This window comes from Brienomyrus brachyistius, chromosome 5 (assembly GCF_023856365.1).
Source record: "Brienomyrus brachyistius isolate T26 chromosome 5, BBRACH_0.4, whole genome shotgun sequence".
Taxonomy (NCBI): domain Eukaryota; kingdom Metazoa; phylum Chordata; class Actinopteri; order Osteoglossiformes; family Mormyridae; genus Brienomyrus; species Brienomyrus brachyistius.
Window position 1 is genome coordinate 23,341,906 of NC_064537.1, and position 72,089 is coordinate 23,413,994.

Below are 72,089 nucleotides of genomic sequence, written 5' to 3' on the forward strand. Positions count from 1 at the left end.
ATTAAACTTTTTGTGTGCTGACTGCGGCATTTGCAATGTTCCTGGGAACTCCCAAAGAAATCCCATTTAATTCCTTATGCCGAACCCGGGATATATGGAAACCGTGATGGGAAAAGTCGCGATGCAGAAGGGTCAGCTGTACCCATATTAATCTGTCCATCCCTCTCACCATTACAGTGTCTTTAAAATAACGTCCTTGTGAATTAGATCTTTGTCAATCAAATGAAAACGCACAGAACTGAACTTTTCTTATTCCCGACACTCATGTTTCTGTACTCATTGTTCACTGGGTGTGGATAGTCAATAGCTGTTATAAAAATCTCACAAGGACACAATGAGGTATTGTGTTCAGCCAACTTTGAATGTTTCTTCAAGTAATTTCAGAAGCAGTTTGCAGTAGTTTGCAGGCAAACTTATAATACTGTTGCATAAAGAATGAAAGGCTGCAGCAGTTTTGTTTAGCCATTATATTTTAATTGAATAATTTAATTCTCATCCATTAAAATAAAATTAACTAAATTAAAATAAAGCAAAAAAAAAAACCCAGTGTAATTTTTTTCTGTTTATAATCTGGGCATAGAGGAAGACTTCTACAGAGGTCAAAGGTCATCCAATCATCCCTTTAAGAGAAATACTGGTTTGTATCACAAGCTTCTGTGCTGAAAGTGAAATTATTAACAAGACAACAAAAACATCTTTATCTTAGATGTGTACTTTTATGTCATTACAGTTGCCAAGAAAAATCTGTAAAACCCATCTTTACAAGATGATTTTCCTATCTGATATCAGGAAAATAATCTATAAGGTATAAAAATAAATAGGTTGATTTGTGTGAATATTGAGCAGGTATCCACATTTTTCACTTACTTTGTGTACCCAGTACATTTGCTTTTAAAGAGCTGGGTCAGATTTTTATAACAAATAAAACTAATAATTTACAAGTCAAAAGCATAATGATTCATACATTCCCATGATGCAGCATAGAAGCTAATGATACATTATTACCATGGTTACATATAGTGAGAACCACGAACATCCTAGAGAGGTCTCACATCCTATAGTAGGAACAACGGTTTCACACAACAGGTTACAAGAGCCTTCCCAGAAGGCAGTACGAAGCATACAGATTAGGGCGGGGGCAAAAACTTCACCTTGAGAATATTACCTACGTGTGTTTTTGTGATTTGGAAAGTTACTGTTTCCCCCCCACATCAGTGAGTAAATGAATGATAATGATAATGTACGAACCTTTTGGCCAATGGAAATGGAATCCATTTCAAATGGTCGTTTTTCTAGCCTTCAAACATGTATGATGCACATTTTGTATTCTTTATTCACAGATATTTATCTGTGGTGCTGATTTGAGGGCAAAGATGAAAAAAAGCAACTCAGTTTAGATGTCTAGTTTTAAACTGCATGCCTACTCATTTAATGGCTAGAAATTATTCTGACAGGTGGCAAAGAAACCGCAAAAGAATTACCTAGGAGACAAACTATGGATGTCAAACTAGGACACACTTAATGTGATCTAACAGTTCACCTACGACCAGGGGTCTATGAAATGAAGAATCTGTCATTGGTAAAAATTGTATATCTGAGATGAACAAAGTGAAGTATGTGACAGGTGTGAGAAGTACTGTGTGAAATGTAGATCACCTGATGCTTCACAGAAGATAACATGCACAACAAGGGCGTAGCTTTGGTTTCAGCATTGATCGGGACCCCCCTACACACAGGGCACTCGCACAATATTAACAGGGACAGTTCAGTACCCTCCACACCCAAATCTATGCCCTTGCTGTACAAAGTGTAAGGCAGGCCTCAAAAAGGTAGCCTGTGCCATTATAGAAAAACAAAAGTTTTGAGAAGTTTAAACCCATTTCAGTATATGAGGAACAGCAGGCATTTTACAGTAACGGTTGAAAATCGTCAAGGTGAGATGCATTTGTCTCGGCCTAAAGTACAGAATGCAGAGAGTTCAGTCAAAGCACGGGGTGCATCACTACCTTGCTGCTTTTTCCGACGTGGACGATCAACCCCCCCACCCTAAGACTTCTAATTTAGTCCAGATGAGTCTCGACGTTCTGCTCCCCCCTCCGGGATGATGGCATCCTCAGATTTTCTTTTGTTTTCTTAAATGCCTGTTCAGCAGTTCATATCCTTGAGGAAACAACCACTGCAGAGTGGTTGATTGTTGTGGACAAACATGTTGTGAACGTCAGTAACGAAACCGTTCCAGTCTCCAGTCGAACAAAACCAAATGGTTAGTGAACAAAGGTGCGTTCCAGTAGTTATTGCTGAGTCTGTCCACTTTCGCTTTGTTTATTGCTTTTCCTAGGCACTACAATGTAGACTGGGTGGTCTTCCTACACACCATACTTCCACTTTGTCTTCAACACGTCTTCTTGTGAATTATATCAACAGAAAATATAGCAAGCTACTTTGCAGGTGATGAAGTGCATTTGGGCCAAAAATGAATCCACTTGTTTGAAGCGACTTTCTTTTATCTTTGTTAGGTTTTGTGTATAGGAAGCACTCTTAGTTGGGGAATTATTCTGCCGAATGACTTGCTGAAAGTGAGTGGGGAAAAGGTGAAGCCTTGAGGCCTATCATTTAGACTGCACAGAAACAATGAAGGAAAATGTATTCTTTAAAAAAGTAAACAGCAATCTCCCTGTCTGTCCAATATTTATAACACTATGACTGTAGTAGCATCATGCATTTCTTGTGGGAATAGCAGAAATGCAGTTCTGGGTGTTGTTGGTGATGAAATGATCCAACTTGTAATGAAATTGTGGCCCATAATGTGTTTACAGAAATTTGATTTATGGTGAAGTAATTAGTCTTGTCTTATTGTCATAAATTTCTCTTTTATTTCCTGTCTCGAATAAGGTGTTTTTCTCTAGTTGTGTCTAGTCTATTCTAGTCTGAATAGTACACCATTCTAAAGTATATGGCGGAGTGGTCTTATGTTTCATTTTTGTTGTAGGACTTAAAAGGATACCTTAAGATTCACGGATGAACTCTACATAATCAGCAGTTACTCACTAACCTAATCTGCTTAGCAACCCTGTTAGCAAGGATAAGGTGATTTGGGGGGGTCGGTCCTCGGTTCACCTTAACTATGAGTTACATTAGTCACTAAATGATGATACCACGCTATTGAAAATCTAAGCCATGCAGTCTAAGTCTCACTTTCTGCATCTTAAGAATAAAGAATTCTCTACTAGGTTATAAAGTCACGAAGGAGTCAGAACAGAAATGAAACCTCTAAAACAAAAGAAGCTTGATACTGCCGGATATACCACCGTGCCAAGTGCACTTCCTCTCATCTGCTTTCTCCCGCTAGCCTTCAGGATGGGTTTTGCACCATTCTGCTGAGACTCAGCTATCTTCTCCACAACGCTGGCTGACAGTCATGCTTCCCTGGACATTATGTGTTCGGCCATGTCCATGTGCTGTAAGACAGGCACCCCCGATGAGTTAGATCAATATGATCCATGTAGAAGCTTTGTCCACAGAGGTGCCCTTATGTCCTAACCCCGCTTATGTTCATATCTGGAAAATTATTTGACCATAATCCTCAAGAATGAACACAAGACACTTACTCTCCACATCAGTACTCTTCATCCTCACCTCATGTTTTCTTATTGGAAATGTCCATGGTTTTTTGATAATTTAGTAAGTTAGTGCTGTAGTAATTATTGTAATGCATTCATTATACCATCTAAACTATTGGTAATTACTCGTTGCTAGGGCAATTTTGCCCCAGGAATATGCTACAAAATGTGTTTAACTTCTGAATATTTCTGTTTGGTTTCTTGCAGAGGAATCTGTGTTAGATAATATGTTAGGTCGACTCTTCTTCAAGAACTCCTACCTTCTAATAAAATTTCTCATGTGCATAGACACAGGTAACAAAGTGAGGGACGTCAGAACAGTTTAATAAGCTGTAAACTCTCAATTTGATAATCTCAGTCCTTTCAATTTGCTTCAAGTGGAGAGGATGTATATAATATTTAATACATACATATGAATATCACTGCCATGCATTTACTAAAAAAGCTGTCGTTTTCAGATACGTGATTTAATAGTTATCTTAAAAATGCTGTTTTAAGTTCAGTATTTGTGTGCCTTGTGTGTGACTGTTTGATGACCGTTTTAAAGACGTAGGGTGGTTTCTGCTAGTAACCTAAAATCAAGGAACCGATCAGTCTCGGAAAACGGAACACAGTCACCGAGTGACTGATGTGAATGTGCAACATACATAATTTGATGATCCTGAAATAATAGTGCAAATTAGTGCTGAGTCTTTGATAAGTTGCCAGACAGTCTTTTTACTTTGCGGTCGTATTCGCCACGTAGCAGCTTGGTGTTTCACCTCAGTAACGACGATACTGTGCTACCCCACACTTGCGTTATGTGGCTCAGTTACTTTCAGATGCAGCAATGCACTTCCAAGGAATTTTGTCAGTAGACCTAAGGATTTGTATGTGAAAATCCAGATTTTCTATATGGCAGGTGTGGGATTGCACCTCTTCCACTGGCAGTACTACGGTCGTTTTGTACCAAATAGCAAGTTAACATACCAAAAGACTTATGTTTTTAAATAGATTTGTTCATAATAATGCTTCACACAAAATATTACTTATCTAAGCAGTCTATTTACACCCTAAGTCTGTGATTAACCCATCTCAAGATGGGATTTTAAAATATTTTGTCGTGTAAAGCTTTCAGCTTGCTCTACCATATGAAAAAATTCAAGTTTTTATAAGAATTCCTCTCTGATCACTCTTTGACTAGGATGCATTCTGTTTTCACTCTCGTTTGTCTCATTCCTTTTTCCTTTTGCTTTGAGATTGAAAGTAAGAGCTATTGTCCCTCAACTTTATAGTGTTATTACAGTAGTTATGTTTTCCTATGGCACTTGCATTGTTCTGCATTTATTCAGTGAAATAAAGCATTTGAGGAAATGCAATTAAAAGTTGATGCCGGGTCAAAGGCCGAGGTCAAATTTCAGATTCTCTCCGGAATGGCATATGTTCCATTCCTAAGGTGGCCTGTAGCCTTTCAAACTCCTGCCGGCTGTTGACATCAGGACTCAAGTCATCCAGTGCCCTGTCAGTGTCTTCCTCATCCTCCTCATCTCTACTCATGAAAGCAAGCTCATTCTCATAACAGAAAGAATTTGTGGTAGGGACCAGGAACTTGTTTTCGACCATGTCCTTGGCACTGCAGCGAGGGGTCGACGGTACCTCGTAGGTATTGTGGAAGTGGGAATAGTCCACTTTGTACTGATTTTTCTCCTCAAAGAGGACAGGTTCGAACCTATGACCCCACAAGATCTCTGTGGCCAGGTACGAGCTGCGTGCCTGCGTGGTCATTGCCGTGGCCTCGACCATCCCTTCAAGTATGACCACTATCTCAAAATCGGCCGTTTCCAAGTCCTGTTTGCTGATGCCAAAGAGAGGGCTTTCTTCGTCAATCTCATGGAGGATTGTTATGGGGGAGACCAGAAAGATACGATCTAGACCTTTATCAAACCCAACATTAATGTCTATTTGGTCTAAAGGTATGTATTCGCCCTCCTCTGTGACCCGAGGCTTTATCAGTTGCGCTCTGACGTGGGCTTCCACAATATGACTCTTCCTTAGATTCCCAACTCGCCACATGAGGCAGAGTTTGCCATCTCTCAGTGCGATTACAGCATTGTGGCTAAAAAGTAGCGTCTGGGCTCTCTTCTTAGGCCGGGCCATTTTTGCCATGATTGCCCCAATCATGAAAGAGTCGATTATGCAGCCCACAATGGACTGGAACACCACCATGAAGACGGCCATGGGACACTCCTCTGTCACGCAGCGAAAGCCGTAGCCAATAGTGGTCTGAGTCTCGATGGAGAACAAGAATGCCGCAACGAAGCCGTTCACCTGGAGCACACATGGGGTGAAGTTTTCATCCCCTGCAGGATTGTCCAGGTCCCCGTGCAATAGCGCGATCACCCAGAAGGCTAACCCGAATGCTAGCCAGGACAGCACAAACACCAGGCTGAAAACCAGAAGCATATACCTCCAGCGGATGTCAACGCAGGTGGTAAATATGTCGGCTATGTAGCGCTGGGACTTCTCGTCCATGTTGGCGAACTGGACGTTGCACTGGCCATTCTTCTTGACGAAGCGGTTGCGGAACCTCCGGCGGGTGTGGATCTTGCCGTTGCCAAAGCCATTCACTCCCGGCATGGTCGTGAGCCGCAGTCCTTCCTCCTCTGAAGACACGATGCTGTAGCGCTTGTTCATGCCCGCAGTCATGCCTTCCTTGTAATCCGAACGACAGCTGACAACACGATTCAGAGCGAGTGAAGACGACTAAATAACATTTGTATCCAGGGCCCACTGGGAACTGGCTGGGAACTAATGAGGGGCTCCTTACTGGTACCTAACCTGTGGAAAGAGCAATACAGGGCAAATTAATTACATTTGCGCGTACATCTTAGAGTTACAATACTTTGCAGCGTATATTTTATTATTTCAAACATTTTGAGATATTTAGTAAAAAATATTTGAGTTTTCACTTTCGTGTGAAAAGAGTTATTCACACGAGCCTTGTGAATTATGTTGTAACACAGATGCAGTTTCATTACTGTATAATTTTTAAAAGGCTGATCAAATATTACGTAAATGACTTAGAGTTCTAGTCTGGCACTGTCACACTTTTAAATATCTTTAAATTGTTTTCTGTTCTTTATTGCTTGAGTAAATAATAAGCTTAATTGTTGTGTTGATGATTGTAAGCTGAAACTGAAGGAGAGGGTAGACTAGTAACTTTAGACACAGTATTTAACCTGCAGTGTAGCTACATAAAGACTCTACTTTTATATTTATAAATATATTGTTCTTGCTAGAGATCATCTGCAAATGTAATTTGCTGTCCAAATATTTTATATATTTCATTGTATGTTTTTCTCATATTTTGTAGTGCAACTATAAGGAAAGAATGAACAATTGAGAAATTGGACACAAAATAATATAATTAAAAACACATGGCAGAAAACTCAACTTACAATATTTCAGAGGCAGTTAATGTCTGTAGTTCTTTAACAGAAAAGCATTTAATGTGGAGTCAGTTTGCAACATGGTGTTGAACTCCTTTCATTTTGGCTGGTTTTTTTCCACATGGGCTGTTCTTCATCGAGGGTTGAGAGAATTATTTATCATACAAAAATATGGAGTGTGAAAGCTAACTGCAATTAACACTGTCCACTTGGACTCAGATAACAATGGAAATCTGTGGACTAGATCTGAATCCTATTTTAGGCTACATGACATCAGTGGGTTTTAAAAAAAAAATTGCGTAATATTAGATTTGTTGCTTTAGGCATTATACTTTGTCCTCCCTATGAAACACAAAGTAACCCCCTGTGTAGTTCTGATGTTAGGCTGTGTGAATGGAATTGAACAATTTAAACAGTGATAATAATAGTGTTCTTGATCATCCCGCTGAGATGTACACGGGTGCTGTTTTGTTTGACTGTTACTGTTACTTGATATCACTGCTGTGCTCTTAGTACGGAGCGTGAAATTCGAGCTCTGAGCTGTTTCGGGCAGAACAGTGTCATCATGTTTTAGTTGATTGTAAATAAAAAATAAAAAAATGATGACAAACGGCCGTGAGACGTGTCCGCCTGATAAATTTGGATATAAAAATGTGCATATAAGCAAATACAAATAAGCAAAGACTAATCAGGGATTGGTAGCACAACAAAATGTGATTTCATGTTGTTCTATAAATATTTTTTATTCAAAATGATACAATATGTGACCAGTGCCTGAGGAAGCCCTTGTCTCGAAGGTCTCAGTTTATTACAGTAGCATAAAAGAATTAAAAGTAATGTGAAATTTGACATCACAATTATTATGCGCACGTGGGATTGTGAATAATTTCATGAGTATCAAAAGCTACAATTATTGAACTTGTTCCTTGAATTTTTGTCAACACTGTCAGACATTTTTTTAATGAAACAATCATGAATTATTGTGGGTAACTAAAACACGGAAAACATCTTCATCACTTCCTTGTTCTTCCTCATGCTACTGTAGCTCTGGAAGTTTTTAATACTCTTTTCATTTCATACCTATTTGTTAATACGTTGCGTGTCACAACCATAGTGTGTCAAAACCATAATCAATGAAATGCAAGATTTGTCTGAAATTTTCTGTTCTAAAGGCTTAATTTAAGTAGGTTATAGAGGTCCCAAGCAACCAGGGTTACACTAGATGGCTTCTGTGAGAAACATGTGTGTTTTAAGAGAAAATATATTTTGTCAGTCTGAATTTTAAAAGGTGATATGATTCATTTGAAAACAGGTGTGCATAATTAAGAGACCCAAGAAAGAGTCAAAGTATGTGGTATGTTAATAAAAAATTATTTTATAGCCCGTTATATGTGTCTGATGGTGTTGGCAAAAATTCAGTGCTGATCCAGCAAACATGTCATTTATAAAAAAAAATGTTACAGCTGGGGGGTGGCATGGTGGTGCAGTGGTTAGCACTGTTGCCTCACACCTCTGGGACCCGGGTTCGAGTCTCCGCTTGGGTCTCGTGTGTGTGGAGTTTGCATGTCGTGGGGTTTCCTCCGGGTACTCCGGTTTCCTGGAGTTAGCTGAGGCTAATTGGAGTTACTAAATTGCCCGTAGGTATGCAAGTGTGCCCTGCGATGGGCTGGCCCCCCATCCTGGGTTGTTCCCTGCCTCGTGCCCATTGCTTCCAGGATAGGCTCCGGACCCCCCGCGACCCAGTAGGATAAGCGGTTTGGAAGATGGATGGATGGATGGATGGATGGATGTTACAGCTGGGAGGTTCTTCCAAAACCTCATCTATGAAAGATTGTCCCTGATCTCAAGAATCTGATCTCATAATCACTGGTAAAATAATCTGAAGTGGAACTAGAAGGTGTATGTTTTAGTACTGCTGGTAAACAGATACGTGTAATCTGGCTGAATTTGGTGTCGACATGCCTGGAATACAGCATATTTGCATGTAACACATTTGTTTCATTTATCGCAGGGTTCTGTCCCCGAGACCACTGTGTATAATTAGTTTTGTTTGTAATTCTTGCTAAATTATTTACATTTTTTGATTATAGCATTTAAGAAATGGGCTTTTTTGACACTGAGGTGTAAAAAAATGTGCACAATTTAAATAAATAAGTAGACAGACAGACAAACAAACAAACAAACAAATGTATGTGATGTGTTTAGCAAAATTTTGTCAAAATGTTGTCAAATGTGTTTGGACCTCGTAGCCTGGTTTGGGAGCTGGTCCAGTAAGCCGTCAGAACAGTATTTTGTGTTCTTGATCTTGTTTGAAACATTCATACACATGTAGATATGGAAAATTTGTTTTTTATTTGAAGAGTCGACCGGTAATGTATTTGACCTTAATATGCCACCTGGGGTCTTAAAGAAATCTAAACAGGCATGGTTGCTTAAAACCATGGTTGATGTGATTTTTGGCACTTACATTCATGCATACCACATGCACTCATTGTTCATTAATATTCTCAGTGGCTTAAAGAGCACCGTAGTATTTGTACAAACGCAGGTTGTTTACCATAACTGCACCACATGTGGCAGCCTGAATTGCTGAGCATGCACAGAGCATACGGACCTTGCACGGCAGTAAACACTGTTGTAGGCTCACACCTTTGGCTGGGTAATAAATAATGGCACGCTGAACAATCGCTTTCACCTGCAACTTCACAGTGTGGAATTTACCAAGTGTGTCTCAAAATGTCACAAGAGCTCGAATGCTTTACATATGCATGGGTGGAACAAACAGCAATTTTACATAAAATCCAACACTAACACATTGAAATTACAGCATAATTATAGATGATGAAAAAATAAATGGTGAAATAATTATATGGTGAAATAAAGAAAAAACAAAATAAGTAAAGAAAAAAACAAAGTGAGGAATCGAACTGTGAAACAATTTCCCTAATGAATTCCTTGTGTATGTCTTATTTAACTGTACATAAAATGATTAGCATTTATAGCTGACATTGCACATTGCATATTGTACATACTGCATGTAGTGCATGATGGAGGATTTGGACTCAGTGCCCTCCGCGATCCAGACCAGGTTAAGCAGATGAATGGACAGATGATAAGATAATCCTTGTATTACAAGGAATATTATACTTTCACATTTTTAACTTGCCCACATCCAGAGCTTAAATACTTATTGCGCTGGACGACGATGTTCATTACCAGAAAAATAATTGAAGGTATTATCAGTGATCTGCGATGGGCTGCCCCCCCATCCTGGGTTGTTCCCTGCCTCGTGCCCATAGCTTCCGGGATAGGCTCCAGACCCCCCGCGACCCAGTAGGACAAACGGTTTGGAAAATGGATGGATGGATGGATCATCAGTGATCACATCATTGAATTTGTATGTATAACAGGCCAGTTTTACGCAGAAAAAGGCCAAGAGGAACAATTAACCGGACATTTGAAAGACGTCGAGGTAAATCCACATACAAACAGGGGAACAGATATATGCAGTGGTACCACAACATTTTTGCAAAGCACCACAGTTCCCTGCATTAGTCATTAGCCAGCAATCAGCCATTTCCCCCGTCTGCTGTGTTAAGCTGCAGCCTCCTTTTATACACAGCGTGATGGTCGGATAACAAAGGGACACGTTAATAGGAGAGGGCGATTAATCAAGTCAATATAAGAGATAAAGGAGGAATCAGAACTGATTTAGTTCCACCAGGTATGAATTAGACGAAGCAAATGCATTTAAGATGAAAGTGGGTATTACTGAACTCAGTCCCCAGTCCGCTTCATAAAGGAAGGGGGAGACCAGGAGCAACAGCAAAGCATCGAGCAAATTAATTAAATCTAAAGCAGGTTTACAGAAATGCCTGGAGCCAAGTGGACAGGCTGCCCTGTGTTTTCTTGTGGCCTGCGCCTAAATATTATGTAGTATTATAGTAAATGGAAGGTCACGTATGTGTGTCTGTGTGTGTATTTATATTTATATAAATATTTATATCCATCCATCCATCCATTTTCCAAACCGCTTATCCTACTGGGTCGCGGGGGGTCCGGAGCCTATCCCGGAAGCAATGGGCACGAGGCAGGGAACAACCCAGGATGGGGGGCCAGCCCATCGCAGGGCACACTCACACACCATTCACTCTCACGTGCACTCCTATGGGCAATTTAGTAACTCCAATTAGCCTCACCAGGTCTTTGGATTGCAGGGGGAAACTGGAGTACCCGGAGGAAACCCCACAACGACATGGGGAGAACATGCGAACTCCACACACATGTGACCCAGGCGGAGACTCGAACCCGGGTCCCAGAGGTGAGGCAACAGTGCTAACCGCTGCACCACCATGCCGCCCCTGATTTATATACATTTATATATAATTTATAAATAATTATACATTCATATATTTTTATACATGCACACACACCCATATGGGGCAGCATGGTGATGCAGTGGTTAACACTGTTTTACAAGCCTCTGGGACCAGGGTTCAAGTCTCCACCATTCACTCCCCATGTCATCATGGAGTTTCCCCCCACTGTCCAAAAGCATGCTGAGGCTGCCTGGAGTTACCAAACTGCACACAGGTGTGAGTGTTCTCTGCAACCGTTGGCACCCCATCCTGGGTCGTTCCCTACCACGTAAAGCCAGTATTACAGAATGCATGATCACTGTGGTTCCCTTTTCTGCAACGCAAGACGTCCAAGAAACTCTCACAGATGTATAATCCATTTCAGGGGCTGCGTAGATGAATTTAAGCAGAGATGTTTTCTTCCCACTGATGGGTGCAAAATGATCGAAAGAGAAGGCCACTGCGGTCAATGTACTTGTGTTAATATCCAGCCTGGTATGATACAAAATCCACACAGAAAGTAACACTCACAGAATAAGACTTCTTAGAATGTGATTCTCTTTGACAGTAGTGCTCTTACTGTATTGTGTGTCATCTTGCCAAACTGAAATGCTACATAACTGCAGAGGTCCATTTCAGTTCTTCACTTTATGGAAAGTAAATAGGTACAATTTCTAACCTGACCACTGTGTTTCTGTATTCTATGCTTTCTTACACACAGGGTAGGTTGATTCCATTGTGTCAAAAGTAAAACAAAACATATTCATCTAAATATCCATCCATCCATCCATCCATCCATCCATCACTGCTTTCCTAATACAGGGTCATGACAAAGTCTATACAAATATGGCATCTTATCTATAGTTTTAAAAGAGATGAGGGATATTATTAGCTAACCTTTAACATTACTATTTCAGAAATACTTATCTACTGATGTGGTACCTTCTGATTGCATGCATGCTAATATAACACCCATATTAAAAAAAAAAAAACGGGATTGAAGTAATGCAGCAAACTATAGGCCAATCAGTCTAACTTCCATAACTGGAAAGCTAATGGAAGCTATAATCCAAGTGAAAATGGTAGTTTACCTGGATGCAAATAACATTCTGAGGGATAGCCAACATGGATTTAGGAGAGGTAGGTCCTGTTTAACCAATGTACTTGAATTCTTTGAGGAAACTACAAGATAAATAGATCACAGAAAGGCCTACGATGTGATCTACTTAGATTTCCAGAAGGCCTTTGATGTTGTCCCCCACAAATGGCTTTTACTTAAGTTCAATGCTGCACTGATTTTAGGAACTGTAGCAGCTTGGATTGAAAACTGGTTATTGTAACTGGTAGGAAGCGGCGAGTAGGTATTACAGGAAGAATGTCACAGTGGGCCTGCGTTCATAGTGGGGTACCGCAGGGTTCAATTTAGGACCACTATTTTTCCTAATTTACATTAATGATATTGGCACCAATACATATAGTAAACTGGTTAAATTTGTGGATGACACCAAGGTGGATGATGTAGCAGATACTAATCTAGCAGCGGAGAGGCTACAACGGGATCTGGATTTAATTAGCAACTGGGCTGATACCTGGCAGATGAAATTGAACATAGATAAATGTAAGGTAATCCATGCAGGGAGCAGAAATATAAAGTACAGATATTTTATGGGTTCCATTGAAATAAAGGTAGCTGATTATGAGAAAGACCTCGATGTGTATGTAGATGCTTCCATGAACCACTCTCGCCAGTGTGGGGAAGCAATTAAGAAGGCCAATAGGATGTTGGGTTACATCTCTAGGTGTGTGGAGTTTATGTCAAGGGAGGCGATGCTACGATTATACAATTCCTTGATAAGACCCCACCTGCAATATTGTGTGCAGGTTTGGTCACTATACCTTAAAAAGGACATTGCTGGGTGCAATGTAGGGCGACGAGAATGATTCCTGATCTTAGAGGAATGTCTTATGAGGAGAGGTTAGCTGAGCTGATTCTGTTTAGCCTCAAGCAAAGGAGATTAAGGGGGGACATAATCCAGGTATATAAGATTCTAACAGGTCTGGATGCTGTTCAGCCAATTTCTACATCAATATTAGTTTAAATACTAGAACTCGTGGCCATAGGTGGAAATTAGCAGGAGAACATTTTAAAATGGATTTGAGAAAACACTTCTTTACACAGCGTGTAGTTAGACTATGGAATTGTCTTCCTGCTGGTGTAGCGCAAACTAAAACCCTGGGTTCCTTTAAATCAGAGCTAGATAAGATTTTAACAACTCTGCGCTATTAGTTAAGTTCTCCCCAAACGAGCTTGATGGGCCAAATGGCCTCCTCTCATTTGTAAATTTCTTATGTTATTATATATTTATTTTGCTCAAGTATTTAGCCAGTGACAACATGAAAGAACCAATGTGTGGGAAAGTTACATTTTTCTCTTTAATACATGCTGTTCTCTTTGCCTAAACAAACAGTGCATGCATTGATCAAAAGCTTGCCACCGTTCATAGCATGTCCCCATATCTAGGTCTTTCCAGAATCAAGGAGGTTCTTTTTAAAAAAAAAAAAATAATTTTTTTTAAAAAAGCACATGAGTCATCAGTATTGGCATTAGGAAGTGTGATCAACAAGGAGAAGAGGGTCCAGCTACGTGGTCTATGGCAAACCCCGGCTGGTGTCACATTGCTGAGTAATAGGTCCAATGGCTCAGTTAGGCGGGTGTCTTCAGTCGGCTTAATTTGTGGTCTTTTGCTTATCCAATTGTTTCCCTCCCTTTCTTAGATCGAGAAATTTGGATGCCCCCCTCCCTTTCCCGTCCAACATCGAGGATAAGGCAGATTAGCCGCATTGCTAACCGAGCCTGTATGACTGTTCTCTTGTCCTCCTACGTATCTGCCGGCACAGAAGATAAACTTTATAAGCGTAAGAAAGCCGTGTTCCCTATCAAACCGCCCACAGTTGTAGGTACCCGCCAACGTAATTAGACATCCACAAATGCTGAAACCAGTCTTTCTCTACTACAATGAAAGGAAATTGTAAACTATTAACCAACTAAATAGTCTCTTACCTTAGGCTTAGAATCTGAGAATGCCACATTAATCGTGCTATGCAGTTAAAAAATATAGTCTTTTTTTAAAACATTTTTATAATTGAAATATGCATCACTGTACCAATGTGGTTAGTGTGTTAAATAAGCATGCTGCATTTGAAAGTAGTCTAGTCCTCCCCTGTACCTGATGGGCCCTCCTGGAATCCAGGGGGCGCCAGGCCCCAAGCTGTCCCACGGTCATCCCCTTCTGGGCTTTGCTACAGAGGAGCCGTCTGAGTTAAATATACCAGCCTGGCAAAGGCCCCCCACCCAGCGCATCTTTGCCGCCCCGGCAATCTGGCCCTCGGCGCGAACTCCCCCGCGCGCCACTCTTGTCACAGGATTCATCCTCCTCGTTCAAAAACAAACCTGGCACTCCCTCCCGCCCTACAGCTGAGCTGACATCCCCTCTCTTGGCCGGATCTCTCCTCGTTCTGCCTCTATTATTTTTCCCGCCTGCAAATTTTCTTTCTGGATAACCTTTCAAATGGCTTTCAAAACCTTTTGACGAGGCAATGGCAGTTTTCAAATTATGGCGCGATCGGTCTATTAGATGGGTAAACAGATATATTAAATCGACAGAATATTACCGATTGGATATACTGCTACAGTATAGTGTTATGAAATCAGTATTGCGGCACTTTTAGCCATTAAAAATAAATTATTATGTCTCCACCCAGCTAATCCTGCAGTAGGTAGCCTGGAAAAACCAGGAGCTCTATAAATGGAGGCCCATGGTGCCCATTAGCTGGATGTCGAGCAGTGCCTTCCCCCCAGTTGGGAGCAGCATTCACCTGTTAGCATTAGCGCTTCCCCACGCGGTTGTCTGGAAATAAAGGCAACACTTCACATCTTTCACGGCATGGAATGACAAAATAAAAGCTTTCCTATTGCTTTGGCTAAAATGGGTTAGCTTCAATGTTACAGACAATGGCTTCACACGTTAAATTTCCTAGTTTCATTGCTACTTTTTGTAGTTTTATTTTTCGGCAATGCTTTACATTAACTGCACTTTCATGCCTTTATAATGCATTCGTTGAACATTCAGTGTGCCTTCATAATGAACATTTATAAGCAGCATGTAAATATACTTTGACATCCTAATATACCTTAACAGCTTTAACATAAATTAAACATTATATGATTATATGATTATGTTTGTTATTATCATATAATGTTATTAATGTGTATTAAAGCTGTTAAGGTATGTTAGGATGTTAAGTTGCGCTTACGTGCTGCTTGTAAATGTTCTATGAATGCATTGTGAATGCATTGTGTATTTAAGCAATAATGGGAGAAGGAATGCCGTTGTATTCCACTGAATCACATCTATGATATACTGGAGTACAACCACAATCATTCTATTATGTTATTGCTCTTATAAAACAGCTCTTATACAACAACTCATTGAGAAGCAACAGTAATAAGCCACAACAGATATAATACATTGCTAATAAATTGCTTGATTATTAATTGAAACATTTATGGGCCTCTACAAAAAAATAGTTCCCACCAACCAACTGTTGACTGTTGCCATGCAACACAAACATTCCAACATAGCTCACTTGCTCCCAAACACTTTGCATCACATAATCATTTGCAATATATATTCATATTTTACCACTGAGGCACATTTACCAAAAGCTCCCCTTAGCAACTTATCTGAAGGCATTCAGTTATATGGTTCTAAATGTGTAAGTCGCTAATGTAATTAGCAACTATGCTTTTGGAAAATGTACCACCTGCTCTGCTAATTTTTAATTTTGTGTCGCAACGTCATTTCTTCCATTTTCAAATGAATAGTGGATATGTAAACTGCATCATTTATGTGAATTAAAAGCGTTTTATTGCAAACTTTTACTTACTGTAAAATTTCCAGCAAATACAAACTATACTATTTTATGCAATTTTATGACATGCATTTTGAGAAATATGAAGTGGGAAAACGCTAAAGGAAAAACAACAGTTTGCATATATTTATAAAAAGAAGTTTTCAAAATAAGATGTGACATTTTATAATTTGCAAAATTACTGCTTATCTGAATTCACTTACCCATGAATTGAATTTAATCATATTTCCTCTGTTAAAACTGTCATATCACAAAATAAAAGGTTGAAGCTCCTCACTCAGTGTAAACAGAACCTGCACATGTGCTCTTGGTTATGGGAGTTTTCATGTGTTTTCTTGACTCAGTAACAATCTCGGGATTATCGTATCGTTATCGTATGAATAGCGCTATTTGCAAATGGGTGGGCGATCAGCATTGCTTCATGACTCAGACACTCGAGTCGGTGACTTCTGATCTTCTTATTCTTCTTACAATGCTTTAAAAATACATTTAGTTTCTTGCTATATATATATATATATATATATATATATATATATATATATATATATATATTTGAACAGTAGACTGGTAAAGGTTTCTGGGGGTGTTTTTAGTGTTTCTATGACAAAAATACATGTAGTGTTTTAGATTTTTTGGTTTGCCGAGAATTCTGTATGATCCCACAGGAGGATTGCAGACTCAGAGGGTTAAGTTTAAGTAACGGTTTTTAGATACACCTGTAGAGCGGACTGATACAGCTGTGAAATGAGATCTGAAATGTCCGAGTACAATTATACTCTGATAACAGTTTTCCTTCCAGGAATCAAAAATTCTCTTCATTAACTCCAGTTAAGCTGAAATTGACATGTGGACTTCTACCAAATATCATGTTTGTGGAATCATAATTTTTGTGATATTGTTTTTGTTCCTTCTAAGTTAAATATTTCATCCTAAATGCCATCCATCCATCCATCCATCCATCCATCCATCCATTCATCTTCCATTCATGCTGATCAGGCTTCACCTCGTAAAGAATCTGAAGTGATATTTGCACGGTTGACTTCTCATGTTTAGAGGCTGTCAGTACAAAATACAGGAGTATTTTCTTTGTAAGAGTGGCTTTCATTTTAAAAAAAGGTTAGGGACCAGTGGTCTACAGGGTGCAGGGGTGAAAAAAGCTGTATGGTCTAATCCCAGAATATGAATGAGGCATGGCAGTGCCCAGCTCCTCTTCATACCTGTGGCTTATGGGTAATAAATGGCACAGGCAATATGGGTCCTGTGTTATGGGGACATTACAGATATTGTATTACACGGGCAGTACAGGTCCTGCGTTACGGAGACATTACAGATATTGTATTACACGGGCAGTACAGGTCCTGCGTTACGGAGACATTACAGATATTGTATTACACGGGCAGTACAGGTCCTGCTTTACGGAGACATTACAGATATTGTATTACACGGGCAGTACAGGTCCTGCGTTATGGGGACATTACAGATATTGTATTACACGGGCAGTACAGGTCCTGCGTTACGGAGACATTACAGATATTGTATTACACGGGCAGTACAGGTCCTGCGTTACGGAGACATTACAGATATTGTATTACACGGGCAGTACAGGTCCTGCGTTACGGAGACATTACAGATGTTGTATTACACGGGCAGTACAGGTCCTGCGTTACGGAGACATTACAGATGTTGTATTACACGGGCAGTACAGGTCCTGCGTTACGGAGACATTACAGATGTTGTATTACACGGGCAGTACAGGTCCTGCGTTACGGAGACATTACAGATGTTGTATTACACGGGCAGTACAGGTCCTGCGTTACGGAGACATTACAGATATTGTATTACACGGGCAGTACAGGTCTTGCATTACTGAGATATTACAGATATTGTATTACATGGGCAGTACAGGTCCTGCGTTATGGAGACATTATAGATACTGTGTTACACCGACAATACAGGTCCTGTGCTACATATACAGTACATTACAGATACTATGTTACATGGGCAGTACACAGTCCTCTGTTACACAGACATTACAGATACTGTGTTACTCAGCCAGTAAAGGTCCGGTGCTATATTGACGCTGGAGATACTATATTACAGGGGAAGTACCAGTCCTGTGTTACACAGACATTACATGTACCTGTACTGCGAGTTTTGTATTATGCTGATGTTCCAGGCCCTGCATCAGACAGACATTGCATGATCTGTGTTACTCTGGTCATACCTGCCCATACTGACAGGTGGCGCCTCTGGGTGTCGGGCTCTGGCCTTCCCTCTTAGGGGCTCATCGCTTTTGTGCGTGTTAATTATCCAGCCGGCTGAGCAGCCGCAGCCAGAGCCACCTTGTGGAACGTTCATCATTAAAGGAGCGAAATACCCAGGGTTCTGCCTAATCACGGCACATGGCTTATTCTTCTCTGATTATTCCTCTCTTTTTTTCCCTTTTAACAAAAGTACTCTGCTCTCTGCCCTTCTGTATGGGTGGCCTTAATTCACGCTCCATTAAGGTCCATTTGATAGACATTTTCTCAAACCATTTAACAGAAAATCACTAAACTGCAGGTCAAAAGAACATTTTCCTTCGTGCCTGAGACCATGTCTCTGGGTTTCTGTGATTACAGAGGATGTCTGTCAATGTTGCATCAGTGAAACATTTTTTGGTCATTTTTCAGGCACCCATTGGACGAATTGCAGCTGAATACAGATCAGTGACTCTACTACCTTCTCCCACCATAAAAAAAAATTCTCACAGATAATGTCACAGACCTTTCAGCATCCTAAGGTCCATTTCAACATAGAACCTTTAGTGTTCAACAGATCTGGTTATAGCTGCACTACGTGTGACATTCTTTCATCTTGACTATTTAACACACTCCTCCCCCAGCAGTTAGTACGGCAACAGCTTCACCCTCGTGGGATTTTAAGTCTGGACCCCTATGCCACTACATGGAGGTTCAATGAGGATACTGTCCACAGATTGACAAAATACAGGGACCAGCAACGTCCCAGATTACTTGGGGTTCGGATGAAAGTGGATGACTAACATCGCTCAAAGCACCCGTTTCTTTCAGACTGTATCTGGGCCGCGCAGCATACACGTGTGTATGTGTGAGGGTTATGCAATGCGCCCAGCAGTTCAGCTCAGCAGTAAGCAAGTCAAACTCTTGTGGGAGTGTTAGCAGCTGAAATAGATTAACTTCTGCGGGGCCCTCTGATTTTTGGGCAATTTCTGTTGGACTTTTATCCAAATGTCCTGCTATCGGGCTCAGCAGATCGGCTGGGATTTGTTCTAGAACCGGCGTGAGTTGTGACGTCACGAAATCTCCCTGAAACCCTTTAACCTGAATGCGGTGTCTGTCAGTACGGATTACAAACACCACATGTTTTCTGAAACCTACCGGGCCTGATGGAAATCACCGTGGACCCCCTCAGATGCTCCCCCCCAGCTCCCTCTCTCTTGCTGATGCTCGCACACAAAATCATTCGCTCTGAACTTTAAAAATAAAATTGCAAACCATAAATGACCAAGGATTCTGAGCAGAGGAGAGAGCTTTGAATCCTGATTGCTGAACGATAAATGTGACATTGTGTTTCCCCTGCAAGTTACATTTTATAATAATTATACACAGTTACTACTGAAGTACAAATAATGAACGATTCATAAACAAATATACTTGCTAGCTGAGATAAAAGATGTCACAATTCCTTAAGGAACACATACGAGATCGGTATTTCACTTGTGTTATTCATGACTTGCTCCTTCTGTAATTCACAAAGTCTTACAGAATTAACAGATTTAGCAACAAATGTGGTAACTGTTTGGGATGAAAGATGCATTATGATTCATTAATGATGAAGAAATATGAAATCAGTGTTTAACTTGTGTTATTCATGACTTGTTCCTTCAGTAATTCACAAAGGGTTACAAAATTAACAGATATAGTAACAAATCAACTAACTGCTGGAGATAAAACATGCATCATGGTTGATTAATTATAAATTAAGATGAGATTAATATGTAACTAAGACTTAATATATAAGTAATAGCACAATACTACATTATATGTGCCGCATCAAGTAAAGTGTTACGAATAATTCTTAACTTCTCTATTCTAACATTATCCTCCCATGTGAACTGTCAGTACTTGTTTCATTGTAATAAATGTCTGTCAACAATAAATGTGTATTTATTGTTTATTGAGTCTTCATGTACTTCCCTGCAAACTCTAGCAGGTGGAACAGATGAGTTTTATGCCTCAGAAAGGTTTCATTATTAATTCTTTATGAGCGAGATCAGACATGCATATTTTACTGACACACTTTTTAAAACATTTAATTGATAGCAGGATACTTCCAGTGGCAAATTTTCCAAGCATAATTGAAACTCAGTGCTGTAGAAAACATAAAGAATGGATCAATTGTGCTTTTGTGAGAAACTTACTGAACTTACAGCTAGGTCACATTGCTGTGATTGTTGGACAATGAAGTGACAAATTGCTTTTTTGAGATTTGTTTTGTAGTGCGTCGAACAAAATCTAGACAGCGATTTGTGGTGCCTAACCTGCTCAGTAATTGTTCCGTTTCTCACTTCAGCTGTGTTTTAATGAAACAGCAAAGCATCACGAATTAACCATGTGGGACCACAATGAAATGTGACTCTTCAAAATGCTTTCAGAGGCTTTTAATTGACCCTCTGTGACCCAGAGAAGTAGTTGCCATGGCAGCCGTACGCTCCCGTCCAGCCCTCAGTGTGTAACGTGACACTTTCATCCTCATGGGGGTCACATTCACAGATGCGGCCCCATGGGGGGTGGGGGGGGGAGGGCAGTGGACTTATTTTTAAACAAGAACTAAGAACTTACTTCTGACCCAAATTATACTATGTGTACAAAACAGGATGAAGAGCTGTCAAAATTAGGTAAAATTTACACATATGAAATAGTATCACGCGGTAACTGAGGAGAAAGAGCAACTTTTTACTGCCAAGCTTTTATACTACAAAATTTGAACCTTTGCATGATAACTATGAATATTTCATCAATAAATAAATATATTTAAATTGAAGTTAAACTTGGAAATGCAAATAATACATCAAAAAGATGTAACAGGGCATGAAGTTAAATACTTAATATTTGATTTCTTCATTTTAATACATGCACATTTTGTACTAGTGAATAAGTTACAAAAATCTCCAGGGTAAAGTTGTACTCCAACATTATGGAATGCAAAGTGTTGCTTTTGGTGGCCTGAACTATGCACTTAAATTACTGAGACTTAAAACATCAATATTTTATTTATTTCCGCCACCAATTACGTTTCCGGAAGGGATCCAAAGCCCTGTTAGCTTACTGGATGAGAGTCCACCTGTTGCTTTTGTGAAATTAATGTTTAATCTCCACTGAATGCACACAAGACACACCGATAACAGCAGAAGCTCATTCAAAGACAATCTGAGAGATAAGAGGAATATGAATTTGGCATTACTTTAAGTTAGTGTGAAGGCCTGACTTTGTGTCATAATTGCCAGAGATGATAACCAGATGTTTTCACATCTCATTGGAGTATTTGGGTAGGCAGCAAATATTGTATTCCAACTCTTTGAAAACTCATATAATGATTCATTTTAATAGCATTTTAATGCCATTAATATATTAAGCAGGAGAATGAAGTCAGTACGATGTACTTCTAAGTTAATTTAATTTTATTTTATATCCCTAGAAGTTTGGGTATTATATTATAAAAGGGAGCATTTTAAATGTTTAATGTTTAAAATCACAACTTTAAGTTGTCCAGTTTAATTTGCCTGTTTTCTTTTTTTTCTGTAAATCATCATTTAAACAGTATATATGTATGTTCTGATGTTAAATTTTAAATAAAACTGTTGTCATTCTGTGTAAGCAGATAATTTATACACATAACATGTGATTCCCTGCTCTTTGCCAGGATTGAAAGCCTTTTCAATCAATCAAAACTGTTTTAATTAATTTTGCGCGTTTTCCTGTGTACTTATGCTTAAACCCTGACCTCCTACAAAAGTACGTTAAGAAATGTATACAAGTTTTATGTTTTATATATTTTTGTTGAAAAGGATTTCATAACGATACTTACATTGTCTTCATTTAAATTGTACTGAAATGGCTGAAATTAAAAATTGCTTTAATGCTACTTTAAGCAACAATGTGTTAAGACAGCTGTGTAACACTCTCTGTATTTGAAAATTCTATCATAAAACATCATTGCTGCTTAATTAGTAACATCTCCGGCAAATTCGTCAAGAATCACGCTCTGTGATTCAGTTCATAAATGAGAATGACATGTAAATAGAACCACTTTGCTATGCCAGCCTCATAACAAGAGTCAGTGTTGAGAGACGTACGTATCTGCAGTGTGGTGCTGCTGGCAGCCGGTGTCAGGTTAGTAATGCAATCTGCCTGCCACTGTACCTCAGCATGCTTCCTGAAAGGCGATCGGACCCCTCTATGGGCATCCATGTTGTTGTCAGGCACCTCGGTTACTGTGCTCCAATTACGGACGCCTATCAGCCATGGCACCCCCCACCCAAGGCACTCTCTCATGCCGCCCCCCCCCCCATGCAACATGCTGCCGATAGATCATTCCTCAAGAGCAGCGACAACGATGCTTGCCCCTACTAAATGAAAATGAGACAGAAATACCGGAATAAATTGGATTGTCGCTCAATTATGTTGACAAACAATTATGCACCATGAAAGAAAAATTGGGACATTGGTTTCGATCTCTTGTTTGTGGCACAGAACAGTTTATCTGTGACTAAGCCCATTAATGAGGTCATTAACGTGAGTCAGCTTGGGTCACTACACTGTAGACTCTGTGACCCAACTCCCTCTCTCTACACAGCCCCTCTACTCTTCTGGCTTGGCAGCAAAGCCTTTGTATATTAATAAGGCACACAGCCACTATATATAGTGTAATATATGCATTGTGGCTCAATGGGTAGCACTGGACCTCACAGCTCCACTGCTGGGGGTTGGAATCTTGTCTCTCGGTTGGCATGTGGAATTTCACGCTTTCCTTGTGTTGTGCAGATTGCCTGTTTCCTCCCACTACATCCAGTTAGGCTAATTGGTACACCCTCCCCCCCCCCCCCCCCCCCCCCCGTTTGCCGTGAGCCCTCCACTTCTTGGGATGACACTCATCCAATCCCCCCAGCCCTGACCAAGAGGAATGGTCAGTAGGTGGATGAATAGGCACACTGTAATTGAAGACTTTACATAACTACAGTTTTTATTCCATCAAGATAAATTAGATACAAGTTCTATCCCTGTACAAAGTTATTATAAACCGTCTCTGCTGTTAAGCATTACTAACAAAAATATATTTAACGTTTCTTCATTTGTCTTTCCCGCTGCCTGGAAGTGCAGTTAGTATCAATATTTCCTACTCGATAGGGGCTCCGCACCACCACTGATAACAAATATGACATTGGAGGCTGTCGAATTTGTGTTTTGCTGAAATATATCATGACGAACCACAGACTTGATGAATTAAATAAAGCGTTTGGTTTTGAAATAGAGCTGTTTTTTTAGTATCCCAATGGGATTATGGTGTTAAAACATTCGTGTCGTTTGGTGTCTTTTACCATCCAGGTATGAAATGCTGGAAGGGGATGAAAGATAATCCTGTGATTTAATTCAAGGATAATGGCAGTCATATGAATATTCACACTATTATCGGCGTGATTTCTTGTGGTCACTGATATTCATCTATCGTTTATAATATACTTCCAGGCACAATGATATTGTTTCTCTAAAAAAAAAACAAATATCACCCTCCTTCCTCGTGGATATATACTTGCTGCCATCTTTACCTTTAATAGTCAAGTGCAGTGGCAGATATGACTTTTGTCAGTCATTTTGTTTGTCAGAATTCTGATCTCTTGAACTCATTCTCTGACCATATTTGCTTCGTAGCCTTAAATGCAAGATAAATGAGATGCAAGATGTTTTTTTCTAGAATATTCCCTTAGTAAAGTGTTCCTGCTCACGACATGGAAGTTTGCTTATTTAACACGCTCTCTCTTATGTGAATCCTGCCGCCAATCAAAGGATCAAATCTCACAGAGGATTTTTTATTACCTTTTTAATTGCGTTTGCATTTGGCATCTCATTGCATGACTGCAGGCGCAGTCTGGCCCCTTTGCTGCGCAAAGCCTTCATCAGACCGCTGTAGTGAGGTCACGGTGCTCATACCTGGACAGGGGAACCCGCTCCCCCCACCACACCGGGGCCCTGCCAACTGGTTGCTGCCCACCCCTCACATCTCCATCTCCCCAATTTCTCTGAAGCATGGCAAAATTTTTTCTTTGAATGTATCTAAACTCACTGTTAATATTAGTCTCATAAAAGCCACACTTGACCCAAACACCGAAAAACACATTTTAAAAGCGTTATAAATGTAGATTTTGACTAGACAGCATTTGGAGCCTGCTAAACGTCTTAACCTAATGAAGCAATCCACAAACAGAACACAAAGAGTGTTGAACAGGGTTAATGAATTTCAAAACAATTCAGAGCCAATAGAGACAGACTTTGACTCCATATTAATTAAAGAACACTTATAAAATTCCACTCAACAAGGTCATTATCAATCCAAATTAGTAATAAAACTGCCATAATCATAAGCTTTCGATTCACCTCTATGTGACAGTATATGAAGTCACATTCATAGCACCCCCACCAGACATCCTGCACCTGTTGGGGTGAGATATTAGCTTAAGATGTCCGCTGACGCGACACTATGGCCTATCTCAAATTGCAGCGGAACTCGAGCCCTGGCCGGACGTGCAAGACCATCAAATGCTTCCTTAACCTGCTTCCCGGGCACATCACCAATCCTCGACTCCAGTCTCGAAGGGGGATGAGTTACTCGGGTCCACACGTGTGCATGCAAGGCAGGGTTCCGACGCGTGGCGAGGAGGTTGTGTTTAGCCAGGACCCGTAGTCAGATAATATGTGTACACTTTGGGGCTGACTCCTCGAATGTGCCTGCGGCTGGCGTCCGATTACTGTGCATACTTGGGCACAGTGCCCCACAAAATCAAACGGCAGTTTCCAAATCGCAGTACGGCCAACCGGAATTGTCAAGGTTCAGGGCAGCCATGCTTCTGCCATGCCAGGGTGAGTGGATGCCGTTGAGGTCTTCCATCAGTAAGTTAGCCCCCAGGCCGAAAAGGTTACCAGAGCACGGGAGCCTTAGAATAGCATAGGGTCTGCAGGCGCCGCTCATTCGTAAACAAGGCTGGGGGGCGCTTAGTACGAAGATGCATAACAGTAATTTTTGGAAAGTCACACAAAGCAGGTGTTTTTCCTACTCATATATGTGTTATCTCATATGTTAGCAAACTTGCGGCATATTACCATTTCCGTACAGAATTCAGATCGAGTATTCCTCTGGTCTAGGAGTGTTAAATATTACGAAATGCGTGTTGATATCATCCTGCTGAATGGTAATGAACGTCAAACGCTCATCAGAACAAAGCGAAAGGATTATCCCGATTGTCTAAGGTGGGGGATTGCATCTTGGCAAGTTTTCTTCTAAAAAACAATCCTAGTAGCCTTGGTGCTTTTTGTGTGTGGGCGCACCACTGATTACACGTGAATTTCTCTAACTTCGCAGGTGCTGTTTATCGTTTGTTTGCATCATTATGTTATCTGTTGTTCTCGTTCTTTTTTGTACTTCCTATCTATCATTCGGCCTGCTCACCTGGATTTTTTGAAGAAACTGTGAACTTTAGTGTGCCAACAATGCCTTGGACAAATATATCGATTGAAAAAAAGACGGCTGACGAAGAGCGACAGGCAGAAGGGGAGTGTGAGCGAGGTGTTGTAGGACAGACACGGGAGGCAAGAGGTGGGTGCGTGCCTAACGTGTGGCGTCTCGCAGGGGGGTGGATACCACAGGGCCTGCCGGGGGCACCCAGCTCCTGGCAGACGGAAAGCTCCGGTTCATGTGGGCATCCCAACTCTGTGCATCCCGTGGGAAGTGGCTGGGCAGAACAAACAGTCACGCGGGCAGCAGAGGCGTGCCAAAGCTTTTTCGTGTTAAACTCTGGGAAATCGGTCAGCGGCTTTGGCGCGAGCTAAAAATTCCCAAAGCAGAACTATATACACTCCTGCAGCTCCTCAAGGAAAACAGGCTATCGACTGAACAAAGTCAAAGGCACCATTTACAGTTTCCATCTCACACTCACAGTCTACGAGTCCCAGGGGTAGGCCTTAGCTTACGTAACTTTGAGACGCCTGAAGGTTATCCCCGCATTTAAACCCGAAAACTCATAAGCCGCTGTTCAAACACCATTCCTGCATCTATCAAGACCCCAAAGCACATAAATGTGACAGGTAGATGTCGGATGCTGGAATGTAGCTTTGCGTGTGGCCGCTTCAGCCCGGTGGATCTTCACACTGTAATGCTAGTCACGTTAGCATTAGCATCTTGTGCACCTTTCCTGTCACATGTTGGTTTGCCAGCTCAGCTGCACTAAAAGGCCGAGGTTAAACCTGCTGAATTTGTACTGAAATTCACTGAGCTATAAATAGACATATCCCACATGACGAGTGAGCACAGGGAAAGTCTGTGTGAAGAGTTAGCCCTCCTGGGCTCCGGTCGCAGTCTCCCCTTCCACTCTGCCTGCGCCCAGGGCTCTCCTACCACTCAACAAGCTGGGTTATGGCGGCAGCAACACCCCAGTTGGGGATGCACATGCGTACTGACATTCCTGCGACAGACACAACTCCGATAAAAGGGAATCGTTCACCTCAGCAATACATCCGTGAACTAAAACAGCAACCAGGCGATGAAATCTCACCTAACTGCTCAGAACGTAGATGATTAATGTGCTAAAACCTGCTCCCCGATTTGCTGTGAATGTTTAATGCCTAAGTCACATTTTACAGAACGGTCGCTGTTTTAACGCTGTAAGCTCCTTCTCCACTAGGGGGCATCTCTGTGGTGGCGAGCTCCAAGTCGCATGTATAATATCCCATATTTAGCATCCCCTTTTTTAGTGTGGAGCCGCAAGAAAACTTTCTACAACTTTGTCCACAGCTCAGTCTGCAGGTAGCATTCAATCTGACTCGATTTCGGCCCTTGAACAAAAGGATCGTCTTCACTCTCCATCATATAACTTTATGCTGCTTTTATGTCACGAGAAACAGATGTTAAGTCATATTTGTGAAAATACAACAACTATTGCCTGAAATTTGCACTTAATATTGCATTGAAATAAGGGCTGTACACTCATTTAAATAATCCTTCAAATTAATACTTCAAATACAAACGTATAACAATGTTACATTTTTTGTACTGCTGTTTCTATTCAAATATGGACAACAGGTGTCCCCTTGATGAATAGTTTTAAAGAAATAAAGCAGCATTATTATATATTATAGGCAAAAATAACTATTAAAATATATGTTGACATTTTTAATTGTTTTTCAATTATTTCTACATGTGACCATTAAGTAATTAGGTATATTTTGAAATAGTCTTACTGGATAATATCTTCTTATACAACAATGTGACTTACAGAAATGCGTTTAACTATTGATAGTTTGAAGACAATAAAATAATTGATATTATTGCACAGACATCTCTGATGACAATAAAGGTCCAACCTGTTTGAATGAGTGTTAGATGTTAACTGTTTCATTCAAAATGCTAATATAGCCCTTTATATACACCTTCTTTAAAAATTATTGCAATGATTGTAAAATCTGTAACGATTTTGATATGCTTTACGCCGGAATCTACTGTTTATTACAAAAATGATGTTTTTCTTCTGCAACTACAATTCAGAAGTGTTCTAGAAGTTTTTTTTAGTCATTGTAGATTAATTTTCATCTTAAAGCACAGAAGTCTTTGGGCTGACAGCATTTATCAGAAAACAAAGCAATATTTTCTGTTTGGTTAGTGTTTGCTGATAACACCTATAACAAAAATCTACAACAACAAATATGTGCCGAACCGCCTGTCAAGTTCAGGCCTTAACGGGGCAGAATAAAGGGCTGTTGCTACATTTTGCCTTTACTGCTTACAGTGAGGTAGGGTTATGCAGTGACTTGTCCATTCGGTCCTGAGTGACTAGGGGGATGTAGCTGTTGCATTTTTTTTGTCGCACGGCGATTCACAGGCAGGTGAGCTAAGGGCGAGACTCCTCATCGCCTTCTGCACTAGTTGCTAGGTTCCCATTCTCAGCACCACATGCCTACCAGTTACGTTTCAGACTCTTCGCTGCAGCTATCATCGCAGACTCTTAACGATGCCAAGTCCATGGTAGGCTACATTACATCATTGCTGCTAACAGGCTACTTTAACTTCGACAGCTAACCGCGCTGGGAGCTTGCGGCACAATTTGCTAAGGAACAAAGTTATTAATAGCAATTATGAAGTGCATTCAAAGTTTATAAGCAGTGCTTACCTCCCGAGTCTCTCCTGGTGTCACTGTCCGCTCCGCTCGCCCCTGCTAGCCAAACTGCAGCATTTCCCCAGCGTGTCACCGGCGCCTCTTTTCACAAACCTACGGGTAAAACCATTCCAACCGTTTGAGCCAGAGGCACAAAAATCCTTTGAACTTCTTCATCTCTGTCGGTCCCAATTCTTTGCCTGTTTGATTTGACCTCCCACAGATCTTTAGTCACAACGTGAAACCCCAATGCCTTATTCTTTCTCTGTTTCTTTTTTTTTTCTCCTTAATTAAAAAGAAAATATCACCCTCCAAAAGCAATTAGATTCTTTGGTTGAGAAAAACGGAGCTAAATAACAATTTCCCAACATAAAAACCACATGGTATCTTCATCCACCGGACTAGTTCCTACAGCAGCCTATAATTTTCCTTCCCAAGACAAAATGTTAGTATTTCTGAAACTCTTTCCTCCACTTGTTTCCCTCTTTCTCACATACGCGCTCTCATTCAGGCTTCGCTTTCTGATCCAGTTCTGCAGTTTGGTGTCTCTCTTTCTCTCTCTCCTCGTCTCTCTTACTGTTGCTCTCTCTCCCTCCCTCCCTCGCTCTCTCTCTCTCTCTCTGTCACAGAGCTGTAGCTGCCATTTGCAGCCCCCGTCGTCTCATTCTACAAACACTCCCTCCCACCGCGGTACCGATGAATGGCAACCTGATGCATGGAGACAAGCACACAAAGTTCCGAATCAGTGCTGCTTTTTGAGATTGACATCCCCAATGTCCGTTGACTCCTATTGTGTGTGATGTCACCGCATGCCGGAGCTGTCGCTGAGGTGTCATAGCTATCAAAGCAGGTGCACGTCTGCCTTAGCAGGTTGATGCTGGGGCCATAGTTTGTACCCAAATGCATCAAAGTGAATTTTCAGAAATATTACTTGTTTGGGAAATGATATTCAAGAAAAAAACAAGCCTTAAAATAACGGCTTTTGCAAGCTTTTTATAAATTATGCTGTTAATTTATGTGTTTCCCCTCATCTCCTTCAGTACGGAAAAACACTTTCGCGTGAAGTAGCACCCCCCTTAGAGGGTGCGATGGTGAATAACCTTAAAGAGACACGCTCACGCCTATGCCACCCTCTGAAACTCTCCGGCATCTTTCGGGGATCCTCTTTGATGAAAAGGGGTCACATTTCAGTTGCTCTTCCTCATCTGTAGGCAAAGCTCTGAGTGGGTTTGTGCTGTGCTAGACTGTAATAAACAGCTGGATTTTTGGCATAACGTGCAGTGAATTGCTGCCCCCCCTATGAGCACGGTCTCTGACGTGCCATCCTGCAGGGCGGTGCACGGTGACGCCTGTCACACTTGTCCCATGTATAATCAATACTGATCCTACGAATGTCGCGAAATCAGCTGTCAGCCTGGGATGGGTGGACAGGCGGCCCTGATTCCAGGTCAGGGGGGACGGCATGGCTCCTCTGCCTCATAGATAGAGTCTGTTTGCCTGAAATCGACCAGATTGTGAATACGAAATTCACCGGAGAGTCACTAAGGGCTTGGGTGAGTGGCCCTCCTCGTCTGTGTGACTGAACCTAGTTGTTCTCTTAAAGCTTGCCATATAAAATGGCAATTCACAATGACAGACTTCACCAAGATCATTATCCAGTGTGTCTATATAGAAATGCATGGTACATTCTGTGTAATATACATAATAACAATCTCCTTAATCTCTAATGAGCCATCTTGCCTGTTATAGCTGCTCTGCCACCCTTGTATTGTTTGCTTAGGCTGTCCATCAAAGCCGGAGCTCATAAGCTATTGTCTAACAACCAGTCCCCCCCCCCCAGTATCATTGTGCAGGTCGATCTGTGTAGGTTACATTCTGTAGCCTTCAGTTTCCCTCAAATGGACAGAAGTAGAGCAGAGATATATCTTTCAGGCCTTCTAATTACAGCTTGTCTGCACTTTGATGTGTCAGAAGTTGGATAAATGGAATTAAGCCCCGATCTGATGTGTTTGCAAATGTGTGTCATTAAGATGCATTGTGTTGATTCTGAGATCTTCTTAGACTTCGGTGTTACCTTGTCATGGGTGACATGATGCACCACGGATCTATCATTGTAAATGGGTTCCAATGAGTATTTTTTATAAAGTAGAGAAGAGTGAGAACAGAGGCAGATATTACAGGGTTGCAAAGGTTTGCCGGGAAATGAAAATTGAGTCAGAGCTAATTTGAAGGTGTCATTTCTCATGATATCATGGAGTCGTGCTTAATGGCAGGTGCTGTCACTACCATGGCTCACAGACGCATGCATTGGATGCACGTGTGTCTGTGCTAAAAATCTCCCAACATCTGGCTTCTCTCACATCTACAGGCATGCAATATCTCCTGAATGATTCTTCTCTGGCTTTCTGAATTCTCCATCAGTAGAATAATCATCGCCTGTGGGCTGATATCCCACCTTCTATCATAGGTGTAGGGTTTTTTTCAGGTACCCTAGGTTAGAGTCTAGAAAAATGTCCATGTCCATGTGCAATGTCCGATGCCAATGATACATCCCTACACTTCTGTGTAGCCTCCTTATAACTCACAGTCCTGCTCATGTAACTCATAATAACCTGTAGGGTGATTTAAGTACAAGACAAAGACCAGGACTCATGGCGATGCACTGTTTTAAAAAAAATAAAAACAGAAGCATTACTCATAGGGTGAAAGGCTCCTTGTCTTGAATCTTACTCAACACTCCAGCGCTCAGCAGAGATGGGTGAGAAGGTTCTAAATACAGCTTTGTTGGATGCATTCAGTCTACAGACATGAATCATGCTCACAAAAGCTCTTTGCTCGCTAAATCTCAGCTTCTGTTGAGGCGTCGAGACTCAGGCATGACAGCCACATCTTCTGTGTCTAGTACTGCACAATTAACACATTGCCACCTCTTCAACCCCATATAATGAACGCTGTAACATCATGTCATAGATACTTTAGTGCTTGGGTTATGATGGGAGGGGGGGGGGGGTTGGGCAGGGGACACTCTGGCTGGAAGTTGCTTCTCACCTTTGCGAGCCCAGTCAAAAATGACCGCCGCAGAACGACGTCTCGCAGATGGGAAGGTTTGAAACAGTCATCTTGCTGCGTGAGATTAGCGATTCCTCACAGGAGATGCATGCCAGGCCTAAATGTAACCTTTATGAAAGGAAACAGGCAAAGGATGCCCAGGAGCCCGTGTGCAGGGGAGCTGCCCTGGTCACCCAGTCCCCAAGCAGGACCATGACTCAGAGTGAAGTCTGCTAGGACCAGCTGCAGTCATCTCCTTCTCATCTGCATGAACAAGTGAGCCCTTTAAATAAATCTTATATAATGGAGAATGCCACCGCGTTTAGGAGTGCCATGTCATCTCTTCATCGGCATGTGCTATTAGATGCCTCCATCAGTCGATAGTATTATGCAACAATTGTTTATTCATAATGATAACAATGATTTATACAAAAAAAAGTATTTCAGGGAGCACTGTTTTGTAAAATTGACAGGGTAAAGCTGATTTTGTGGATACAGGTGGCCGTATGCTTAAACAAATATCATTTTCAGGTTCAATTAATAGAATAAATCAAGGAACGTATATCATATATATAACCTCTAAAACTCAACAACCCTCCCCAATTCATTGATAAGTTAGTCATGGGCCCAACCAAGACACACCTTGGTTTGGGTTTGAATTGAATTCTCAACCCTAATTTAATATTAAATATTTTAAAAATTTTCAAAAATGGCAGTAAAGTGGGAAAGCTGGAAAAATGTCTATCATCTGCAAAAAAAAAAGCTTTCACTGTAAAGACGCTGAGGGCACGAGACTGGGGTACACCACGGATCGGATGCCAGTCTATAACAGGGCACAGGGCTGGGATACACCCTGGATGGGATGCCAGTCCATTATAGGACACACACACATGCACACACATGCACGTACATGTAGATAATACCTATCCTTACCTAGGCTCGCTCATTGACTTCTATGGGAAAAATGCTAACGCTAACTATGACAACCTTAACCCCCACCCTTATGGGGACCAGGTTTCGTGCGAAGTAGCAGTTTCCTGGTCCCCATAAGGATAGGTATACCTGCTCGCATACACACACACACACACACACACACACACACACACAGAGCAGGGCCATGAAGCATCAGTGCTTCCCACTGTCAAAACACAGCTGCTGTCAGTCCCTTTTCACTTTTAGACCATTTCTTGGTAACTGGTTAAAAGTCAAAACTTGAAATTGCTTTGATTTTCTTATTTATTTATTTTCCCTCATTTTTACTGAATTTGCACTGCAGCCCTTGCACATCTGCACTGTTCTTCGCACTGCTCCACAGACAGTAATCAGCCAGCAGGAATTCCTCGTCTCCCTGTACTGCAGTGTGACTTCAGAGGCTCTTAAGATGTTTCCCCTTTAATGCTTTCGAATGCTGTGTTTTATACCCACACATGATTTGATCTCTGCAGGAGGCAATTAGCAGATTTGAAATATTAATTCAACTCTTGTAAATATTACACCACTTGAAGGCTCCTGTAGTCAACATTCTATTTCTGATTGTCAAAATAAGTTGTGGACACATGTATGTTTATGAGACTCCTGTTACAAGAAATAAACATAGAATGAATTCTTGAAAAGAAGGTTTAAAAGGCACAAAGAGATGTAAGAAAGATCAAAGATAATGATGACTTTGCCTCTTCGTGCAGACCTATCTCTGAATGAATCTCCTGTTTGATATTAGTTTTAGTTTGTCCTACTTTGGTTATTCTTACTTTTTGTATTGATAAGGTCTTAAATGGTTGTTGTTAGTCTGTATCTTGTGGGAAATATGTCACCTGACCTGCCATGTGGTACATATTACCAAAACTAATAATATACCAATACTCCAATAAACTAAAGTAACTGATATAACTAATATACTTATATATGTCTTAGGGCATCATAGAAAAAGCTTTTACCTGCTTACTGCAAATACTGCTGTGATTCCAAGAGTGGTTTTGAAATGGCCGCACTATCGAACTTTGACAGACATGGTGTAACAGGTTTACACCAACATGAAGATCATTTAAACATACTGATCTTCAGTAGCCTATTACTATTGAACATTGCTGCACATTTTCATGCGCTTGCATGCGGTGGCTATGGTGCAAAGACCTGAGCCACCTCGCTGAAGATGACGGCAATGGAATTTCGGAAGTTCACCCAGAATCTTTCACTATCTAAGCATATTTATCTAGGTTCATTTTCGGCTTTCATGGGAGATTTTTTTTCTTCTCCTCTTTACTTAATGGAAGATACTAATTCTCTCACCCAGCCCTGTGTTTCCTATCCCGCTAAATAAATTATTTGTAAAAAGGACTTTCATTCCTCCTCTATTGCTGGCCTGCAGACCTTCTCCAGACATTATTTCAGGGTTATTCAGGCACGATCCCTAGGCCGCAGAGGGGCTCATACCGCTCTGCATGCGGGTGTAATGCTAACTGCACTACATGCCAGACTGAGAGGCTTACAAGGTGGGACTTTGCATGATCAGCCATACCATTCTAAATAAATAGCAGTCATGCATACAGATAGCCTCTTGAATCCTGTGTATCGCACTTGCTATTTTAGAGTAAATTTCCAAAAACTCAGTACATGGGACTTTTTTTGAGAAAATACTTGTGGACTTCGTAAGTTTTGCAATTTAGCAATTTAGTTTTGGATGAATTTTATGGTTCCTGATGTTGTAACATATGATGAGGAAGCCTGACTTTAGGTCTCAAAAATGACAAAAAATGGAGTTTTGGAAATTTGTTCTTCAGTTGTGAATGTTTTATACTGTATGTGGTGTTGTTCAATGATTTGATTGACTATTACTTCTTTAAGTTCACAGTTCATTCTTCAGAATGTGTTAAAATCCTCCTATAAGTAGGCATTCTGCATACTCACCTGTGAGTACTGCATGCCTGATAGGATGTTAATAAAATCCTCCTGTAAATATGCATTCTGAATACTCACCTGTGAGTCCTGCATGCTTGATAGGATGTTAATAAAATCCTCCTGTAAGTAGGCATTCTGCATACTCACCTGTGAGTACTGCATGCCTGATAGGATGTTAATAAAATCCGCCTGTAAGTAGGCATTCTGCATACTCACCCATGAGTACTGCATGCTTGATAACATGCCTTAATAAAATCCTCCTGTAAGTAGGCATTCCGTATACTCACCCATGAGTACTGCATGCCTCATAGGATATGTTAATAAAATCCTCCTGTAAGCAGGCATTCCGTATACTCACCCATGAGTACTGCATGCCTCATAGGATGTGTTAATAAAATCCTCCTGTAAATTTGCATTCTGAATACTCACCTGTGAGTCCTGCATGCTTGATAGGATGTGTTCATAAAATCTTCCTGTAAGTAGGCATTCTGCATACTCACCCGTGAGTACTGCATACCTCATAGGATATGTTAATAAAATCCTCCTGTAAGTAGGCATTCCATATACTTACCTGTGAGTACTGCATGATGAACAGAATGTGAGAATGAGTGCAATAGCTTCTCCCATGTGCCTAAAGTCCCTCTGGTCAAGTTCTGTCTAATCACCTCCCTTATCTGAGTTGGAAGGAGAAGACGACATAAATTTCATTTTACAAATCCTCAGCTTGATGCGATCTGACCCATGCACTGTCTGTAATAGCCTGATCCAATGCGATCTGACCTGTGCACTGTCTGTAATAACCAGTGCACTGGGTTTCGGCCACGCTCTTTGCATTACACGTCGCCCATTTGCCTCGAAATGACGTTTAAATGATGTAATCTTGCCCACTCGACTCCCTGAGCACGGATCTAAGATATCTATTACCTTCCTTAATGCAATCTTCTGGTCCCGCTAATTATATTGTCATATGACTTTTCCATCTGAATATTACGTATTCTTCATTGTTTTTTGGCATGAGATTTGTTTATTTGATAAGTGTTTTTTTTATAATAAACAAGAAAATTCTGGTTGAACCAAAATAAGAATGAAATGTTACAGAATGTTAGTTAGATGTTTCAGGCAGTGATGACAAGAGGGTTTCAGACATGTTTGAACAGCTCCCATTAGTGACGTCAGGCAATCATCTCGGCGGAGAGCTAAAGAAACCATTATACTTAACCTACTATCCCTGCCATATCAGGAATCTTTGTCATCTCGTCGATGGTTTCCTGGCTTCATTACTCATGTCATGTTTACAGTTTCAGATGTATCGGTCTGAAAAAACACACCGTCGCAGCATTTTCTCACGGTATCCGTCGCAGACATTTCTCGGTCGGTATTTCTATGGAGGTATACGTCTCGTGCCGTTTGCTGAATGGGAGCTATTTGTAGCGGAATAGCGAGGTGTGAGGGTGATTCTGTGCCAGTCTGTCCTAAGAGAGAGAACATCCTGCAACAGGAAGCATGCGGAGAACGAATGTGGGACTCGCAGCGGGCGTTTGCGCGCAACAGACACGCCGTTTGACATGGGAAGAGGGCGGCAGGAAAGGGGGGAATCGCCGTATCCCTCCCCTGGTGCGTAGATCAGTCACACGCCATGCCGCGAGTTGGATGAGGGCCAGAAGCTGCTTTTTACACCATTTCTATATTTAAATTTAGCGTGAATTTATGCTATTTTAGGAATCCTTAATCATTACTTTCAGTCGCAAATTGTCTTTTTGAGACTGATGTATGTTTTTTTTTTTTCTCATTAAAAAAAACTGGAGTTAGAAAGCATCAGATCAGCATTACAGTATACTGAGGCATTATTTTGAAGTCTTCCAGTAGTACAATTAGCCCGTAACACCCTTAGTGCATGTAGTTACCAGCAGTAATACTAAACAAGCATACTTCACAGAAAAGCAGAAGGGGGGCTCCCAGTATTGGCTTATGGAGGCTCAGAAGTCTATGAGCAGCTCCTATTTTATGTGACATTGATATAAAAATTTAAAGATCTCCTGCAAGAGCCACATTATATTATTTTTAGAGCCTATTAGGATTTTCATGCCCAGTTACGCAATGTGTAAAAGTAAGTAATTAATCAAGTCTGGTTGAATCCGGTCTCGTACGCAAGCAGCCCTGGCAGATTCTTGCGTGAATAGTTCACCAGACAGTTGACAAATGAAAGGGCTATTCTCAATACCTGTTCATGAAATACCTGCTTTTTGAGTTAATACTGTTCACAAAGCAGCGGCTTCCATTTAGCGTCTTTAACAAGCGTCGCTGGCACAGGACAGACTCACCTGCGTTTCCGGTGAACGAGAGGATTGTGCACTAGTGACGAAAACTGGGAACGCCTAGCATTTTTGGCATTATGCTTTAAAAATTACTACACAAATATTGACAGTAATGTTTATAAACTATCAAGGAATGTTTACAAATGTTAACTGGAATGAAGTTGTGCAGTCTCCAAAAACCGGAAGTGTTTCAACAGTTTTGGCCTCTACTGTATGTAGGCTGAGGGATATACAGTAATAGTGTATCTGGCCTTCAATGCAGCAGTTTGGGGCTTTTTCACATAAATTATTGTGTGTGGAGGAAACATGTATTAAAGAAGTTGTACAAACACTGTACAGTTGAACCTTATTATATGCCGATTGCAAGGATAAAATGTTCTGTGTAATAATTTTCCTGGTTGCTTGATTGCTTTACCTGGTTTTGCATGTAGTGTTTTTGTTGTAATGAACATTATGTCGTAGTACAGGCCTGTTATATATAACTCAAAATTAAAGCCATTGATCCCACCTTAAATGTGACTCTAACCGTAGCCGAATCTCGAGAAACAAGTGCTGAGAGCATTTCTTATACAAATATAGGTGATAGAATGCTGACCATGCAGGACCAGAATTGCTACTTTTGGTGGAACAGGAATTCCAGTTAGTTTCTTGTTACATTACATAGACTTTCATTACGTACATTTCATTACATAAAGAATCTGCTCCCATGTTGTTCAGCCTTAAAAATAACCGATTCTATACTGATTTGTAAAATACGTGTAATTTAAGTGCTCTGCAAGCTGTCATTATTTCTCTGATATTAATATCAGCACCTCCCACATGTACTTGATAATGTTCTTGCGATTGCCTTCTTATTTATTATATTTGCTGTTATTGTTACATTTATACACTTTCTGGTCCCTCGGTACCAGTAACCTGTGGAAAACAAAATATTATTCTAAATTATGACAAGAGGGTAAAGCTTTAAAAAGTTAGTATTTGAATTTCCGATTAATCATTTGTACAAAAAGACAGCGTGAAGCTGGAATGACATCGTAATCTGACAAAAACGATAATGTCAAGGTTAGATTTATTGAATCAGGTATTGCAATGTATTTCCCTGCGCAGCGGTGTACCGCACCAGCGGCACCCCGGGTCATACTTAACAGAACACAGAATTAATTTAGGTTAAGCGCATGTGCCCAGGTCTAAACCATCAATACTAAGTGTGGGGCTTTACTGAAGGGGGTGGTGTGGTGGCACGCTGGTATGTTTATTACTTTACATTACTTTCTAAGTAAGGCTTCTGCTGGGCCTTCCCATAACAATCTTCTCCAATGAACAAACAGAATTATCATGCTGAACTGGTACATATGAAGTCTAAACAGTGCAGTACAGACGCTCCTCTGTTTACGACTGAGATACATTCCAAACGGCCGTTCATATCTTGTTCATAAGTCATTATTCAACATCATTTTAAAGGTATACGCAAGTACAAAGAACTATGATGCTGGGAGTACGCACACTACGCTGCTGTGCGGCGGGAATAGAGGCCAGAAGTCGTACTAGGCGGAATTGGCACGCAGAAAAAAAAATTGATGTTGCGGACAGGAACACAATTTGGACTTACAGTCCTCTTCATTCGTATGTCTGCAAGTTCGTAAGGTGAAAGTTCATAAGTAGAGGAGCGTCTGTATAACCAATTACAAGTCTTCAATTCATATTATGCTTATATATCCTAGTATATATTCAATATATTCAGTATATTTTCTGCTTAGAATGTACGCGGCATAGAATCTATATAAACAGGAAAGTACTGGAATTTCAATTTCATTGAATTATTTTAAATAATGTGATTGTCATTGAAAACAGAAATTATTAGCACCCAGCACTGGCACCAAGGATTATGGGCTATGATATTGAGGCTCCGATTTCAGATTAATAGAGGTCTGGCTTGCCCAAAAATCTTTGACTCCATGGAGAAAAATTCATGTCTCCTCAGCCTTCTAGGTTGTTGAAATTTGCTTCTGGGAACAATGGTGCTCTGTTAATAAAACACAGACCTCACACAGGAATGCACTAGTCTTACCTGTCTGTCTTCTCTTATTTGGAACAACTTTGGATGTCAGCCTCTAAATCACCCAGCATGGACTTCAGACGGTTTGTGTACATTTTTAATGAGTATGATTTGCACACTTTCCAAGACTTTTCTCTTCCTGCTGTGTCATACTTCCTTTCCACACCTTGCCAAAATTTAGGTTTCTTTTGGATTCCATTCAATGAACATTTGGGCACTCATTCATTAGAAGAGTTTACATATCCGCTAGCAATGGGTGACTCTATTTTACGTTTACATCAAATACTGTATGGTATTTTATTAAACATATTAGAGAAATTAGCTGTATTTTCAATCTGCAGCAAGCAGTGTTAATTATGAAATACATGCCTCAAAGGGAGCAAAAATGTGAACCATCTGGGGGTCCCTGAGGACCAAGTTGGGACACACTTGCATTACAGTATCCAGAAGTCCTGTTGCTGGTTTACCATGAATTTAAGTCTTTCACCTCCCAGAATCTCCTCCATTTGATTATTCCCTTTTGACCAGGATATTTAGATCCCCCTACTATGAGCCTGGACCATGTTAAGGTCTGTTGGCTTCCAACACAGTAACCAAGTAGGATTGTCCCTGGAACCATGTATCTGTGTGCTTCTGCTACTCTCTTGAAGAGTCCTATTCCCCAGTCTGCGCATCAGCCTCTAAATCACCCAGCATGGCCTACAGATGGTCTGTATACATTTTTAATGAACATGATTTGCACACTTTCCAACCCCTTCCTCTTCCTCCCTTGTCGTATTTATCCTTCTATTGTCGTCGTTCCGTTTGGGTTCCTGTGGGATGCCATTAAACACGCTGTTCATTCTCATTAATCTGAAGCGGTCTGTCTTTCAGGGAGGGGCTAGTCTTTTGTTTGGGGTCACTTCATCATAACTGCAGGTAACCTCCAAGACAAGCAGTTTCAGCAATTATCTAGGAGTGGGGAGATTATGGAGTGTCAGATTCACTCTGGGCACTTGGGAACAATAGCTTTTCCATTAGGGACTCTTACGCAGGGTTACAGTACATTCAGGTGAGTAACCCTACTGTCTCATTGCTCTAGGCTGGGGGCTTGGCTCCTGCCTCCCCTTTGAATAGCATTAGGTGTTGACCTGGCATCAGGTCCAGGATCTTCCCCAGCTAGGGGTACAAGGCAGGGAACAACACTCACACACCCTTCTAACTTATGGGCAATCTGGCAACTCAAATTCACCTTAGCATGTTTTTGGAAGGTGGCGCGAAACCGGAGAATGTGGAGGAAACACATTGACTGGGAGGACATGCAAACTCCACACACATGGAGCCATGGCAGAGACACAAACCCCGTTACAGAAGTGTAAAGCATCAGGGCTATTAATCTCTTTAATAATTGCATTTATTATTATAATAATTGTTGTCATTATATGGCGTTGTGGTGGCACAGTGCTTAGCACTGCTGCCTCACAGCAAGAAGGTCCTGGGTTCGATTCTGGCTCCTTTCTATGTGGGGTTTGCATACTCTCCTCATGTTCGTGTGGTTTTTTGCCAGGGGCTCCGGTTTCCACCCACCATCCAAAAGCATGCAGGATAGGTTGATTGGTGAGGCTAAATTGGCCCTGTCCTTGTGAGTGTGTGCACCCTGTGGTGTGTTGGTGACTGCCCGCAGTTGGTGCCCATCGTTCCCAGGACAGGCTTCAGTCACCCTCATGACCCCAGTTGGGATAAGCAGGTTCAGAAGCTTATTATTGTATAGCCCTTTGCAACAATAACGCTTTACATTAACTGCACCTTCATAATGCATTCATAGAACATTCATAAGCAGCATGCAAGTACATCTTAACAGCCTAACATCCTTTAACAGCTTTAATATACATTAATAACAAACATTACATGATTTTTACAATTATAATGTTTGTTATTATATAATTTTTTATTAATGTATATTACAGCTGTTAATTGATATTAGAATGTTAAGGTGTACATATATGATGTTTATGAATGTTTTATGAATACTCAATGAATGCATTATGAAGGTACAGTTAATGTAAAGCGTTACCTAACATCGAAACAGCAAAGCAGGTTGAATTACTCATGTACCAGTGCAGACAGTAATACCAATATGATGATATACAGCATCTCATTACAACTCTTGAAATATCCATATAAAACCCTAATGCCATAATAAGGTCCATCACTTTTTTATGTTTGCATGTGTATGGCAACAGGTTTAAAATATAGTGCATAATTTATTGCGAAATGATTCTGTCGTTTATGGGGAGTTAAATATCAAACACTCCTGGCTCAGCTTTTAAGACAACATGGAAAATTTATTACTGCTCTCTAGTGAGCAAAACTTCTGACTGTCAATCGACAAGAAGTTTTACCTCAGATTTTTAACCATTGCCACTTGAAGGACAGGTTTGGGGCTGCGCTGTGCTAAATGGAGATTATTTATTGACAGCTTGGACTAACATCATTTAGTGCTTGTTTTTCTCATGGCTCTGAATTTTTATGGTAATGATATATGGAAAGGAATTGGAGATGAGGAGCTGGTGGTGTTTACTGCCGGCTGGAGCCCACCCTCCAGTGGGTCGGTGTATCGTCCTTAAACATCCGGCACTTCACTTACAATATTGCATTTCAAGCTTTTTAAAAAAAATTAGAAACACTAGATGCTGAGGAGTCAAATGGCTCATAGGAATACTGAGCCATATCCAAGCCCCTGAAGTTCACCCTGTCAAACATCTATTTACAGGCTGTCTCCTGTATGCCCCAGCACTGACGCTTTGGACAACTGACTCTCCTTTTTGCAATCTGCATCTTTTACGCTCGGCCCCATATTCCTTTATCTGAGCTCAGCTGCCCCAATCAGATATCAGTTATGGCGCCGTCCGTCAGCACTGACTCCTGCATTCCCTGTTTGCTTCTTTCGCTCGATAGATTGACGGATCATTATGACGTATCCAGATTATGATAGAGTCACAAGTGCGCGGAAACCATTATAAACCTATAAATCTTAGTCCTGTGTACATTTATAAATGTATAAGTCACTCAGTCCCACATTTTTCAAAGATCACTTCAGGTCAGTGTATTTTGTATTAGATGTAATATTTTAACTCCTCTGCCAGATCCCAGACTATGGCAGGCAGACACTGGAACACACTCCACAGTTAAGGCCAGTGATTCGTCTAAGAATGTAATTCGGCCTGTACATGATCTGACTGCTGGTGACGGAATGGACAAGATCAAGCCCCCTGGGGAATCTAAGACACTGACTTCCCATGAAAATGGTGCAATGCGCCTCACTGTAAATAATATAATACTGACTGTATACTCACTGTAAAATAAATAATATTTATTTTAGTAAATATCTTCTATCTCTTTGTGCGTGGTTTTTATTTAGCATAGATCACGGTCATCTAGTAATGGACTAAGATACCGTTGATGAGGATAGCAATATTTCAAGTGGTGAGAGCAGGACAACAGTTTATAACATTACTGCTAGTGTACAACACTCAAAGTGTATAGTATCCTTAAACCATAACAGTGAACTACACCTTCCGAAAACAGCGGGAAAAGTTGAGAAACATGGACCACCCATGAACAATAGAGAAATGGATGTTCAAGACAAAGTGAACCAGTAATGCATCATTTAAACTCCCAGCACAACAAAGCCAATGTAATTAAGATGCACTTATTCCAGTAGCCACATAATAAATAATTCAGTCATTGTAAATATACAATATTTATGTGATTTTAGTGCTGAACGGATATTTTCAGTCACCGAGAACTCTAAATTAAAGGCTTGTTTCTGAGCACACGTTTATACACAAGACTTCGTATTTGTTGCATTAATATGAACATGGCCAAAGCATAATTTTGTGAGTTTTAGTACACACTGTATATGCAAACACAGCAGCCATGTTGCCTGTTCTTGTTGTTCTGCTATTGACCCATAGTGTCTGACAGCCGCATGTTGCTCCGGAGTTCTCTTTATGCAGAGGGCTGCAGAGGCCATTTTCCCACAGTTATCTCGATAACCTTGTAACTGCAACTACCACAGTTACCGTTTACCATTTTGAAATCCATGAGTACTGTCCTGATCTTAGGTGGTTATGAATTTCATCGTTAATTTTCATTAGCTAGATGCTACAGCCAAGATGCTACAAAATGGGAGCAGTTACACATTACAAAATTGTGCATCGATCCATTTGATTATGAAGTTGTAACTAGGACACTATAGAAGTGTTGCAGTCATAATTGGAAAGCATGGCAGTGATTTAAATGACAATTCCACAACTTTCCAGCCCAGGGACAGTAGTCGTGTGCTTTGCCGAAATCCTCTGAGAGTCTTAGTCTGGGGTTAATCCAATGCTTAGAAAAAGTCTCTGCAATCCAGAGGGATGGGACACTGAAGGAGGAAGCCAGACTGTAAGCTTTGCTGTTGAATCATCATCCCACCTTGGCACCTAAAACAAATGACTCCCGTTAGATGGTTATTTTGGGATTCGCTATGATAGTAATAGTAGCTTATCTGTGTTACTTGCATAGGCCCTGGGATACTGGGACAAATTATTTATTGTTATTGCACTCACTTAAAGCTATTCTTTCTTGTATGTGTTTAGGCCAGATTCCAGACATAGCTGTTGAACATGTTGTCATGTTCGTGTATGTGGGTTATCTGGTAGTATTTTAAATCAGTCCATAATACTCCATTGTAAGTATTTATATTCTGAAACTAAGAGACTAAGTAAGACAATTGCATGCTATGCTATAAAAAACAGCAGTAAAATCTAAAAAAGATATAAAAAATTGATTGTACTCTCAAAGAAATATGACGTGCATACACTGTCTGATTCTGAAAACACATCTCTGGTAATTTCTTTTAAAATTAATGCATTTTACCTCGTTATTACCTGCTGATGGAGTACTGGGCTGCTGGAAACATGGTAAGGAAATGGCAAACATGTATTTTATTGTGTGTTATTTGTATTTTATATACTATTGTACATATTATACATCAAGCATGCTATTTTTGGGTAATGTGGTTTTAATTATTACAGAAACTTGTGGGTCATGGTAGATGATGAATAATGTCCATGTCACCTGGACCCTGTCCCAGGCAGCAGAGAGCACAAACCTCAGCGCAGGAGAATGGGGTAAACCCTGGACGGGATGCCAGTCCGTCACAGGGCACGAGGTTCTTGTACACCCTGGACGGGATGCCAGTCCGTCACAGGGCACGAGGCTGGGATCCACCCTGGATGGGATGCCAGTCCATCACAGAGAACGAGGCTGGGGTATACCCTGGACCAGATGCCAGTCCGTCACAGAGAACGAGGCTGGGGTACACCCTGGATGGGATGCCAGTCCATTATAGGGCACGAGGCTGGGGTACACCCTGGACGGGATGCCAGTCCGTCACAGGGCACGAGGTTCTTGTACACCCTGGACGGGATGCCAGTCCGTCACAGGGCACGAGGCTGGGATCCACCCTGGATGGGATGCCAGTCCATCACCGGGCACGAGGCTGGGGTATACCCTGGACCAGATGCCAGTCCGTCACAGAGAACGAGGCTGGGGTACACCCTGGATGGGATGCCAGTCCATTATAGGGCACGAGGCTGGGGTACACCCTGGACGGGATGCCAGTCCATCACAGGGCATGAGGCTGGGGTACACCCTGGATGGGATGCCAGTCCATCACAGGGCACTAGGCTGGGGTACACCCTGGATGGGATGCCAGCCCGTCACAGGGCACGAGGCTGGGGTACACCCTGGATGGGATGCCAGTCCATCACAGGACACGAGGCTGGGGTACACCCTGGAAGGGATGCCAGTCCATCACAGGACACGAGGCTGGGGTGCACCCTGGATGGGTTGCCAGTCCATCAATGGGCACGAGACTGGGGTACACCCTGCATGGGATGCCAGTCCATCACAGGGCACGAGGTTGGGGTACATCCTGGATGGGATGCCAGTCCAACAAAATTCAGATGTCGAATAAATCCATGATGATGGTGGAGCATAGTCTTAAGCTGCATGCTTGCCCATTCAGTCATGTGGAAACCAAAGGAGCAGGGGAACACACTAGAGTACAGAACAGTTCTGCCCTAGAAAAACATCAAGAAAACGGGATGGCCAGCAAGACCTGCTGGGCAAACGGGGAAATGACAGACTGAACAGAGCAAGACAGGGACCAGTCCTGGCAGTGAGAAGTAACTTGAGTAACTGGCGGAAACCCACCCACATGACACAGGCAAAGCATGCAAGCTCACACCATGGAAGTGTGAGCCATCATATCGCCCTAAATAATGGCTTTATATTATATGGCATTATATTAAAAAGCAGATTCCTATGTATAGGGTGTCATTTAGTGGTGCTTTAAGCTATCTGGATGCCTTGGGTTCCTCAGAGTCTGTCCATCATGCGGCCTGACTGATCAAAACATAATAAAAAAAACAAGCTGGAAGTCTGTTCAAACACGCGAGCTAAATTGTCCCGGCTGTTTGAACAGAGACGAGTAGGTGTGTTGGGAGAGGAACCGCAGGCTGGTTCAGACCTGCCCATGGGAAATGGCGACGCGCCAGAACATTCCAAAAATGGCCCCGTTCCTATTTGCAGAGTTCACTTCACATAAAGCAGGACGTGATTATATTAATCATATGTAATTAATAATTAAGATGTGAGCTTACATTAATGCACAGGTCCTGTGGTGATGAAGGAAATGGACCAGTCATCTGGAGTATGAAAAGCTGGGCTTTTCCATGATTCTCTGGCACAAGGTCGTTAACCTTAATTGGTTTGGTCTAACATTACGCTATAAAAATGGGTTAATTTGTGATCCAGCTTCTGGTCAAAAGAAGCACCTGGATACTGCCTGTCTGAAGTTAGACCCCCCCGATAATGGAGCGAAATCACCTCTGTGATTGCAGTGTTCGCTAGAATGCTGAAGTGTCAAGTTGGCCACCATGAAAAGAACAGGAACAATCTGGGCTTCTGGTACCAGTGGTGTGTGACAGCCCTGAAATAGAGCGCAGTTCTAGGACACAACCAAACCGCCCCCCTCCCTCCTCACCGCCATGTCGTGGCACCCCCCCCCCCCCCCCAGTGTCTTAAAAACATGATGTCATCCAAGGCAGCTCATCCAAGAATGCGGACGCATTCATGCCGCAGAGGGAATTTAATGGCCCGTTTCTGATTCATTTATGGACCGCCAAGCGCACAGGAATAGCTGTGACATGGGCCATTTACGCGACTAGCCAATCCATCTGTAAACATCAAAAGTTCCGGTTCAAAGATCTGTTCATTCTGTGATTTTATTGGCTACTTCCAGAGAGGAATTTAGCCACAGCCAACCCTATTGCATTTTGACAATTCAATTGGTGGTCCACTTCCTGAAATGATGTCCATACATGGTAACTAATTATCCGACTGCCCCCCAGCAGTCCTGTGGGGGACATGGTCCCTCATACATGCTGTCACATAGCGTGTCATCCTAGAGCCACTGTGTGAAAAGCTGTCACTCAGACCAGGGGGTGTGAAAAGGCATCTCCCTTAAGGGAGGGGGTCTGAATCCATTATCCCTCTGCCCTGACCTGCAGCCTCGGGGGTGTGAGACGAAGCTTCTGTCATCCTCTTTCTGCCTACATGCTATGACTGTCGGCCATTTTTTTTTCATGTATTTGGCCAATCATAGCATCAGGCTAACAGCTTATGCCACATGACATGACATCGTGCTAGCTTGGTCCGCTAGAGGGAAGGGCAGCTCACTCTGGTGTTCGACTGGCAGAGGTGAGGATGAGCTTTCCTGCTTTATAGCCACCTGGATCCCAATGACCAAGTGCTGTTTCATTAAATGAGACAGAATGGCCTATTGCATTCACTGAGGGAAAACGGCTAATGCTAATGAAGGCTCATGCATGACAGTGTACTGACATCCCACCTCTCCAGGAAGTCCTGGGAGTCTCCCACACATTGACAGCAGCTCCCTGACACACGCAAATGATGGCAAAAGGGACTGTCAAGAAGTTTCACAACCTCGCCCCAATTTTACCACCACTCTTTAGACTCGGTCAGCAAATTTTCCATCCCACCTGCCCCCATCTCAATTGTAAATATATATACAGTATTACCTTAATACCAGTCAAGCAATGGCCACCCCCCTCTCCCTTCTGGATGCCCCTCATCTGCCTCCCTGAAATCAGTATCCCTACGGTGAGATGAGCGTAACACATTACTTGCACAAACGCTTCCAGGTTCATTATAATATGGCTCCTTCATTTCCGGTCTTACTTGTTTGTTTGAGGTTGTGCATTTCGTTGTACTTTGTACACTCTACTTTGTACATATGACAATAAAACTTTGAATCTTGAAAATCATCCAGCGAGCTGGAATAAGGCATCAAATTGCACGCATCATCGTACTGTATATACACAACTACGGAGGCAAGAAAATGAAGAAAACTAACTTCGCTAAGGCTAACGGTGTTCTGGCTGCTTAGCAATGGGAGAAACCATTCAAGTCAATGATGTGTGAAACGAAAATATATATTGCGATTGGAATGCAGTGTAAAATAGAGACAGGCTGTCAGGGGAGGTCAGCATGAGAGTCAAGTGCTACAGATCGATGAAGAGCAATGAGCTGCCACACAAATAAGAGGAAACAGTTTTCCATTCACCTTGCTAATCTACAGTTAAGATTCAAGTTCTTATGTTTAAATTTGACACAGTTAAATATGATTTACTACTACTAACAAAACAGCGCAACAGTGTTCAGAATAATTTTTGTCTTGCCTCAGAAAAATTCTGCTTTCCGTTTCAAATAAATATTTCATGCGGTACAGCACATTTCTCCAGGCTCTGGATATCACAAACTTTGATACTAACTCTACTTTATGTAAACAGATAAATCGGAAGTAAGTGTGCCATACCATTTAAAAACGGAAATGTGTCACAACATTCTATGCAAGCGTTCCATTCTGCTGCTTTACAGTGGCTGGTATTTACCGGCTGATGACTGGCGTTCCTGGAAACTGCAAAGCCTAGTTAGTTAGTAGTATCGCCACACCATGATGTCCAAAAAGGGAGAGGATACTGCTATAGCAACATCATGTCTAACGTTTCGGTCCTGGTCCTCAGGAAGCATCTCCTTTCTGTCAGATTCACTCTCTTTCTTCTCTCCCTCTACTTACCTTGGCTCCTCTGGTCTTCCTCCAATAGGCAGATGGAATCACACTTAATTAAACCATTCTCAATCACCCCCCACCCCCCACTCACTCCTCAAACAAGGCCTGCACTGCTGGTATTTTTAGAGCCTAACCTTCTGTGGGCTTTCTGTACTCTTTAAAGCCCCCTCACCCTTCTACCTGACCCTGGAGGTTACAGAGGATGCAATGGGACAGAGATTCTCCTCACAGGCTGCTGTTTCACGCTCCGCAATGAGCACCAATCTGTTCGGCTTTTGTCCAGCAACTGATCTTCAAGTAAATGAAGATAAACATCAGCACCAGCCTTTAGCATCTGGCCTGCTGTAGTGCCACTCCGAGCACGAGCGCTCCTGGATCATCGAGCGTCCTCTGCTCTAATAAGCCGTCTCATGAATTCAAACGGGAGTTTCAACAACAGCTGACATTAATGTGGTTCCTTCCACGCGGAGATGATCTGCTCAGTCCGGAGTTAACTGAGCGTAAGCGAGGCGGAAAAGGAAGGCCAGCTCATTCCTGTGACCCTGAAGAAAGGGGCTGATTGACTCCCAGAGCTGACTAATCAGATCCAATCACTTTAACCGAACTGCAATCAATAACCAGTCATAGGGAACTAATGCATGACACACAGAAGTCAGTGGCTGACCCAAACATTCCCTGCATATTCCAGTCGACTGAAAAGCTCTGTGCTATTGCTTAATACATGTCGTTATTTAAGAATTGGGAAGTGTGCCTCAATGAAGTATTAATGGACGGGCAATCCATGAAAAGACGATAAGGAACATGGGGGAATTACTTAGAGTCCTAACTGAGAACAAGGAAGAATTTGATTCCACATAAAGCAGACAACTGCATATCTTGTGAAATTACTCTTCCTAAATTATTGTTTGCGATATCCCAGAAGTCTTTGCATCCTGTTATGTACTGAAGGGGGAAGCCACCTTATTCCAGTGTCATTTTTGTGTTACAACACTACTGTTGGCTCTGCGCCAGTGCACTAGGGCAGGCTGTGTAAAGTGTGTCAGTCTTCAGGATGAGAGGATTCTGTCCTGCCGTAACGCCAGTGATGCTGAAGGGTAGATATCCGGCTGTATGACAGAAATAAGCAGCCTAAATCACTCTGGGGCAAAGACTGAACGTAGCAACAAAATTCCACCCAGTGAATCCCACTAGTTTTAGTTTTCCTGTGGAAGGCCTTTACTTTACTAAGATCCCAAAAAGTGGGATGCTCGTATTGAAAAGGAAGCAGACTTTCTGAAGGTTATATTTCATAGTACAGTTGAATTGTTAGGCTTCTGATCGTTTGCTGCACATGAAACGTCTGCTTTTAGTTCTGATATCAGTAGATGTCACAGAAATGCGAGAGGCAGAAAGCCTGTATTGTTTACCACTGCTGTGCCTTCTGACCGCGTCCCAGCAGCCAATCAGAGCCAATCAGGGCTTTACCATGCCGCCTTGTCCTCCTCTGAGTCGCCCAGGCTCTCTGCCCCACCCCACCCAGACCTGTGGATTGGACCTGGTGGGGGCTGTGCAGCCCCCTCGCGTTCGTAGAAACCTCATTTTAAGAAGGCAGTATGAGCGGGCTGCCTCCTACCCGTCCTGCAGGTCACGCTTCCCATTTGCCTTTACCGCCGGTTCACCGGGACTCGTCATGTGTGCCCGCTGTCCTTGGTGCCCTCGGGATCCGCCTGGAAAAACCCGAGTGCGGCACCGGCGCACCTGACGCGGCAGCGCGGAGTGGGCTGTCCGTCCCGCGGCGCCCCGCCCGCCGCGAGCCGGAGCTATTTACAGCCGGACCGGCTCCCTGGGAGTGCTTCCTCCATCTGTCGTGGCCACACGCAGCCTGGCTCCCACTCACCCTCCTTGCGTTTCGCTCACCTGAGTTTAAGCTCTCAGCTTTGATCGGCGCTCGCAGCACCGCTGTGGCCCTCGCCTGGCATTTTGGGGGGGTGCCCAGTCTCCAATGACTGGATACGCGATGGGGGGCTTCCACACCCTTTAAAGTGTTTGCTAAATGGATAAAGGATCATGCCAACACTGGCTTTTTTCTCCCCTGCATTTTCAGCCAGTCTGGAACGCCGTGTATTTTTCTGCGTCTGTGTGTGTGTTTCAGTGTGTGTATCTGTGTGTGTGTGTGTGTGTGTGTGTGTGTATCTCTGTGTGTGTGTATCTGTGTGTGTGTGTGTGTGTGTGTGTGTATGTGTGTGTGTGTGTGTGTGTGTGTGTGTATGTGTCAGCCGCTCTCTCTCCTTCTTGCCCACCTTCATTGAGTAGCGTGCCATTCTCAGAGGAGAGCACCATTTGCTCGCTTCCACCCACAGCCCTGCAAGCTCCCTCCCATCCCCGCCATCGGCGGCACGCGCTGACAAGTGGCGCAGGGATCCAGCCGTCTTGGCCACCCCAGCAGGAAATGGGCCAAATCCCATTGTTCTGGGCTCTGTTATGCCCCTGGACGGCACAGAGGGAGCTGAGGCTGTGGGGTGCCCCTTGCCCCGCCTGGCACAGCCCCCTGAGGTGCCCTTATTTTTTGTTAAACAGGAAGCAGGCAAAAATGCAAACCGGTGCTTTAAAGGCCGGTACGAGACGTACTTCTGCCCACGACCTGTTTTGTGAAGATAGCACTCGAGGCCTGTGTGAAATACATTCCCAGCATCCTCTTTTTGGTATAAATACCCACCCCCCGCGTTATAAACCGCCATGACATGCCTCTCCTCTCTGGGCCTCTTAGCTTACCAGCACTAGTCATGAATCACGAGGAACAGCGTGGAAATTAAGGTCAGCCATAATCAACGGCTACATCTTTCACGCGGGGGTTGGTGGGGGGGCACATCAGTGCTGTGTAATGCCTGTGTGGATGGCCAGCCCTGCATTGTGCTGAGGTTTTTTTTTAGCTGCCACAGCCCTCAAACTGAATTTCTCCTGTCAGAAAAGAGAAACAGCTACACCAGCATACTGCCTGGTGTTTGGTGCAACAGGTCCTGGCAATTTACATAAGCAGGGAGGAAATTCTAGACTCTTCAGAATCCTCTGGTATGAATCCACTGAGTTTTCATTTTTTAGATTTCATTTTGAAAAGGTATTACACATGGTAGCATTTAGATGTTCTTGGTGATAGGGCAGTTTCAGATGTTCGGGCATATTAAACACAAGCAATCACCACATACATAGTAGAAATCGTATTCAGAGGTTCAACCAGAGATGTGGGATGACATCTAGCTAACCAGTCAGCCAGGTCATTGTGACGACTGCGTGGTTCACTGAATTGTATGCTTGGCAGTGTTGTTCTGTCGTCTTATTAGGGCTGTCAATTGATTAAAAAGACACAATTTAATCGCGCAATTTGCAATGAATTAATCATGATTAATTGCGATTAAAACTTGTTCTTCTTAAAACTAAAGCATATTTAAATGTAATGTTAATCCCCAAATGAATGTAGAATAGTAACAAAGGATGGATATTTCAGATGTAATAATGTAGTAGGTCATCCATGAGAACAGTACAAACAGGGTCTCCTGCAATGAGGCATAATCAAGTTTAAATCAAGAAAGTGAAAAATTAAAAAAAAAAAAAAAACTTGTGCACGTTTTATACAGTAAGAGACAATTTAATACGGTGTAATAATGCTCACTCTTAGTAGGTACAGTATTTCTTTCACATGGCACATCGTCCAGAATACATGCCATGACTAGTAAATTGTGCTTACTTTAGGCTTTTTTCAGAATAATATTTCTTCCAATGATTTAAAATGATGAAACTGAGCAGCGGTATAGACACTCCCACCACAGACAAAATAACTAGATATATCCGTGAAACGTGAAGGGAGGTACACAGGAACCATAAGGCTTTGGGATCACGAATTCCTCACTTGGGATTCCATAAGGATCCCCACTTCCAGTAATTTTGATTTCAATATAGCGTATAGACGATATGGAGAAACGGATCTGTAGCTTCAGTTGGGGATGGGAGCAAATGGATAGAAGGAACAGGAGCTTTCGTTGAGGACAGGAGCAGATGGGCAGAAGGAAAAAGAGCTTAAGTTGTAGACAGGCGTTGATGGATAGCAGAAGCAGGAACCTCAACTGGGGACAGGAGCAGATGATCAAAAGGAACTGGAACTTTAGCTAGGGACAGGAGTTTATGGACAGAAGGAGCAGGAACGTTACTTGGGAACAGGTATAGATGTACAGAAGGAACAGGAGCTTTAGTTGGGGAGAGGAGTAGATGGAATAGGAACTTTGTGTTGGGTGCAGATGGGGAACAAAAACAAAATTCAGCTATTCTAGGGAGAACAGGGAAAAACACAGGAAAAGGCACAGGAACCAAAAAGATGTCACAGTCAGGTCACAGTTACTGGTTGGGCATCATGGTCCAGGCATTTTGACTAGTAGGCGAAGAAAGAAACACATTTATAGAGGCACTCGGAGAAAAGCAGGGTCAGGTGGGAAAAAGTAAATAAAGAAGCAAACCCTTACAGTCATCGAACTGGGAAAAACACACAAACCAGCCCTCCCCACAATCCTTTAAAATTGATGTTGCAGATATTATCATGGAAATTTCCTGTAATTAAATAATAATGTTAAATTTGTACTGGTTAGGCAGTTGGAAGATTAATGGATGGATGCATGGATGCATGCATGCCTGGGTGGTCATCCTCTGTTCCCCATTTCTAAGAAACGATTCCACCCAGTCCTACTTTGCTCCATAAGGGATGTGTGAGCCATGTATGGAGGAAATTGCTCACCATCCATCCATCCATCCATCCATCCATCCATTTTCCAAACTGCTTATCCTACTACTGGGTCGCAGGGGGTCCGGAGCCTATCCTGGAAGCAATGGGCACGAGGCAGGGAACAACCCAGAAGGGCCAGCCCATCGCAGGGCACACTCACACACCATTCACTCACACATGCATTCCTACGGGCAATTTAGCAACTGCAATTAGCCTCAGCATGTTTTTGGACTGTGGGGGGAAGCCGGAGTACCTGGAGGAAACCCCACAACGACATGGACAATGACACATGTAACCCAGGCGGAGACTGCTCACCAGATGTGACAATATTCAAAGAAGGCAGAGATCCATATGAATGGAACCAGGTAAAGTCACACGATCTGGGATCCTTGACCACAGCGTATCCGCCACATCATCCAACTGTATCCCAGATTCCAAACCTCTGCATCCAGGCCCAGGAAGTGCACTGAATGGTTCCAGTCACAAAGAACCAGAGGGCAAATGCTTCTTATATCGTTCCCCAGAGAGTCATGGGATTAACAGGGTGGAAAACACCCTTTATTTAGGTGCGATTGGGTTCGTGTTAATATTCAAATTACCTGCATGTTTTCTTTGTGAGGACCCAAGCTTCATTTGGACGGCAGTTAATTTTTTTTACGAAGTCTGAAACTGTCAATTTATAAGTTACACATCCAGCTTAGGCTTGACTAGATTCATCTGAGTTCTAAAATATTCTGCATAAAAATAGAATGGACCCCTTATAGGAATGTGTAGCGTGATACTGTATGTGTTAGTTCCCCAAAAGACATTATCTGTGTCAGTGTGTGGATTTCACCATGGATAGCTATAAGCAGGAAAACAGTCCCTGGTTTCATAACCAGGAAACATATATCTTTCCATCTGATAGGAGCATAACCAAATTAGTTCATTACTTCACAGAACATTGTTCTTTCTTATCATGAGTAGTTTCTGATCTTGGAATAACCAGCCATTGGCTCATCAGAGCCTTGTGTGTAGAACTCCAAATAAAATTAAAGAGGATATCAGACCCAAAGAATAAAATTATTACATATATATTATTGTTAACTTTAGTCCAGGGATGAATTTAATCCGCTCACAGACTATAAATGTTCAGTTGTTCTTGCATTTTCCTTAGATCTATTTCTCATGCTGCTGTATGATTTATTACGTATTTCAGGGCATGTGTGTTGGGCAGAGAGCCGTAGCGCATTGCTAAACTGAACTGAGTAAACATGTTGCACTCACATCGACATCAAACATCTCATGCAGGGTTGCTCATCATCTGCCCCCCGGCAGGTGCCTGGAGTAGCCAAACCTTCAGTTTCTCACATGTGGCAGCCAATAAAAAGGGCGCTGAGGCAAGACAGTGTCACGAAATTCAGAAATAATTGCAAAGCTGTCTAAAGTCTGGCACCTGTTGCAAGCGTCTGTGAGGGATATTTTAATAATAATAAAAACAGCAGTGCTTGTTTTATATAATCGTTTTCATGACTTAATAAACTGCTGCCTTTAGCAGACAACCCATCCGTTATCTCAGCCTGTTAAATTGAATTTTTCATGCTAATAGGTAATATTAATAAAAATTTGTTTCCTGTGAAATCCAAACTCTGTTTTGGGTCTGACTAGAAGGCCTCTATTTATATCTGCGGCATATGAAGCTATCACGGCAAACCGCCCTCCACCCTATAACATTTTCCGAGCCACAGAAAGCCTCTCCTCATCTCTCACACCCAGCTGATCTGACTGACAAGAAAAATAACGTTTGGTGACAGCGCTACATAGAACCGGGTTAGCGGAACGGCCGCGTAACCGGCTGCGTTTGAGCCAAACAGCACCTCCCTGGCGCTGGCCAAGGCAGACTGAGCAGAGAGGGCATGAGAATTCAGTTCAGTCTTAACCATACAGTCACTGCATGACACAGACCTTCATAAAAAAAACAAAAAAAAAACCCAGACTGATATTAATGGAACCATATGATTCATTCTTAAAAGGATTTAAAATCTTCCAGTGTATTTGAGGTACCAACGACAATAATAATAATAATAATAATAATAATAATAATAATAATAAATTTTCCCCAAATAGTTCATAACAGGTGCTAGGTCCTTTCGTTATCTTGTTTGCATCAGAAACCAATCAGGGTAGTATTATTTGTTACTCAGCATTGTTGCACTCCGTTTAGATTGCCGTTGAGGAATGTCTTTGGAAAGATGCCTAAGAAATGTGTGGTGAGGTTTTTCAAGGTTCAGTTTCATGGGGTCAGACTGAAATTGTTCTACTGTAGGTCTCCACATGTGTAGCGAGTATAACATTAGGTAATGGGTTGTAACATTTGTTGCTTTTTGCTAAACCTTCTGATTAATATTCTGCCCTTCAGCTCCAAGGATCAGGGATGATCTTAAGAAGTTATAAACATTTTAGAATGAGGCCTCATTATAGCGTTTCATTCAACCTAATCTTTCATTAATATTCTCAACAATTCATAGTGTTCCCTGCGAGACATTTCAGTAGGTTTCCAGTAACATCTAAATGCCTCTATTAGTTCTTCTGGGAACCACTTCTGAGGAATGTTTGTTCACACTGGTTGGAACGGCCACTGAAAATGTTTTCACTCATGTATCCAACATGCCTACATAAAATTCACAATGAGACAAAAAAAAATCTGCACTTGGTTATTCGTCCATTGACAGAATTTTTATTATTATAATTTTTTTTACGCCTTTGTCTCCTGTGGGGCCAGCAGGCTGCACTGAGTCTTACTTTTTGGAAAGTCATTCGGTATTGTATACGTCCCCCTAGACCGAAGAAACACTCAGACAGAAGGGGACAAGGAAGCTGTGCCTGCACGCCTTTGGAAGTGAGACCCTTTCGGTTTGTAGTTGGAGTTAGGAGGCCTTTCAGAGAGGCGGTGCTGCATGATTCTGGGGGTTAGGACAGTGTGCCGCTGTCTGGAAGGCTGCCAGGTCAAATCCTGTGGCCAGCAGTGTAACCATATCACTGTTGGGTGCCTGAAGCAAGGTGCTTAACCTCAGGAACTGCCCTTAGGGGCATTGAAAAAATTGCTGATCCTGGGCTGTGACCCCAATCCCCGCTGTCTCGTCTGCGTGTGCCTCAGAGGAGTGCAAGATGGGACATGAGAAGAGTGAACTTTGCTGTACTTACATAACAACACAAGGCAGAAGGACAATAAGACAAAGTGCCATGGTTGTCTACTGTTTGACTGTATCTTCTACATTATTTCAAAGGTATTTCACTTATGAGCTGGTTGTGCAGTTTATCCAAGTGATAAACAAGATATTTACGTCTTATCGTTGTTTTGTACAGTATGTTTTGACATCTACTCTAACAAGAAGTGACAGTTACATTGTACATTATACAGCAGTTAAAAAAAGGTACTAAAATCGTTGTTTTTCTCTTGAATTTTCTCAGCTGCAAGGTCACATTAACGATGAAAAAAGTTTGACATGATTTATCTTGAGTTCTGGCTTCACATCATAAAAACCTGCAGTTTCAATAAGCATCTGTAGTCTTTTACATCCAATATACCAGCACATTTCAATAGATATATAATGTATTTATATACATGCAGTAAAAAAGGTTGCAGTGAAATAACAGTGCCATTCATTATAGCTAACTTACTGTGAGGTCCCTATGTGGAATATAATATATTATGTTATATGGTCTTTTACATATATCTCCCCCCCCCCCCCCCCCCCCCCCACGCACCCCCGCATTTCACTAACCTTATCTTGAATAGAACATTAAATTTATCTGACAGGATTTGTTTCAAAGATCAGATGTAACAATTCTTAGTTCCATTGCCTTACATTACATGAATTTAGTAGACATTATTGTGCAAAGCTACATATGAGTCTGAGAGGAGGGTCAGACAGTGTCCCAAGGTTAAGCGATTTGACGAAAGACCCTATGGTGGCATCACTTTGCAACTAATATTGTTATGTCTGAAAATATAAAACTACAATGCTGGAAATATATGTAGTATTTTCTTCCTGTTTCCACTCTTTATGTTGGCGATAATGTATCACTAGGTTTGTATGCCATGCAATCCTGTCCAGGATGTACCCCAGCCTTGTGCCCTGTGATGGACTGGCATCCCGTACAGGGTGTATCCCAGCCTCGTGCCCTGCGATGGACTGGCATCCTATCCAGGGTGTACCCCAGCCTTGTACCCTGTGATGGACTGGCATCCCATCCAGGGTGTACCCCAGCCTTGTTTCCTGTGACAGACTGGCATCTCATCCAGGGTGTACCCCAGCCTTGTGCCCTGTGATGGACTGGCATCCCATACAGGGTGTACCCCAGCCTTGGGTCCTTTAATGGACTGGCACCCCGTCCAGGGTGTACCCCAGCCTTGGGTCCTTTAATGGACTGGCATCCCATCCAGGATGTACCCCAGCCCTGTGCCCTGTGAAGGACTGGCATCCCATCCAGGGTGTACTCCAGCTTTGTGCCCTGTGAAGCACTGGCAGCATTCAAAGCAAGACTATTGCACATTATATGCACATTACACATATAGTCATTATATATATATATAATGACTATATGTGTAATGTGCATATAATGTGCAATATATATATATATATATATATATATATATATATATATATATATATATATATATATAAAGGCGGATCTATTTGAAATGGACCCTTAGTTGTTGATAGACAAGTAGGTCACAGCAGTTTTCATAGCAGGGGTCTCCAACTCCGGTCCTGGAGAGTTACTGTCCAGTAAGTTTTCTATCCTACCTGGCTTCTGATGAGCCACACCTGTCCCTGATATTTACCTGAGAACAGGTGTGGCTCATCAGAAGCCAGGTAGGATAGAAAACCTACTGGACGGTAACCCTCCAGGGCCGGAGTTGGAGACCCCTGCTTCAGAGCCTGTGTGAGGCTGTTGACCAGATATAATCTACAAGCGAATGTGCCAGGACCTTAGGACTTAATTCAGCTACATCCCTTGATTGTTTTAATAACGTAATTTTACATCTTTCATAATCTAATAATCTATTCCTTCTCATTTAATATATCAAGCGCTAACTAAACTATGCTTAAAAAAACCCCGTGAATAAAATGTTCATAATATGCCTATTTTTTATTTTGACCCATTGCCCCGGATTAATTGTTCCTATTAGTTGTTAATTGCCTATTCATTTTAATTTCCGTTTCTTCCTGTATTCTGGATTTTGGAAGTTCATTCTGGCGAGTGACATTGTTAACAATGGCTATTGTTAATGTGGGTTTTCCCCTATTAACTGGTTCATGTTTAGGCAACAGTGTCATTTTGTTGTTTCCATAAACTCATTACAGAGCACATTCAACATCCACAAAGACGGACAGTCCTCTCCTGTGCAATTTTGTTATCACTGACGACTCTGTACCCTTTGTTCCTGAGGGAGAAGCTCGTCTTTATCAGAGACTAAAACGGAAAGTCTGCCGACTTGATTTAATTTGATGGTGCTGACTCAACGCCACCCAACGATGCCCCGGCTTTGAAAATTAGATTCGAATTAAATTAAAGCTGAGCTCGGTGATGTAGGCTGGATGCTGTCAACTGACATATATAGTTTAATGAAAATGATTAGTGCTAATAATCATTTTGGAGCAACATTGCAGACCCCTGCTCAGCTTCTGGCTGTAACTTGGGAGCCAGAGTGAAGGGGAGTAGGGGGGGGTTATGTTTTGTGACCGGCCCGCTTAGTCTGCATCCGGGTTTTTGGAGGTTTGGTGCTGGGTTGTCTCAATCTGCAGCAGCAACATGACAGATTATTCTGTGGTAACAGGTCCTCGCCGCTCAAAAAATACTCTTGTACTATTTTTAAACCGCACAGTTTTGAAACATCATGGATTTGACAGGCAATAGCTCTGTGTCTCAGTTATCGATAATTTTGCATTACCGAGCCAAGACTGCGATCTCACCCCTCTACACAGCTACGTCTTTTAGGGGAGCGTTTTAGGTTAAGCACCCATCTTAAGCTTTCTCTCACAGACTCCCCTCTAGGGACTCTGAAAATAGCAGGTCTGTGCTCCTAACCTATACGCTGTCGGCTGCACATCCTCATCATTCAAGCGTTATGTCACCATCTATTGCACTTCTTTCACAAACGTGAATATTTATATATATATTTCAATGCTGTGCCATTTGAGAACTGCTCAGAAGTTTGTCCTTCGCCCTTCACAAAGGGAATATTTGAATTGTAAGTCATTTGAGGCCATTTATGTGGTGTTTTGTGCCTGTTTTTTTCCTTCACGCATGAACTATTGCAAGAAGGCAAAGCTACTTTTCTCCTTTTACTTAGTGTTTTTCCCCCCTCTTTAGCTGATGTAAGCTAAGAATTCCTTCCAGGAAAGTTTCCATTGATCTTAGTCTCAGTGTTCAGTGGATTGAAAGTGACAATGTCCAAACCGAGGGCCTGACTATTGTCATGGCGATGAGGGTCTGCATAAAGAACACATTGCTTATGAGTTACTGTGATTGACTGACATAAAGTCTTCCCTTGGAATTCAAACGGACTCAAATGAACCTATTAAATGGCTTCTTATTTATTACAAGTTTGCATCCATCAGTTGTCTAAAAAACGCAATACTTAATGAAAAGGCACTACCAAATATCGAAAATAATGTTTGGGTCTTACTTCAGATTATTTTTTAACTGCAGCTGTGTGATGTTCTTGCATATTATAATAACTTGTCCATACAATAACTGGACGAAAAGTTTCTATCCTGATCCCTAGCATTACACTGATGAGTTAGATTTTGCAGCAAGGACTTGAGGTTAATTTCCCATTTAAAAATCTAATTATAAATATCTTGTATGAAGAGTAATATCTCGGTAAACACTTCCAGTCAAGAGTTGTAAAAGTAAACACAACATGCTGAGATTTAGACTGAATGCTCAGTAAATTTAAGCCCATTTTGTTTTCCATTTTTTGTTTAAACAATGTCCATAAGGCATTCCTGTCAGCAAGATAATAATGCTGCAGTTAATAATCAGGAATTTTTCGTGTGTCTCTGCCATCCCTGGACATGAAGAGCAAGACATCAGACCTAATGATGTGCCAAGCAGCCCTTCCGAGCTGGAGGAAGCGGAGTGGAGGACAGAAGGGCGCGTCGATAGAGATTCACGGGTGGAGGTACGCTTGTGGTCTCGCCGTTAAGGGCCGGCGGCACATGATCACGCCTGACATTAACTCTCTAGCTCAGAGGAAGGGTCTTGCAAGGAGGCAGGGACAATATGTAACTCAGTATGCTGGATTTGCAGTGCATAGCTAGTTAAACAGTCAATTTGCAATGGCTGATTCAGAGCATGATCGCTTAACTGTCTGGCTCCTCCTTCACAACTGTACGGAAGAAGCACTTTGATATCCTGGCCTCAGCTCCATCTATTGCTCAACTGTATTTCCAAAGAAAGCAGAGAGATCATGTGACGTTTGAGTGTCTCTCCTGTTTCTTAGCTAACCAGTCTGCATGCGGATCATCAGGAGTTTCTATCTTAAGCAAATTGAAAGGTGCCAACGGAATAAATTAGCCATCATCATTCGACAACCATCAGGTTGCCCCAGATGGCTTCTAAAATTAGTGAAAACACGTGAATAGCCAGCACACAGAGGTAAGCACAGCCAGCCCGGCAGCAGAAATCACCAGCATCTCTTCAAATAAACCCCTAGTTAGAATAGGAATGGTCAAATAACAGCAACAATAATTGAATGTGTCATTCACTGGATAACCAGCTATTTTGTTTTTCTTTTTACAAATGACATTCTGAATGTATTCATTTTACTTAGTGACTAATTTTTACTTCGTTTGTAATTTTTTCTCTCACAAAAAAGATGGTAAAAATGTATAAATTATATTGCTCAGCGGCATAGTGGTGCAGTGGTCTGTCTGGGTCACATGTGTGCGGAGTTTGCATGTTTCCTCTGGGTACTACGGTTTCCCCCCCTAATTGGAGTTACTAAATTGCCCGTAGGTGTGCATGTGTGAGTGGATGGTGTGTGAGTGTGCCCTGTGATGGGCTGCCCCCCCATCCTGGGTTGTTCCCTGCCTCGTGCCCATTGCTTCCGGTATAGGCTCCGGACCCCCCATGACCCAAAAGGTTAAGCGGTTTGGAAAATGAATGGATGGATGTTACTCAGCACCACTGTTTGAAAGCAATGCAAAATGTCCCTTGTGTATCTAAATTAAGACTCTGTTGTTTCTGAAACAGTTTTTAATGAATGGTTTTGAGGTACAGCACTGTAGATTAAGAGTGTTGGAAGAGGACCCACAGTATATAAGATAGGGAAGGAAATTTAACATTTAAGACAGATGAATTCACAGAGTATAAGACAGAGCTTAAGACAAGGAAGGAAGCATAATATTTAAGAGAGGGCAGGATGAACAGCGTAACAGACTGGAAAAGAGGCTGAAAGTTTAAGACAGGGAAGGAAATTTAACGTTTAAGACAGGGAAGGATCCACAGTGTATTAGACAGGGAAAGAGGCTTAAAGTTTAAGACAGGGAAGGAAATTTAACGTTTAAGACAGGGAAGGATCCACAGTGTATTAGACAAGTGATGAAACTTTATGTTAAACTCAGGGAAGGATCCACAGTGTATAAGACAGGGAAAGAGACTCAAAGTTTAAAACAGGCAAGAAAAATTTATGTTTAAGACAGGGAAGGAAATTTAATGTTTCAGGCAGGGAAGGGTCCACTGTGAATAAGACAGGAGGAAAAAATAATGTTAAACTCAAGGAAGGATCGACAGCGTTTAAGACAGAGACGGATGAACCGTATGTAAGACAGGGTAAAATCCAGCGTTTAAGACAGAGACGGATGAACCGTATGTAAGACAGGGGAAAATCCAGTGTTTAAGACAGAGGCGGATGAACCGTATGTAAGACAGGGTAAAATCCAGTGTTTAAGACAGAGGCGGATGAACCGTATGTAAGACAGGGTAAAATCCAGTGTTTAAGACAGAGACGGATGAACCATATGTAAGACAGGGTAAAATCCAGTGTTTAGGACGGAGACGGATGAACCGTATGTAAGACAGGGTAAAATCTAGTGCTTAAGACAGGTCGGATCTACAGGGGATAACAGGGAAAAATTCTTGTTTTCCTAGAGCCTTCTGGGTGCCAGTTGCTTTTTTGTGCCTCTGTATATCCAACATGACGAGCAAACAGACAGTGTTGCGCCACTGTGCCCTCGCTCTGACACTCAGCTATGATTTCTGCCCAGCTGCTTTGATTAGGAAGCCCTGCTTTCGCAATGTGCCAGGCCTGTCAGCGCCGTGCCTCTGTCCTGCAAAAAAAAAAAATCCACAATTTCAGTTTGAATCTTGTGTTACAATGCACTAGAGATGTATAATATATGACATCCCAGCACTTCAGCTGACTGCAAGCTCCCAGGTGGATATGCATCTCATCACAATTTCATGCCCTATATTGTTATTACTTTTAGCTAATTAAGTAATACCACTATTATATGTACTGTACTGGTATAATGGCAGAGGATATCGGTAACAGCACTTCCATAATAGCACACCACCAATAGTATATACACTGTAGCATGAAAATGGAGGCATTCTGAAATGGATTTCCAGTTGGCATTATTCCGAGAGTTTAAGAAAATTCACACATCGGAGCTGCAGTCCCAGAGCCCCCACGTCCAGCAGATGCCACCCAGCTCCTGGCCTCCAGGTGTCATTAGGACTTGCCAGATGCTCAGATGTTTTCGCAATGTTCCTAGATGACTTCTGGATGTTCTCACGCTTTATCTCCCACACGGATTTCCCTCCCAATCGTTGTCGCTTTGATCTTGTCCTCAGCTCATCACATGAACTTCCAACACAAACTTATTACCCGAACCTCAGGGGGCGGCGTTCAGGAATCTTCTTCCTGGGAAGGGTGTCGATCGAACATATGGGCTCTACCCCAGACTGAAAGGAAGCAGGTGTTTACTTTAGCTGGAAATTCATAACTGCGAAGTCTCTGGAGGTGCTAGTTAAGCCAAGGCATGTAGCTTTTGACGTAGCATTTTATCAGTTGGTAGCGCGGTAACGGCTCCTAATTTAATTAATTTGATGGGAAGGGCAAAGAGTCTTGGATAGTCTAACTGCTCTCCCTGTACCCTATCACATTAATACTGGCCCGTGTTGACAGCACGTCTGCACTGGACACCAGTACGTCTGGTTCCATTTTCCCCATGGCACACAGCACCTCTCAGTACCTCAATTCTGAGGCAGTAAATAACCCCCCCACCACCCCCACCACCATCAGTGCAACGAAAACGAACCCTGCATCCAATCCTCCGCATGTGACTTCCAGCAATGACAGCATTGCTGACAGTCAGCCTATACTGTACGAACGCACATGAATGAATGAATGAATGGAAACCTTTTAAGGTTGCATTTTCGGCAATTAGTTTGTATAGTGGCTGCTTGAATTTCATGACTTTATGCAGTTGTCCATTTTCCTGCAGTTCTTAAAGATTATTTATAGCTTGAGAACAGGTTGTTGAGCATTGTGTCTTCGCTAGGATTTTGGATCCATCTTGTTAGACCATTTGCCATCCAGAAGGAGTCAGATGCTTTACGGGAATGCTGCCATTTCACCTTCTGGGAGAATCCCGTCTAGGGTCCCGCTCTGTGCCATTTTTCTGTTACTTTAATGACTCCTTTAAGATTTTAATGTTTGAGGACCTGAACATAACTCGACCAAACCAATTTCAACTTCCTACAATGTCCACAATATATCTTTAGTCAGTTGCCTTCACATATGAACCAATGTACACACGCAGCTCTGGAAAAAATTAAGAGACCACAGCCAAATTTTCACTCATTTCTCAATTTATGAGTATGTGTCTGTGAGTAATATGTATTTTTTTTTCAAATTCCAGCCTGGCTCTTCCCTGCTTCTCATTGATGAAGGGCTTCTTCTTTGCTTTATGGGTCTTCAGTCCTGCTTCTAGGAGCCTGTTATGAACTAGCCTAGCAGTGCTTCACACCACTTAATGTTTCCCATTCTGTCTGAAGGTCACTTGAGGTCATCCTTCGATTTATGAGGCCCTGCCTGATAAGTTAACGATCATCTCTCGCATTATAAAGTTGCTTTTGCCCTCTCTGGCTGATTTTTGGTTGTTCCCAGTGTCTCCTGCTTCAGCTTGTTTTTGTGTCCTGCTGTCTTAGAAACGTTGAGCCTGGAAGCAGCCTGCTGCTCAGTGCAGCCTTCAGGATTAAACTAGGACTTAAAAATGCAGATAGAGAGTGGTCTCACAATTTTTTCCAGAACTCATACTTATGAACGGACCGTCATAAAGCCAATTATATAAAAAATCAGCGTTAACTACAATGATTCGTAATAATGAACAAACGCACGACTTTCTGGCGCTTGTGAAAACATTGTGTGGCTTCAGCGGTTCGTCAGCTTAACTTACAGTACTGTACTGTATGTAGTCACTTTTATTATTATTATCCTACAAATTCGACATAAAGACAGACAAATGGATTTCGCTCGTAACCCGGGGACCGCCTGTATTACAGTCATTCTGTCCATGATGTACCACAGCCGTGTGTCCTGTGCGGCTAAGGATACATCCCCCATGACCTTGACCTGGATACATGGCTGGAAGATGGATGGATGGATAATTTACAGTCACTGTAGCCTTAGATTTAATGTGTGAAACCAATACAGCCGAGCACCTGCGCCCGGCACCGCAGAGATGAATTCCTGCTGAGATCGTATTACCCCCAGGGGTGACTGATTAGCACGGAAAACACATCCCCCAGGACACACCAGGCTACACCATTAAGACCTATGTTAAGAAAATCAAGGAATACTGAATTATCAAGTCTATTTACTGCTTTTTGCGATTGGATATGTAGACATACCGTCCGTGTCACTTACCATGTTTCAGGTTCCTCCATGTGATTGGCTAAGACTGTCTCGTGGCACAAAATGGACAACACATATGCTGGTGTCAAATTGCATGTCAGCAGAGCGGAAGCGTGGCAGTTGTTTATGGCATAACGCATTCGCAGGCCGTATAGAGTTTGGTAACAAATATCAGGAGAAGTACAATCTGCTGTTTTCCTCATCATCTCACTCTTTTAAGCTAAAAATATATTAATCCAAGGGTCAAAGTACAACACAAACATAGCCCAGTTCCAAGTATATGGTGTGACAGAAATCAGCCATGGATAAATTGTGCATAGCCTTGTATGTAATGTCTACTAGATTTAGGTAACTACATACTTGATGCTATATACAAACTCTTCATGTAAGCTAAAGATTCGGTCAGTCATTCTTTATGCCACTGTCCATCCTTTGTTTTTTTTTCTGAAATATTCTCGCTGTTGAAGTCAGTTGAAAGCAGCAAGACATTTTTTTCTGATTTGTTTTTCTGTACTAGTTTAGATAGCACACGTACAACATTTATGAAATGCTTTGTAAGGAATTAAAGTATTTGTAAAGATTTACTTTGTTGTTGTTTAATTTTGTGGCTGTTTTGCTGCCTGTTGATTTAATAAGAACATGTGTTTCATTAATGTCAGTTGATTGTGATTTTGTGTTCTTAATTTGCAGGCAATGCTAACATAATTTGGTGTAGCTTTCTATTCGATTTGCTACATTGGTTCAGTGCGACCACCTCATTGTGCTATATCGATATGGGGGCTAACATGCTACCTCTAATTCCTTCACAAAATAATAAGGAAGTTACAAAATTATCAGCAAAAACTGTGGAAATCTGTTGAGGAACTCTATAAGGACCTCGAACTCTATAAGGAACTCAAACTCTATAAGGACCTTGAACTCTATAAGGACCTCGAACTCTACAGTATAAGAACCTCGGACTCTATAAGGACCTCGAACTCTATAAGAACCTCGAACTCTATAAGGAACTCAGTGCTAGAAACCCACTGGGTTTATATTACCCCACATCTAACAGCAAATGATATAGCAGTAATCTGGACACTGCATGCCAAACATACATGTTAAGCTTGCTCCTTGGAATACAGATTTCACTAATCACTCAGTACAAAGTGTCCTCCATGTACTCTACACTGACACAGATTGTTTTATACACATGTCGCTGATTATTAAGGATGGTAAACTCAGTATACGTTGAATTTTTTAAAAAATAAATTTCTATTGGCTGTTATAAGTTTTCTTAGTTTGTCTTACTAAGGGAAGACTTATAAAGTTAGACACCTTCAACAAAAACTTCAGGAAACTTCATCAGCTAGTCCCAGAAGCAGCAGGATCTTCAAGTGCTCAAGAGGAGGAACTTTAATACCCATCCATCTAACCATCCAACCATGCCTGCAATAGGCTGCGGATCACCTGCGAACCTGAATAGGGCGAGCGGTTACAGAAAATGGATGGATGGAAGGATGGATGGATGGATAGATGGATGGATGGATGGATGGGTGGATACTTCAGGAAAAACTTCAGGGAACCTGAACACCTAGTCACAGAAGCAGTGGGAACTTAAAGTGCTTGGGTGGAGCAATTTTAATATGATGAAAATTTTTATAAATTTTGTAGTGTAATTTGCTTTTATTTAGTAATTACAATAAATTATACTGTATTACAGTTTAGTGTACAATAAATAAATATTTCCTATATTCATATGCCTATAGACTTTCCCCCCCCATATAACAATGTCGCCATTACTGCCAGTTTCATCTGCACTGTGAGCATCAAGATTGTGCAACTGTGATGGTACTAATGCAGGCCAGGCTAAAGAGCCAGGCCCTATGCAGCCGCCACACTTGCACACCAGGGCTGGGGCTCCATGTCAGCAATGCTTACAAAGGGAAGATGACCCATGTTGCATATCATTGATTTAAAAACCCATAAAGACCATCCCTGGGGGCATTAAAGGAAGCAAAAAGCACAAGCCAGCCATGGACAAATCAATAGGAAAAATTGTCTTGACCCTCATCCGGCTCCCCATAAAGTGTCCCTGCGGTCGTTTTGTTTCATTTCATCTGTGGGAAGCCCATAGGATGAGCCCTAGTCACGTGACAAGCTCATGAATATCAGATGTCTGCATAAGTGGGCATTAGTTAAAAGGACATATGGTCCATCAAAACTATCCATCCATCCATTTTCCAAACCGCTTATCCTACTAGATTGCGGGGGGTCCGGAGCCTATCCCGGAAGCAATGGGCACGAGGTAGGGAACAACCCAGGATGGGGGGCCAGCCCATCGCAGGGCACACTCACACACCATTCACTCACACATGCACATGCACATGCACACCTACGGGCAATTTAGCAACTCCAATTAGCCTCAGCTGGATGAAACCCCACGACAACATGGGGAGATCATGCACAAACATGTGACCCAGGCGGAGACTTGAACCCGGGTCCCAGAGGTGTGAGGCAACAGTGCTAACCACTGCACCACCTTACCGCCCCCCCATCAAAACTAATAATTGAAAAATATCCCATGTGACAAACAGTGGTAATCTAATGTGAACTAAGTGGAAATATGTCATATCGGTCTGTACCGTTGCTTTGATTTGCAATTTTGCTTTAGCAGCACTTACTGGGTACACAAACACTTTCAGTAGCTCAGGTTATTTGTTCATAAAACTGGCAGCAGCCAGCAAGCGTAAGAAATACCAAAAATAAGTGTCTGTGGCTTTTCCTTATCAGCCATTGGACTTGCGACAAAAAATTGTGGACTTTCCACTGGGTCACCTCCTTACCTGAGCGAGGTGTCACTCAGCAAGTAAGAAAAGTGAGAAAAGTAGCAGTTAGTGTCAGTCCAGTTCAGCGGCTGCCTTGAAATGTGATCTATTGAGTGCAGTACTGCATTGAGTCATCGGTGAATCCAGGCCGATTTTGGCGGCAGGCTTTGTCAAGCCCTACAAACTGCTGAAAATATCAGCACAGAGTGGTTCTCCAGCATCCTGGCCCATGTGGTACTGTAGCAGTGACAGGTGTCATGCCCAGAGGCCACTGAGGTGCACTGAAGCAAGGATCGGGTGACCAGACCGGTGCTCTTTATTTACAGCAGCGCAGGTGTCCACCACAGAGCGCTAATGTACCAACAAGCTCACTTGATTCACAGCCAACTAGAGCTGCTTTGAGGCGAAAATACCAAAGGCAAGATGCACAAGTCCATCGATTTTTCAGTCAGGCAATAAAATTAGCCGATACTAAGGTGCCATATATTTATTGACATGAACAGAGCCTGCAGATACAGCATCAGTAATGAGTGTTTAAACGTTTGCGATGAGAAACGGAGCCCTGTCACTGGAGAAAATGCTGATGAGCTATACTTCATGCTTTATTACTAGGTACTTTTAGCCTGACATCATTAGTAGGTCTTATGATGTAGTCTTGGGATGAGCCATGAAAAAATATTTATCTTTTAAGCCTCTAACAATCATATCGGTCAGTGAAGCACTGCTTAAGTAAAACTATTGCAATCAGTTTGATTTCTATAAATTTATATCAAATTATAGAAAATTATATATTATCAGTTATTGGAATTTTTAGCTCCTTAAAATCTCTATAGCATGAGAAACACAATTTTCATATCAGTCGTGGCCTAATACAGACATGCTGAAAAAAATCAACTAGCTAAGAAGCTACAGAGGGTTCTCGTGGTTACCTAACATTTCATAATCACTTTCTAGTAATAACACTTTCCATTAAAGGGACCCTATTATGCGTTTCCAGTTTTTCCCTGTCCTGTAGTGTCTTATACAATATAGCTTTAGGTGCATGTAATCAGTCTGCAAAGACTTAAGGCCCAAAGTACATGTCAAAGAGAGTGACTCTGACTACAGAAAGCACCCTTCTCTAATCTGTCTGAGATGCCTCATTGGAATTCCAGCTCTTACTTCCGGTACAGTACATGGTGAGGTCACCTTGTAACACAATCCTTATTGGCTGCCTACCTGCAAGGATCTGTCTGCGGACTGCAGGATATGTAGGCAAGCTGACCAATCAGAGCACATTGGGCTCATTTGGGGTTAGGGCTTAAAGCTATGGACAGTGAATAGAGATATAAAAAGTAAAGTATAAAAAAATAACGTGTAATGTTGAAGCATGTACATCATAAAATAAAACTACGAGTAGTGAAAATTAGTATAATAAGACCCATTTAACACAGCAAAAACAACTATATTTAACAATATTAATTTGACATTGTCCAAATTTTTGAAGTAGGTCGGCCTTTGCGCATATGAATGGTTTGTGTTCCCCTAACAATATGTGTATTCTAACATAATGTCTTTCTGCTACCTGTCAATACACCCATGCACTCTTCCCATATCCTAGAGTACCAGTGCACAGACGAATCTGATTTACTATAATCTGAGTTTGGCTTCAGTACTAGCTGAACAATAGAAAATGAATTACAAACAGGCCATTATCATTGCACAGAGACTGTTCAGTAGAGTATAGCAAGGTATAATCAATCCAAAAAGTTTAATTAGATAAAAAGTTTTTATACACATTTTTTTAAATATTTGTGTGATATGATTTGCGTAGTAACTTGCAGTCTTTAACTGGCAGTAACATGGTGACAATTATGAGATCCTGAACTAAGCTACAGACATTAATTTTGCATGGAATTTTACATTGTAGAAACTGATAATGATGCCTTAATGCATCCTCTGCGGTCTCACTGTGGTTTGTTGTCCGGAGCTTTCCTGTGTCCTCCTCCACCCCCCCCCCCCCCCATACCTGCCCTCCTTTATCCAGAATGCTATCATCAGCAGTTTTTTTAATGAACATCGTGATTGATTGCATAGGGGAAACTAGAGCAGGGGGTCCTATGAGTTAGACAGGCTAAATGCATAGATATACATCTACATACTGCAATCCCCTAGTTACTCAGTTACATAAAGCAGGAAAATGACCTAAAACACAGGAGGCATTTGCAGACCACACCTATTAAAGACATATTCCTATTTAGCAAGCAATTGTCCTGGATCATCTATCATTTTGGCAACACATGTAGCTTTCAGATGCGGTTTTTTTTCTCTAAATAGAATATTTATTCTGTACTTTTTATGATTGAGCCAAAGATACAGACCCTGAGCAACACTATGGAGGTTTAGAGTTGAGTCATTTTCCCCAAAGAGATGAGTAAGGTGGCTGAGCTGTTTTAACAGAGCAAATACTGCTGTTGCCTACTTGTGTGTAATTCCCTACCGGAGTCGTATTTGCCCTTTGCTCTTCTCTTTGGATATTTTTATGTTCATTTCCCAAATATTGATAGTAACATACTTCACAACTAGCTTAATTTTAAGTGTGAGTATTCAGTGTCAATGTACTCCCTTACCATCACCCAGAATGTCTCTCCCATAAAGGAAACACAGCCTTTTAGTGCTGATATTGAATTAATAATGAATTAATTCAACTCCATTTCATGTCTGTTTCTTATTGCATCGTTAGTGAATTGAGGCCATGCATATAAAATAATTCAGTGTTATGCAGACATAAGGCAAAGATTATAAGCATGCCTATATGAAAAGTATGCATACATATTTTCAAATTTTGTACCATGCATGCCACGTATTTTTGCAAAGGAAAGTTCATTTTTTCTCATTTTTATGAGAGCTTTATGTAAAAAAATAGCATGTATTATAGAAATATATCTCTTTATTACTAGCAGTAAGTCCCTTTCAAGATATGATCGATTTAGATCAGCATGAAAATTAATGCTAAATACGTACACATTTAAAAGGCAATTCAACTAAGATGGAAAGTAGAGTATTGCATGAATGCTCATTTCAATATTCCATCCATCCATTTTCCAAACTGCTTATCCTACTGGGTCGCGGGGGGTCCGGAGCCTATCCCGGAAGCAACGGGCACGAGGCAGGGAACAACCCAGGATGGGGGGCCAGCCCATCGCAGGGCACACTCACACACCATTCACTCACACATGCACACCTATGGGCAATTTAGTAACTCCAATTAGCCTCAGCATGTTTTTGGACTGTGGGGGGAAACTGGAGTACCCGGAGGAAACCCCACGATGACATGGGGAGAACATGCAAACTCCACACACATGTGACCCAGGTGGAGACTTGGACCCGGGTCCCAGAGGTGTGAGGCAACAGTGCTAACCACTGCACCACCATGCCGCCCCCAATATAATACATGTAGCACTTTTTCAGTTTTACTGTTAAGTTACATTACAAATGGCTGCCTTGTGTAAGTCAGAGCATCATCCAGTGCTTGGCCCTCTGATCATTGGCTGGCTGGATGCACTCAGCTGGTGTCTCTGCAAAGAGCTGCATCGCAAACATAGTCAGGCTCGGAAACAGCTGAATATGGAGACAATATGGAAAAATCCAGCTATACCGCTCACACTAGATAGCTTGGTATGAATAATATCTTTAATATTGGTAAAAACAAACTTGAACCCATTACATAAGACTATCATGAAGGTCTCACCTGTTAATTATATGATAGAAAGCACCAGGTCATGTTTGCTTAAAGAATCCTGCCATAATCTTATATCTTTATTTCACCTGATAGCTTTACATTCTTACAGAAAGCCCACAGCTCACAGCCCAGTGGGAGCCTGCAGCTATCGTTAATGAATCATGACAGCAAGAACAAAAGCTAAATAAATGAATTTTTCTCCTTTGAGGCACAAATGTTTAATATAATATGTGAATTACTCACATCCGTGCTCTTAATATACAGATCCTGGGGACCACGCTCATCATTCTTAAATGAATTTGGTGACCGTTCATTTGACTTAGCCATTAGCTCGGGCCACGTTGTGATGTTTCTTCATTTGAATTCACACTCTGAGGTTAAGTGAGACGTGTGTGGCTCTCATTCTGATCCTGGTTGGCCCCGTTAACATCTGATTGGCCCGACACACTTGCATAATCACACGCTCCACTCACAGAGACTTATTTTTGCTCAACGACTGAGTGACTAAATCAGAAAAAAATACTGCTGATCTTCTGTTACCTAAAGATTGTCCTGGAAAAAAATAACGTGAGCAGTTTGTCACACATCTTCAGGGATGAGGGTTCAGTTCCTAATACTGGCACTA

At 41.8% G+C, this 72,089-nt stretch overlaps 1 protein-coding gene across 2 annotated transcripts; it reads right to left on the reverse strand.

The window, feature by feature from the left end:
* Positions 1-541: 541 nt before the first annotated feature.
* On the reverse strand, positions 542-30,910 carry kcnj12a (potassium inwardly rectifying channel subfamily J member 12a). Of its 2 annotated transcripts, none has more exons than XM_049015680.1 (3): positions 30,852-30,910; positions 28,793-28,891; positions 542-6,437 (listed from the first exon to the last, which is right to left on the reverse strand). In XM_049015680.1, the coding sequence occupies exon 3, from the start codon at positions 6,303-6,305 to the stop codon at positions 5,010-5,012; it is 1,296 nt and encodes a 431-aa protein (XP_048871637.1). In that variant the 5' UTR covers positions 6,306-6,437; positions 28,793-28,891; positions 30,852-30,910; the 3' UTR covers positions 542-5,009. The 2 variants fall into 2 exon arrangements, with proteins under 2 accessions (XP_048871637.1, XP_048871636.1); XM_049015679.1 differs by lacking the exon at positions 30,852-30,910 and adding an exon at positions 29,275-29,337.
* Positions 30,911-72,089: the final 41,179 nt, after the last annotated feature.

Excerpts from the sequence above, each read along its gene's own strand:
- kcnj12a (XM_049015680.1), bottom strand. The coding sequence starts at position 6,305 with ATGACTGCGGGCATGAACAAGCGCTACAGCATCGTGTCTTCAGAGGAG.